Genomic DNA, 70,166 nt, shown 5'->3' on the forward strand with positions numbered 1-70,166 from the left:
TTTTGCTATCTTACAATGAATAAAATTGTGGGTACTTCTTGAATCAATCAACACTATTACCTTTTTCTTCTTGATTTGTCCGTCTATCTTGATGGTTTGAGGAGTGGTAATTCCAGCCAATGCATTACAAGATATGGTCAGATTTATTTCTTCTTTATCTAGGCTTTGTTCCTGGAGTATATCCTCTTCTTTTGACCTTTCTTGCTCCTTTTCTTCTTCCTCTTCACAATCTATGTAGAATAATTTCTTCTCATCACACTTATGACATTTATTGTATTTGCTATCATAACTGTAACAAAGCCCTTTTGCTCTTTTTTCTTCCAATTGTTGTGGTGTCAACCTTATAGGTTGTGGAAGGCTAGGGGCAACAACACTTCCATCTTTATAGTTGTGAGTGGTATGCTTACTGGTTGCCATAATTTTGCTTTCCATTTTCCTTGCTAACCTGAATGCCTTCTCTAATGAATCAGGTTCCCAAAGGCGAACATCATGTTGGATATTATCCTTTAAAGTCCCTATGAACACATCAATCCTATGCTCCTCTGGAATATTTTTTACCCTTATGTTCAATTTTTGGAACTCCTCAATGTGCTCCATTATTGAACCCTTTTGTTTGAGACTTATCAATTGGCTCAAAAAAGTGTTGCTTTTTGTATCCTCATAATGTGTTGTCAATTCTTCTGTAAAAATTGCCCAAGTGATAATTTGTTTACGAGAGCAAAGCCATTGATACCATACAAACTGATTTGGTTCCAAATATAAAGTTGCAATATGTACCTTTTGTGTGTTTTGCACATTATTGAGATCGAAAAATTGCTCCATCTGTAAAATCCATGTTGCGGGATCCTTGCCATCAAACTTCCTCATATAGATTTTTGGAATATGGTCGGTCTTCGATCCAACATTAGAGTCTATGGAATCATGATTAACATTTCCTTTGTTTTCATCACGAGTTTCCTTTATTACCCTTTCACCATTAATGACCATTTCTTGTAGCAACTTATTCATATTTATCTTCAATTCTTCCATCTTATCATCCATGCCATCTATTTTAGCGTCCATGCCATTAATCTTAGCTTCCATGCCATCCATCTTAGCTTCTACGCCTTTCTTTAAACAATCCATCTTAGCTTCTACACCTTTCTTTAAACCATCCATCTTAGCTTCTACATCTTTCTTTAAACCATCCATCTTATATTCTGTTACTTTTTGTGCAAGTGACACTTGTTGCACTTGGTCTCGTAATTTTGATATATCATATTGCATTCCTTCCTCTTCTTCATGAGTCATGCTAGAGCTTTCAGGTTGCTTACTAGGTGTTTGCATTTTCTTTCCTCGAGGCATTAATTACCGATAATAATGCTTTACTATGCCCTTTGAATTCCTTCAAACTAATTTTTCAAACCAAGCTTATGCAAAAATTTAAAAAAACTACACAACTTTTTCACTTTGTAGGAGCTTAATATTGAATCTGATGTATTTCTGTAATTTCAGATCATCTAGTTCTGAAATTGTGATCTATAGTAGCCCTCTGCATCCTCTTTCTAATGCCACCAGTTTGATCCAAATTGGATTCTCCAAGGAAGAGTTATGCACAATCTCCCAAGATGACCTGATTATAGACCTTTCCAGAAGAGTGAACTTGTATGAAGTGCCACGTGTCACTGTTTCGACCTTTGGCTCTGAAAAATATATACAAGAAACTGCAGTTCGTCCTCTTTCTGTACCTTCTTATAAAATTTCAATCTGATGCCTAGAGAGAAAGTTATGACGATTTTCCCCAGGTCACCTGTTTGGAATGTAATTCAGGAGTCTGCAAAAAGACCAACTTCCTCAGATCATATCTCCGCAAATATACCGCGAAAAGCTATGAAATTCGGACCTGAGGTTCAGTGTGATTTTGTCTCAAATGAGTTTTTTTTTTCGCTTCTGAAACGTCGTAGAAAAAAAGTTATAGTGAAAATTCCACGATGACCTATTTGGAGCAGCGAAACCCTAGAATCCTAAGCTTTGATACCAAATGTTATGAAACCAACTCACAAAAAGATAGAAAAGATAGATCAATGCCTTAGAATTCAGCCTCTTCAAGGGGGCAACCTCCTTTACATTACATAAATGAACAATTCTTGGATGATTCAAATGACAAAACCTCCTTTCTATATATAGGAGTCTAAGGGGTCACAATATAACCAAGCCAACCTAACAATAATAATATAAGGGCACAAAAATAACAATAGAGGGATTCTATGGGGCACAGTAATAACAATATGGGGACAATAGGGGCACAACAATATTAATAAGGGATACAACTACAATATTAATGGGGGCATCACTAGTATTATAGGGACCTAACATATCCCTATTGAGTCCCTTGACGTGTATTCTTTCCGGAGAATCATTCTTTCATCCGATGAAGACCTCTTGGAAGCCATGATTTAGGTGTGTCCCTTGGCATGTATTCCTTCCAGAGATTTGTCCTCTTGGAAGCCATGATCAAGATCACTATGAGCATAGTTCCTTTCCTATGTCAAGCTCGTTAAAAAATGAAACAAGGTGTTATGATCATAAGTTATTTTCCTATGTCAAGCTCGTTCAAAAATGAAATAGATATCCATAAACATTGGGGGGCATGTACCTCTGTTGTTTGGCTGGGGGCACCAAAACTATCTCAAGCATAATTTTATCTCTATTTCAAGGTTGTGTAAAAATGAAACCTATCTCGAGCTTAGTATTTGTTCCTTCTTGTGCTCATAAATACATGAGAATAAGTTACTGAGTATACTTTTATCACTTTTTCGGGCTCGTAAAAACTATATGAAAAAGGAACTTTTTGGAGTTTCCTTTAAGCTCTTTTCAAACTCCCTAAACATGAAAAGTTTTCTGAGTGAACTTGTTTCCTTTCACACTCATTAAAAGGATTAGAAAGGGTGTATGTTTAGTGTAAGTTTACCCCTTTTCTAGACTGGTAGACAAGAAAAGGTGTACTATGATCAATCATGATTAGTCTCCTTTGTATTATTTTATCCTTTTTTGACCCCAGGGGGGCTAAATTTACCAAAAATAACACCCTTGGAGTCTTCTTTATGTTCTTTTCAGACTCCCTAAATATGAAAAATCGTCGAGCTTTACTTTCTTTGGGCTCGTTAAAATTTTACATTGAAAGAACTAAATGAGTTATCTTTTATCCCTTTTTAGGGCTTATTAAAATTAAATGGAAAATTCCATATTGGAGTTTCCTTTTCATTTATTTTTCACATTCTCTAAACATGAAAAAGAAATTAAGTTATCCCTTCATTGGACTTGTAAAACATAAAGAATGTAGGACTCGTCAATCATGATGAGACCAAACCACTCCTTCCTAGATTCGTTAACAATACTCCAAAGGACTCATCCAAAGGATGAGATTATATTTCAAACATATGTTATCCTCTTCAATATTGTGTAAAAATAAAGAGGTACTTTCTAGAAATGGTGGGGGAAATTGGGAAAGAAGTATGTAAATTCTATATTTGAAAAGGAAATGAATCACCCTTGAACTTGAAACTCTGTCACTCTTCGTGTCAGGGTTGGGAAATCCATTTGTCTCTGTATTGATCATACCTCCTTGAAAGTATTCATATTGGTCTTTGGTCTTGTTTTGAGTCAAGTCCTTCCAATTTATTAACGTGTCGTCAATATGTTCAAGAGAAGTTAAGTCAAAGTCAAACCATTTTACAGTCCTTAAAATCCTTCTATCACATCGACCATTCCAGAGTTAGTCCCAAATGAATCTTATTTTGTACTTCAAATATTAATACTTGTTTCATGTCATAGGCCTTCTTGTGACGGATCACTTCATATTGACCTCAACAAATTATCTAGGAAGTTGATCTAGAAATCCTTTAGTACCTTGGAACTTGCATGCCTTAATGACAGGTTTCCTTGCTTTCGATGACATGTTTACATCATTGACCTTCGATCAGATGATTATATGGGTGTTCAAATTAAGGCCATTTATTCACACCTCATAAATTGTACTAAAGGCTCAGTGACTACATTGCGCAATTTTCTAGGCCAGCAATGATTGTCCCTCAGAATTGCGCAAAGCAGGCCTGGGGAACAGCTGCTGGGCAGAAATGCGCATTTCCTGAGGGGAAGATAGAGCCTTCCCTCTCTGGATTGCGCAATGTTGTCTTGGTGAGGCAGAGTCTGGGCCAAGGCTGCCCAGACCCGCCGACAGGCAACTAAAAGCAAATGTGAAAGTGAATGCATGGAGATACTGAGTGTAAGAAAAAACAAATGATCATGCATGCAAATAGTGAATGAAAGATTCAGAAAATGGAACGCATGCATGTGGGTGAAGCGAGTTGCTGAATCGACTACCGTTCATGCAAAACAGTTTCATGCATGTGACAGCAGTGAGATAGTAACGAAAACTAAAACGATGCTAGTACAAGCTAGTATGCATGTAAACGACAGCAAGCGTTCAAATAAATCAAGCAAACAACACTCACACAAGCGAAAACACAAAAAGCGACAAAAATGTTGCAAAAGACAAGTTGAGACCACTTACCTGTGAATAGCTGAGCTGGATGTGTCAAAGAGTCCTGGATGTGTTGTGGGATGTCATAGCTCCAAGATCGATGTGAAGAAATGAGTTCTGAAGCATCGAATAAATAAGTTTGAAGCTCATGATGCGCATGCCACAAATCTAGGAAAAAGTGACACTTGGAGGAAAGATTCTAAAATAATCTTTGCATGTAACCTCCAGCTGCTAAAAATAGCTCCCTAAAATCTAGGGATGCTTTTTGCATGTTGTTTTTTCTATTCCAGGAAAAAGCAGCCCATGCATGCAAGTCAAGTTTCCTTGGTCTCGGGTGGAACTAGTCAAATCAACTGCACATGCAAGAGCCTGCTCAACTGCAGGGAGAAAATGCGCATTTCCGAAAAGGAGTTGGGTTCGCTGCCCAGGAGATTTGTGCAATTTTTGGGCAAAGCAGCTGACTGTTGCCCAAGATTGCGTGATTCCTAGGCTAACTAGCCCTGCTGGGAGGAATTGCGCAATTTTCTAGATGAAGCTTGATTGGTAGAACTACACAATTCTGGAGCCCAACAGGCTGCTAGATTGAATTGCACAATTTCTGGAGCGAAGGCTAGTTGCCCTCCAGAATTGCACAATTTCTTGAGGGAGCTGCTTAGCCTGCAGTTAGACCAAGTCTTGAGAACACAACCGGTGAGGGGTATGCTGGATAGGCGGCTATACTTCTGCAAGAAAATCACTGAAGCTTGTGTACTTGATGAAGTAAGACATGCTGCTGTGAAAGGTTGGTAGGGAGGCTCCAAAACGAAGCTAAGGCAAAATTTTGGAGGGTGGTTGTAGCCGCTACAACAAATAGTTAACATGTTTCCTTGTATCCAAGGAAGACGAGCTCTTACTCAATTAATAGTAGTTTTAGGTCTTATTGTAAGACTAAAAGGTGGTATTTTAAACAAGATAATATACATAATAAAGTAAATATCCCTTTTGGTCATAGTTGTAACTACTTTTAGTGGGGTCATGTGTTTTTTAATAACATTAATCCCATACACTAGACCATATAAAACCTTTGGTTACACTTTATATATGCTTCTATTCGCAGGTAATTTAAAAACAAAAACATTTTATAGGGAAAGTCAAGAAATACTTACCTGTATTTGTGAATGGCATATTCAATAAATATGTTGATATGCATTAATGCACCTCACTCACTTAATTTGAACCAGACACTTTCTACATAAGAGGAAATTTCAGCCTGAAAGTGACTTCCTGAGGAAAAATAATATAATAAGAGTTATGAATTTTGGAGGGAAAAGAAGAAACCTACTTTTTTTCTTCTAATTGTACTTTTGGTTTATCTCCTTTTTAGTTTACTCAAATTTCAAGTGTAAACACTCATTGGAAATACCCATTATGCATACTTTTGAGACCCACATTGATAAAAATTGAAGACACATTAAAAAAACATGTTCAAAAAATCCACATTGATAAAAATTGAAGGTACATTAAAAAACGCGTTGAACACATTTTTTTAATGTATCTTCAATTTTTATCAATGTTGGCCTTTTCAAAAGTATGCATAATGAGTACTTGTTGGATGTGGAATTTAATTCTACATCCAACAATTGTTTACACATGAAATTTGAATAAACCTATAAATAATAATAATAATAATAATAAATAAATAAAATAAAATAAAAAATAAAAATAAAAATTTCTTCTTTTCCCTCCAAAATATGTACATGTACCTGTTTTAAAATTTAAAGGATTTTTGATTGGTTTATATGTTATGACATGGAAATTACATGAAAATTCCATGAACACTTTTAGGCTGAAATTTCCTCTAATTGAATTAGAACTAGCTAAATATCCAACATCATTAATAACAATTAATTGAACTAACCCCTTAAACTACAACGTGATGAGTTCTAATTCTTAAGTAATAATTTTAAAATAAACAAACACATACATATCCATAAATACTAAATAAAACAAATATCACTTTTTTTTGGTAATTAGTGAAATTTGTAACTATGAGAGTTTCATGTCACTTTTTTTTTTAGTAATTAGTGAAATTTATAGCTAGGAGAGTTTTATATTTGCTTATAATATGGACACAAGTTAATTGAAAGAAATGAACAAAAAACCTTTTAATATTTTATATAACACTTTACATTACATGTTTAACCAAATAATATATTCTTTCTCAGTGCAAACTTTTGTGTTTCATAACATTTATAAAGGAATTATTCAGGTAAAACACAAAAAATATTCAAGTTGACGCATTTCAAACCACTTTGTGTGGTTCATCGTTAGGACTTAGATAAAAGTTCTGATCCAATCATGTTAATATATATTGTAGAGATGCAAAACTGTTAGTTATAACGTATAAATGATTAATATTCTATTTCATTAAAAAATAAATAATTTATTAAAAATGAACGTTAATGAGAAACTTATAAATATTTAAAATGCAATTGAATCCAAGACTCGTCCAATCCAAAAAACATGAAATATGTCTATATAATCCCTTGTTCCTGTGGGATCCTCTACATTGGAGAAACAAGTCGCTCCATAAATCAAAGGATTCAAGAGCATGCTGCAAACATCCGACATTGTAGGACACATTCCTCGACTCTGGCTGAACATGCTAAGAAAAACACCACATTTGTTTAGAAGAGTCTCAGGGCATTGCTAGGATTGATCATTTCCATCACCGAAAATTTAGGGAGACCATCGAAATGGAAAAAATGACTAATACGTTGAATAGGGACGATGAGTGGAAGATTAACAGTTGTTGGATCCCATCTCTTTTTTCCTAGGTTTCTTCCTTTTTTTTTAAATCTTCTGTATTGAATCCTTTCTTAAATATTTTTAGATAGATTTAAGTTTTCCAAATTTTTTCTTCCTTTCTCCTCCTCCTTATTTTTATACCTGCCTTCAACAGAGTATATTGTAATCAGTTTGGGTCAAAATGCTTTGACTTTTAATTAATTTGCAAATGTTTAGAAACTATTTCCAAAATTTATTAAAGTTTTGGTAAAATAAAATATTAAACTTAATTCTTTTAGAAATTGAAAATTATTTTTTGAATTTCTAATTTTTGGTTGGTGGATGATTAATTTTATATGGTTTAAAATCAATTTTTTCAGAATTAAAAATAAAAATTAAAAGGAAAAAAAAACCTCTAATCACCAAGTGTCCTCATAAATTAATTATCAGATTTTTTTTGTCAATATTATGGATTTTTCCATAATTAAGATTTTCTTAAAAAAAACAATTGTCATTATGTTTCGACCTTTTACTAACCATGAAAAGTGGCATGTTTAAAAAACAAAAGCAACAACCTACATATTACACTTATTTTTCCCTTGCTTATTTTCTTCATATTTTTTCATTGCCCATTTTTATTATTGAATGGACTTGGTTTAATCATTTTTCTCAATAAACTTCACCTATATTTATATTTTCCCAATTGAATTTCAAATCATGTTGCAACCAATTGAATTTCAAATCATGTTGCAATATAAAAAATAAAATTTAAGTCAACACGGTTTTCTCTTTTGTCTTTACAATTTTAATCATAACTTAAAAAAAAAAAAGAAAATAGGAATCTTTTGCAGTGAAGCCTATAAAATAAAATAAAAAAAATTTAGGAATATTTTGTAGTCACACACTTTTTTTTCTTTTCGATATACTAGACATTGTAAATTTTTATATTAGATATTTATTACATATGAATTCTTTGTCGCGTGATTAAGACGACACGAGATACTTCATATTAATTTGATTTTTGCAAAATAGAAATTCTACCATATTATTTGCCGCCGAATTACGATGAGTATGTATTTAAAGTTAAATAAATAGTTTGTTACCATAATTAGTTTTATATATATATATATATATATATATATATATATATATATATATATATATATATATATATATATATATACATACATACATACATACATACATACATATATATAATATAAAGATACTAGACATTGTAATTTCTCCTTTTTATTTCATCGCATAAGCTAAGGATGAAATTAAATGTGCACAAGCACATTTCAATAAGCTCTTAACTTTTGTAACAAGCTGGTGGGGCTAATATTTCTTCCAAAATTATGTATGCACCTATCTCTATTTTGCTCCAAGGTTATCTAGTCCACTAATTACTTTGTATTCAAACATGTTTTATTATTTCAAGCATTCAATATTTGTTATAAAATACTTCTTGCATAAGAGACTCGTACTAAGCAACAACACTGCATATTACACTTGCTAACATTCTCTTTCCTTCTCTCTATATATTTATAGAAATTAATGATTAATTGTTTTCATAATTTTTCTTTATCGATTTCCATCTAATTAGATTTTTTCTAATTAATAGTTTTTTTTGTTTGCTTTTCTTATACGTTTTTACATTTGTTTTGTTCCTTTCAATTTTATATTTTATTTTATATTTTCATTTTTCATTTTTTTTACATAAATTAATAGACAATCGTTTTTATATTCTTCATCTTTTATTAAGTTTTTTTCCAATTTTTATGTTGTTATTTTTGTTTTTCTATATTAATTAAATATAAAAATAATTATTGAATGGTTATAATATTTTGTTTTATATTTACATATATTTTTAAATTTATTTTTCCAAGATATTTTATATTTTTATAGTTATTAAGAAAAAACTTTCGGTAGAAATCACATAGGAGAATTTTTTCGATGCGTTTCAAACCACCCAATGTTGTTCAACACCACAACAAGATGAAGAGACAAATCATGACACCAACTTAAATAAAGAGTAATGTAGAAACCCTTAGTTAAGTTAACGACAATAATAGATGGCTAGTTTATGAATACTATATATATATATATATATATATATATATATATATATATATATATTATTAGTAGGATCAAATTATATTAAATAAAATCTAATAATATGCTCTGGTTTGATATATAGTTGAATAAATAGAATAAAAAGAATCAAATTTCAAAGTCAAACCTAAAACAAGGAGCGAAGTCCTAAAAATAATAAATGGAGTCAATGACCTATTAACAAATAATAATATTTAAAACAATGACATAATAAGAAAATATTCCCATAATGTAAATAAAAACAAAGTAAAAATAATTTAAATAAAATCCAATCTAAAAATAATCAAAATAAGAAAGACTAATGAATCAAGGTCAAACATAAAATAAGGGGCCAAGGCCCTACAAATAATTAAAGGAACCAAGAATAATCAAAATGATAAAAAAAACTTATTTGATGAAAAACCAATCAAAAAATTAGTAGAAATATGTGAAAAACAAGTAAAAACAAAAGATATAAAGAAGATAAAAATACCTACAAAGATAAATGAAATAGGATAAATTGTAATAAAAATCTCAAAAAAAAATTCAATAAAAGAAAATTATAAAATTAGGAAGACCGGATAGGGACCCAACATCTGCTAATTTTCCAACCATCGTCTCTATTCAAATTATTGGGCCTTCTTTCGATTTCTAGGGCTTCCCTGAATTTTTGATGATGGAAATGACTAATCCTAGCAATGACTTGGGCCTCCTCAATGCAGATGTGATGCTTAGTTTTTTCTACATGTTTTGCCAAAGCAGAGGAGTGGGTCCTGCCATGCTTGATGTTAGCAACATGCTCATGAATCCTTTGATTAATCGAACGATCGATCTCACCTACGTAGGGAGTCCCATAAGAGAAAGGGATAACGTAAACACCTTTCATATTTTTAGGGTCCACCGAGTCTTTTACAGATCTTAGGGAGCTCTGGATGGTATTTAGAGGCCTAAAGGTTGAAGGAACCTTATGCTTCCTTAAGATCTTCACAATCTTGTTAGTGGTCCCTTGGATAAAAGGAGATGCACCCCTGAAAATTGATCCTTGGGTTCTTTCTTAACCTTAGGACCTTTTTCGGCTTTGAGGAAGGCCTTAGTACATTGGTGTCTATTGTACCCATTATTAAAGAAAACACTAAGGAGATGAGATTTATCATCATTAAGATGGTTATCATCGGAAACTCTAAAGCTCTAGTCGCTAGAGTGTTGAGAACACCAAGCTTTTGAGCTGGGAAATTTTTCCCTTGCTCGTAGAAAGATCCTGGTTGTTAATATTATTTGTGACATTGAATATGGTATTAGAGACTTACCAAACGTCACTAAAGATATCATCAGACAAGACTGTGTTGTTGTCCTTAGAAAGGCAAAGCCCCCCAAGAACAACATCAACAAACTTGAGTTTGACGCTCTCAAGTCATTAAACAATAACAAGGATGTTGTTGTTCTCAAAGTCGACAAGGGTGGTGTTGTGGTTATTCTAGATAAAGAGGATTACTGAAGGAAGATGTTGGACCACCTTTGTAATAGCGAGAGCTACAGGAAACTTAATAAGGATCCTTTGAAGAAGATCTCCAAAAGTGTGGCTCTTGCTATAAAATCTAGTAACTCAGTTAGCTATTTTAGTCATAAGCTTACCCCATAATCTATGACCTTCCAAAGATTCATAAGGAAGGGGCTCCTCTGAGACCCATTGTCAACACGATAGGAGGGTCGACCTATCTTCTTGCTAAATATTTAGCCCTGAAGCTTAAGCCCCTTGTTGGCCATACATAATCCTTTGTCAAGGACTCTTCATTGTTTGTCAATGAGTTAAAGGGTATTAAACTTGATCTCGATGACAAGCTTGTGAGTTTCAATGTGGTCTCCCTCTACACTAATATCCCTATCAATGAGGCCATTGAAGTCATCAAGCGTATTACGGATCTTGATATGACTAGATTAGTTGATATCTGTCTCACCTCTACTTTCTTCTCTTTTGATGGGGAATTCTATGAGCAAACTTGTGGTGTTGCCATGGGTTCCCCCCTCTCCCCTGTGGTGGCTAATCTATTCATGGAGGAATTTGAATCAAAGGCCTTAGCCTCTTCTCAGATTCTGCTTAAGATGTGGAAAAGGCTTGTGGATGACACTTGTGTCATCTGGTCCCATGGTAAGGAAGAGTTGGAACTTTTTTTCCTTCATCTTAACAATCAGTCTAGTTCCATAAAGTTCACCATGGAATATGAAAGCAATGGTAGTCTGCCTTTCCTTGACGTCCTCCTTTCAAGGAAGGATGATGACTCTTTTTCTCATCAATTCTTTCAGAAGAAAACTCACATGGAGCAATATCTTCATGCTAAATCTCATCATTTCCCGGCTCAAAAGCTTGGTGTTCTCAACACTTTAACGATTAGAGCTTTAAGAGTTTCTGATGATAACCATCTTAATGATGAGAAATCTCATCTCCTGAGTGTTTTCTTTAATAATGGGTACAATAGACACCAATGTACTAAGGATTTCCTCAAAGCCGAAGAAGGTCCTAAGGTTAAGAAAGAACCCAAGGATCGATTTTCAGGGGTGCATCTCCCTTTTATCTAAGGGATCACTGATAATATTGCAAAGATCTTATGGAAGCATAATGTTCCTTCAACCTTTAGACCTCTAAATACCATTTGGAGCTCCCTAAGATCTGTAAAAGACTCGGTGGACCCTAAAAATATGAAAGGTGTTTACGTTATCAATTGCTCTTGTGGGACTCCCTACGTAGGTGAGATTGATCGCTCGATTAGTCAAAGGATTCATAAGCACACTGTTGACATCAAGCATGGCAAGACCCACTCCTATGCTTTGGCAAAACATGTAGAAAAAACTAAGCATCACATCTGCATTGAGGAGGCCCAAGTCATTACCAAAATTAGTCATTTCCATCATAAAAAATCAGGGAAACCTTAGAAATCGAAAGAAGGCCCAATAATTTGAATAGAGCTGATGGTTGGAAAATTAGCAGATGTTGGGTCCCTGTCTTGTCTTCCTAATTTTATAATTTTCTTTTGTTGAATATTTTTTTGAGATTTTTATTACAATTTATCCTATTTTATTTATCTTTGTAGGTATTTTTATCTTCTTTATATCTTTTGTTTTTACTTGTTTTTGAAAGGCTTTTGCTAATTTTTTGATTGGTTTTTCATCAAATAAGTTTTTTTAACCATTTTGATTATTCTTGGCTCCTTTGATTATTTGTAGGGCCTTAGCCCCTTATTTTATGTTTGACCTTGATTCATTAGTCTTTCTTATTTTGATTATTTTTAGTTTGGATTTTATTTTTAGTTTATTTTTATTTACATTGTGGGAATATTTTTTTATTATGTCATTGTTTTTTCAATAAAATATTATTATTTATTAATAGGGTCTTGACTCCATTTATTATTTTTAGGACTTCGCTTCTTGTTTTAGGTTTGACTTTGAAATTTTGATTCTATTTATTCAACTATATATCAAACCATAACCTATTATTAGATTTTATTTAATATAATTTGATCCTAATAATTGATGTTATATTTTAAAAAATATTATTCATAAACTAGTCGTTTATTATAGCCGTTAACTTAACTAAGAGTCTCTACATTGCTCTCTATTTAAGCTGGTGCCATGATCTGCCTCTTCATCTTGTCATGATGATGAACCACACTAGATGGTTTGAAACACATCAGCAAAAATTCTCCTATCTGATTTCTACCAAAACTTTTTTCTTAGTTATTCAATATGGATCACAGAAGTCTGAATTTAGAAATTCTTATAGTTATTAATAATTAATAATTTATTATTAACTCATTTATTTTTTTTGGTAATTTTTCTATTTTTGCATTTTTTTGTAAGCTTGGTGGGGCTACATGTCCATCATGTCTAATATATCACCTCGATCGGGGCAGGGAATTGAACCAGTGAATTCACATGAAGGAGTGCCTTAGCAGAGCACTCGATCATTGACTACCTCGTGGACTATTTTTTCTTTTGTTTTAATTATATTTATATATTTTAAACTAACATTCTAATTGCATATTAAATATTTATAAGTTTTTCATTAAAGTTCATTTTTAATAAATTGTTCACTTTTTAATAAAATAAATTATTTATCTTTTATTGCACGCTCTACAACCAATATGGGGGTAGATCTCAAGCATAAATGTTTAACATTTAACACATTTAACATTTAATTAAAAAATAATCTAATGTCGGCCCTAATTATAAATGTTTAATTTTTAACATTTAACATTTAACAAATTTAATCTAATGTCAATGTGGGCCGAGTATTGGGGTAGATGTGTAGGCCAAAATGTTTAACATTTAAATTTTTTATGCAAGCTCAATTAAAAAAACATTAAAAGTAATAAACAAAAAATTAAAAGTAATAAATAAAAAGTTAAAAGTAATATAAAGCAAGCATTTAAATATTGACTCAAATAATAATAAATAGTTGACATTAGAGTCTATTTGTCATATTTTGATTTTGTTATTAACTTGTAAATAGACTCCGTTACATTACCATGGGTTATCAATACCACATGCCCAAAAACCATAACTTATTTCACAATCAAAATATTTTATAACAATATGACAAGATTCTTAACCATGGATATTCACCCCCACTTTACCGTGGATATTATTAACATGTAAATAGGTTTTGTTACAATACCATGGGTAATACCATGACTTATCAATACTACATGCCCAAAAAACATAACTTATTTCACAATCAAAATATTTTATAAATATTTTATTTTAATTTAATTTTATAGCATTTTTAAAATTAAATCTAAAAGGAAAAATGTTATAATTACTTTTGAGATATATCTAAACCATCTATCCTCACGACTACTAAAAATATTCCCATAGAAATTAAATCAAAGTTTTAATAAAAATAAAATGAGAATACTTTTATATATAAATATGTGAAATTTATATAATATAAATAATATTATTAAGAATCAATACATATCCATCTTAACAAAGTATCCAAGCGATGAGAGAAAACATATTGACTAACAATAATAAAAGAAATATAGTGCATGGTTGTTTTAAGTTTTTCATTATTGCATTTCTTTGACACGATTGATCCAAAATATAAGTTTAATATTTTACAACCAATTGAGTTTTTTAATTTATATACATTCTTAAACACAATATCATGGGATCAAATTTAAGGGAGAGAGAAAGAGAGTGATGGGGGGAGAGAAAGAGAGGGAGGTGGGAGAGAAAGGAGGGGAGATAGGGAGAGAGAGAGAGAGATGTAGTGGGAGGGGGAGAGAGAGGGAGTGACAAGGGAGAGAGTGAGGGAGAGAGGAGAGGAGGGAAGAGAGAGGATAAGAGAGGAGAGAGATAGGGAGAGAAGGGGAAGAGAGAGGAGAGGGAGACATAAAGATGGAGGGGAGAGAAAGAAGGAGAGAGGGAGGGAGATAGTGACAAATTTAGAGGGAAGAGAGAGAGAGAAGGAGAGTGGGAGGGAGATAGTGACAGATTTAGAGGGAAGAGAGAGAGAGAGAGTGATGGGGGGTTGAGACAAAGGGAGGTGAGAGAGAATGATAGAGAGAGAAAGGAAGAGAGAGAGGGAGAGAAAGATGGAGTTGGAAGGGGAGAGAGAGGGAGGGAAGAAGAAAGACATAGAGGGAGAAAGGTGGAGAGATAGAGGGAGTGACAAGGGAGAGATGGAGAGGGAGTGAGGGAGAGAGGAGAGTGGGAGGGAAGAGAGAGAGGAGAGAGAGAGGGAGAGAAGGTCAAGAGAGGGAGATAGCTATGGAGAGTGTGTATGTTTGGGGGGTGAGATAGAGAGAGGGAATAAGAAAGAGACACATAGTTACAAACATAGATAGTATATAACCAACCTAGATCCATCTTAACTCCAGATCTATCAAGCGCCGAGAGGGATCAAATCTCTTGAGATGCAAACATTTCCTCAAGTTTTGCACTAAAAAAAGTACATTATAACTAACCATAGTTAAGGGATTTGAGATTTGATCCCTTTCGACACTTGATAGATTCGAAGTTAAAATGGATCTAGACTAGTACATTATAACTAACCATTTTGCATCTCTACATATATATTAATATAAGTGGTTTTAAAAATGTCAACCTAATTTTTTTTGATGTGATTTACCCAAAAAAAAAATAAAAAATTCCTTTATAAATATATTCTTTATATATAACTATAAAACATAAAACAATTAATTTATATAAAATTTATCTCCATGAAATTCTAAATTTAAAATTTAAAAAACAAGAGACTCTTCCATTATCCACCCACCCAATATAAGGTTCCTCCTTCCTCTTCCTCCAAAATCCAACTTTGTCCATACCTATCTCGTGGATCCATATAAAATGTGGTATGAGTGCTATTCCATGACCCATTTCCCTCATCATAATGTGATCCTTGACAAGCAATTACTGTATTAAAAAAATAAAATAGATGTGACAAATCCTTTGGCCATTTCACGCGAGCCTGCTCTCTCATCAGACATTGATACATTTCTCTGCGCCCTGTGGGTGAGAGAGCGGATTCCAACCCGATCCAAACACCCATAAACCGATCTGTTCTTGTTGGAGGTTTAAAGGCCAAACAGGTTCAGATCTACTCTGTACTAACATTAGTTTTGGAAATCAAAGTAGCAATCATGTATGGGTTCGAGGCGTTGACATTCAACATCCATGGAGGATACTTGGAGGCAATTGTGCGAGGATACAGGTCGGGCCTCTTGACAACGGCCGATTACAACAATCTAAGCCAGTGCGAGACGCTAGATGACATCAAAATGCACCTCTCCGCCACTGAATATGGCCCTTATTTGCAGAATGGTAATGCCCCTCCTGTAGTATTGATTTCGAAAAATTAAGTGCTCCATTATACAGTTATGTCGGTAGATTTGGATTTAAATCAATTGGCTCCAAAAGAATGGAAATTATAGCAGTTGCTGTAACTCTCTAAAAGAATGGAAATTATAGTCAGTTGCTGCAACTCTGCATGATGTAATGATGCCTTTTCTATACTGTAGAAAGATTGCTCTGTATAATCTTCTCATAGTGCTACGATTTCAGTGGATACAATCTGTATCGATTGGATTCTCAACAATTTGATTGTTGAAAAACTTGCCTGATGAAGCAAGGATTTGATGTTCCCTCTTATTGTCTTCTATGGTAAATAGACGAGGAGACTGTTGTGACTTTCCTTTTTTAGCATGTTAATGGAAGTTTCGGGTACATTGGCAAGGGATCTGGTATTTGATCCGTAATCTCACCTGGGATAGGATTTGTCCTTTTGGCCCAAGAGGGAAGAATGCTAGTATGCTAGAATGGTATTTTCTCACCAAGTTTGCTTTTAGGTCCTTTGAACGTACAAAGTAGGTCGTATACAAGAATGACAACCAAAGTGAATAAGATAATAGTGAGAGCCCCGAGTTGGGTGAGTAATTTGTCTTTTTCTATTCAGAAGGAAGTTGGAGAGCAGGGAGAATTTAGGGCAACATTTTGTATTCAAAGGCTTCCTACAAAGCCAAGAGTGATAAACAGAATGACTCACCTTGACCGAGAAGGTTTTTATAATTGCAACCTGGAGGCTGCAACTTGATGGAGCCTCAAGGAAGAAACTAGGTACAACTGGTGTTAGAGGGTATATAGTGAATAGTAGAGGGGCAGTTTCCATCACTTACGCGGCAGGCATGGTGTGGAGTAACAAAACAAAATTTCAGGGTCCCGTTGGAGGCCTAAAATATCAGGAAAAGGTATTATTGATGAAGATGGAGTTTCTTGGAAATTCTAAAGAAGCTTGATTGACTCACACTTTAGTGAATAAAATAGAATGGTAGATGCTTATGTAAATGTAGTTTTTTACTTGTAGCTAGTGGACTTGATGATAAAAGTAATAGACCGCTAGATGGTTTTTGTTTCAAAACATCTTGACTGGATTTAGTTTGTTCCTGTTAAAAAATTGCCGCGAGCGAAAACATTAAAAACAAGCAGCAACACAATACACAAACACAGAGTTTACCCTAGGAAAACCACATCTAATGGAATTTCATTAGATCCCTTCGCCAAAACCCAGCCAACCCGGCCAAGTGAGCTTTCACTGCTCACCTCCCCTTGCCTATTACAATAGAGTCTTCACTTAGCCTTTTAAAGGTTTCATACATGAATTCCATGGGTAGAAAACCTAGGTGCACTAAACCACATGCCCAAAACCTCTACCATTTGACCTAGTCAACTTTGACTCTTTCCTTGAGTCAAGTTTACCTAACAATCCCCCCTTAAACCTTGAATTGTTTAAGAGTAGTTAGAAACAAAGACAAGCTGAATGCAATAATATAGTTCCAACAATGGCCTTTCAAGGCTTCTTGTTAATTTTAGATAACAATGGTATGTTCTATGCTTAAGAACAATTTACTTCCAATTTTCTTATTACCCCAATATCAATTTCCAGATTAGCAATCACATATACATTGATAGTAAATGTAGATAGAACATAAACATAGTAAATGCAGATAGAACATAAACAATAACCAGAAGACAAGCCAAGACAAGAGGACACAATATTTGGCGGATGCTGGGGAAAAACGCCAATGTGGGAAAACCCTTTGGTCAAATCTTCTTATTATTCTTCAAAAGTTCAGCAGAGAGAGTACAATGTACAAAATTCACTTGCCCAAACACAGTCAAATCTGTTTAGTCAAACTGCAGTCAACAGGATGCCCTAACCAGAAAGTCAACGTTGGTCAAATCAATAGAATTACTTCTCCAAATCAGCTCGTTCAAACCCAGTCAATTCGGCCTCCAACAACAGTCCAAATCAGCCCAAAATAGTCCTGAAGAAACTGGTCAAACTTGGTCAATGCACAGTCACATGGCCTACGGTCAACGCTGGTCAAACTGCCCAGAAATCCTCAAAATCTGTGCCAAAAAATGCGGCTTGCCCAAACAGAAATTCTCCCAAGAAAAACGCCATCAAACAAGGTCAAATGTTGCCCGGTCAACACTGGTCAAACTTGCTGCAACTTGGTCAACCTAGGAAAAAGAAAACCCAGTCAATCCTTCGCACATGTGGAGGAGAAGAAGGCTTTCCTGAAATTTGTACGACCCAATCAGATGAAGAGAGAGATATGTGTGATGATGATGAATGTCCAAATGAGGTAGATGCTCCTTTTATTTATATGCAATGTTGAGGGTGAAGAGACATGACTTTTGGGCTTCTAAGCCTACATTAGATTGCTGGCCAACCTTGACAATTTGTCCATAGAAGAAATAAATTCATAAATCCATTTATACATGTCAGAATTTAGATCAATCCTACACCTCTCGGAAGGAGGAATCCAACAAAAATATCATCTCCATCATATGAGTTGTCCAAGGTGGAGTTTGGCCCTAGTTGCCAAATTTAACACTCCCTCTCAACTAGGGAGAACTCCACTTGCCAAACCATTTGACAATCTGTACCATCCCTGTCATCCCTACTTTGCTCTGCTGAACTATGAAGAAATAATGAAGAAGAAATGATCGAGAGTGTATCATACCACTCTCCACTGACCTGAAGTCAGTCTCCATTGATCCCAGATCAATATCAAACATCCTAGCATAGGGAGTACGGTAGTACACGATGCATCCATCGGTAGTACTATGGTCCCTATCCTCATTTCCCAACTCATTGGCCAAATGAGAGGTACTTCCCATGAGTCCTAGACTGCATGGGTAGGATGTATCGACGGGAGAAGGTGAACCACTCATCCTGCTCATATGTCATAGGAGAAGGTGAACCACTCATCCTATGCATATATCAACCATCATGGGGTATCACAGGGGAAGGTGAACCACTCACCTTGTACACAGTGCATCACTAGGGGAAGGTGAACCACTCACCCTATGGTCGCTCATCGCTCCAAGAAGTACCCCAAGCCCCCCCGGAGCTCCCAAAGTTCAATATCCAACTCAAATAGGATCCTCATAAGAGGGTCTCTCCACGACTCCAAGTCGTTCACAGAAGGTTAAGAATTTGACCTTCCCCAGGGACTTTTTAAGAATGTCTGTGATTTGATCATCAGTCCCAATGTGATGGAGCCTTATTGCTCCCCGTTGTACCATATCCCGGATAAAGTGGTATCTGATACTATGGTCCCTATCCTCATTTCCCAACTCATTGGCCAGATGAGAGGTACTTCCCATGAGTCCCAGACTGCATGGGTACGATGTATCGACAGGAGAAGGTGAACCACTCATCCTGGTCATATGCCATAGGAGAAGGTGAACCACTCATCCTATGCATATATCAACCATCATGGGTTATCACAGGGGATGGTGAACCACTCACCCTGTACACAACGCACCACTAGGGGAAGTTGAACCACTCACCCTGTACACAATGCACCACTAGGGGAAGTTGAACCACTCACCCTGTATACAACGCACCACTAGGGGAAGGTGAACCACTAGGGGAAGGTGAACCACTCACCCTATGGTTGCTCATCGCTCCAAGAAGTACCCCAAGCCCCCCGGAGCTCCCAGAGTTAATATCCAACTCAAATAGGACCCTCATAAGAGGGTCTATCCACGACTCCAAGTCGTTCACGGAAGTTAAGAATTTGACCTTCCCCAGGGGCTTCGTAAGAATGTCTACGATTTGATCATTAGTCCCAATGTGATGGAACCTTATTGCTCCCCGTTGTACCATATCCCGGATAAAGTGGTACCTGATATCAATATGCTTGGAGCGGTCACGAAACACTGGATTCTCAAAAAGACGAATCCGACTTTGGTTGTCGTAGAAGATCATGGTTGTATCCAACACATGTCCAAATAGCTCACTAAAGAGCTTCCTCAACCAAACAACTTCACAGGAGGTCATACTAGTAGCAATATATTCAGCCTCGACAGTGCTCAAAGCAACCGATTTCTGCTTCCTGCTCATCTAGGATATCGAAGCAGAACCTAGTGAGAAGCAACATCCCGATGTGCTCTTACGATCCACCACACTGCCAGCCCAGTCAGCATCAGAATAACCATGGAGCCTCACATTCCCGATAATGTATCTCAATCCATAGGTGATTGTGCCCCGAAGATATCTTAGAAGATTCTTGGCAACGATCCAATGTATATGATGAGGCTCGACCATAAATTGACTCATCGTATTCACTGCAAAGCATATGTTTGGACGAGAGTTCACCAAGAACATTAGGGCCCCCACAAGTTGACGATATTCAGAAGGATTTCCCAAATCGGGCCTAGCAACACTTCTGCTTAACTTTCTGAAGTTAAGTTCCATTGGAGTAGTCATGGACTTGCAATCCACCATCCCAAATCTTTCAAGTAGCTTCACAATGTATTTTCCTTGAGAAAGGAAAATCTCACTTGGCTTTTGCCAGACCTCCAATCCTAGGAAATAATGCATCAGTCCTAGGTCCTTCATCTCGAACTTGAAAGCCAACTTCCTCTTGCATTGATGAATGAGAGGGCCGCCACCTGTCAGAAAGAGATCATCGACATAAAGTACCAAGATGAGAGGTCTACCATTCTCAACCTTAAAGTAAAGGTTCAGATCAACTTCACTTCTTGTAAAACCCAACTTCATCAGATAGTTGTCGATCCTCTCATACCAAGCCCAGGGAGCTTGCTTCAACCCATAGAGGGCTTTCTTCAACTTGCATACATGTGTCTTACGATCTTGAACTTCGAACCCCTCGGGTTGTTCTACATAGACTTCCTCCTTAATTGAACCATGCAAGAAGGCAGTTTTGACATCCATCTAGTGTAGGTTCCATCCTTGCGAGGCAGCAAGGGCTATAATCGAACGGATGGTGGTATATCGGGCAACTGGTGCAAATATCTCATCATAGTCCACACCTTCCTTTTGAGAGAAGCCTCGAGCAACAAACCTGGCCTTGAACTTTTCAGCACTTCCATCAGCTCCATGCTTGATCTTGTAGAGCCATTTCGAGGTGACAACAGATTTGTCCTTAGGTCTAGGGACCACATCCCAGACATCATTCTTCATAATTGACTCATACTCTTCGTTCATAGTATCCTTTCATACTTGGTGCTTCACATCTTCTTCGAATGTGCAAGGTTCAGTTTGAACAATGGTGCTCATGGCAGCTAAGTACCCTTGGTACCTATTCAGCTTCTTACTTTCACGAAATGTCCCCCTTGGTGCAATATGTCTCTCGGCATCTTCGAGAGTTTCCCTAAGCCATGAGGGTCTCCTTTTTGAGGAGGAGGGCTCATGGGGAGGTGGATCAATGGGGTCCATTGGTCCTTCAACATCGGGCATCGGCTCATCTTGCAGTTCTCCCTAGTTTCCTGTGTCTGCTTCTTTGTCCTTCCTTGGAATAGGAAGGTTCCTAATCTTCCCAAGGGCAACATCTTCATCAAAGGTGACATCATGACTTATCTCCACTTCTCTTTGACCAGGCACATAGATTCTATATGCCTTTGAAGTTTCACTGTAGCCCACAAATGTTCCTTTCTTCCCAGATGCATCCAATTTGCTTCTCTTTTCTTTCGGCACATGAAAATACATGGGGCTACCAAAAATTCTAAAGTGAGAAACATCAGGTTTCTTACCGGTGAAAACTTCTTTAGGAGTTTTGGAGTCCAATGCTTGATGAGGGCATCTATTTTGAACATACACGACAGTGTTGGCAACTTCTCCCCATAGGAACTTTGGAAGGCTTTGATCATGAAGCATGGCACGGGTGGCTTCTATAATAGAACGATTCTTCCTTTTAGCAACACCATTTTGCTCAGGAGTATATGCGGTAGTAGTCTCCCTCTTAATGCCAGCTTCTCTACAATAGTCATTGAACTCATTTGATTCATATTCGGTTCCATTATCGGTCCTCAATATTTTGATCTTCTTCCCTGTTTGATTTTCGACCAAGGCTTTGAAAGAGCAGAACCATGTGAACACTTCGTCCTTCTTCTTCAAGAAATAAATCCAAGTTTTGCGAGAGAAGTTGTACACAAAGATAGCGTAATATAAATATCCTCCCAAAGATGTCATGGGCAACGTACCAGATAGATAAGAATGAACCAATTGCAAAATATCGGTAGTCTTGCTATGACTTGAGGGGAATGGTCCCTTTGGATGTTTTCCTTTGGCACATCCTTGACAAACACCTTCATGTTCTACTTTAAATTCGGGCATACCTGTCACCATCTTCCTTGCATCGGGTAGGGCTTTATAATGAAGATGAGCAAACCTTCAGTGCCATAATTTGGATTGAAGAGATGTGTCACAAGACATAGCTCCCAATGGACTTCCTCCAACTTGATATAGGCTATCAACCCTGAATCCAAGAGTAAATGCTTCTTTGAAATTTCTTTTCCAAACATGTACCTTTCCATCAATGAATGCTACCTTGAATCCTTTGTCCTCCATTGCCGAGATAGATACCAGGTTCTTCTTTAGATCAGGTACATATAGTACTTCTTGTAGATGAATGGTGTTACCTTGATTCAATTGAAGAGTAACATTCCCAACTCCTTTCACGGGATAGGTGGCATTGTCTCCAAGAATGATTTCCAAATTTGTATCCTTTTCTATCAGATTTGAAAGAGCTTCCTTATACCTAGTGAAGTGCCTTGAGGCACCACTATCAATCAACCAATTTCCCAAGGTATCCGGTGGAGAGGCAGTAGAGAGGGCAGATATAAGATAAAATTCTTTTTGCTTGTTATCTACAACATTAGATTCATCATACCTGGAGTTTCTTGATCTTTTGGGAGGTCGACCATTTCCATGTTGAGTAGCAGGAGCATTCCTTTTTCCTTTGTTGTTGAATTTGCCATTCCTTTGATTGTTGTTGCCCCTGAAATTGTTGTCATCATCCCGAGGTGTATCCCTTCTTTTAGGACACTCTCTAGCATAGTGCCCAAACTTGTTACAAATGAAGCATCTTCCCTTTCTTCCATCTTTGAATCTCGGTCTTCCTTGACATTGCTTCTTTGAACCTGCATTGTTCTTCTTTTTAGCATGAGCGGAGAATGCAGTAGGATCATTCCTATTTGAAGGCATGTCTCTCTCTATCATCCTTGTCTCTTATTGAGTACATCTAGTCAACAATTAATCAAAACTTGGAATCCTGTCATTGTTGAGGATAGTAGTGTTGAACACATGCCATTCATGAGGGAGATCTCCAAGGGCAATGCGAGTGAGCTCCCTATCAGCAATAACTTCTCCAATTGAAAGAAGATCATTTTTGATCTCGGTAATCTTCATGATATAGGATTGGATATCTTCACCTCTTCCCTTATTTATGTCCTTCAACTTGTTTTTGAGAAAGAGGAGTTGGTTTGCATTGCTAACTTTGAACATGCCAACCAACCTGTCATACATCTCCTTAGATGTGTTCAAATTGGAGATGTATGCAACCAAATGCTTGTTAATAGAATCCCTAATGATCGTCTTAGCTTTGACTTCACCTTTCTTGTACTTTGTCTTAGCGACAACCGGTGCATTTGAAGGAGGTTCAGTAATCTTTCCCCGCACATAGTCCATAAAATCCTGCTCTTCCAAAGTCAAATCAAGAGACATCTTCCATGCATGATAATCAGACTTATCATTGAGCTTGTCATTAGGTTTGAAGTAAGATGCGGAGGCCATTGAATCTTGTCCTTGTCCAACAAATCTCAGTGATTGCTCTTTTCACTCTTGCTTGGGCTTTGTCTTTACGTCAACTTTGATACCATGTTACTTTTAGATAACAATGGTATGTTCTATTGCTTAAGAGCAATTTACTTCAATTTTCTTATTAACCCAATATCAATTTCCAGATTAACAATCACATAAACAGTGATAGTAAATGCAGATAGAACATAAACAATAACCAGAAGACAAGCCAAGACAAGATGACACAATATTTGGCGGATGTTAGGGAAAAACCCCAATGTGGGGAAAACCCTTTGAGCAAATCTTCTTATTATTCTTCAAAAGTTCAACAGAGAGAGAGTACAATATACAAAATTCACTTGCCCAAACACAGTCAAATTTATCCAGTCAAACTGCAGTCAACAGGATGCCCTAACCAAAAAGTCAACGCTGGTCAAATCAACAAAATTACTTTTCCAAATCAGCTCATTCAAACCCAGTCAATTCGGCCTCCAACAACAGTGCAAATCAATGCAAAATAGTCTTGAAGAAATCGGTCAAACTTGGTCAACGCATAGTCAAACCTGCGGTCAAATGGCCTGCGGCAACTTTGGTCAAACTACCCTAAAATCCTCGAAATCTGTGCATTCGCCAAAGAATGCGACCTGCCCAAATAGAAATTCTCCCAAGAAAAACACAGTCAAACAAGGTCAAACGCTGCCTGGTCAACGCTGGTCAAACTTGCTGCAACTTGGTCAATGCAGGAAAACAGAAAACACAGTCAATCCTTTGCACGTGTGGAGGAGAAGAAGGTTGTCCTGAAATTTGTACGACCTAGTCAGATGAGGAGAGAGATATGTGTGATGATGATGAATGTCCAAATGAGGTAGATGCTCCTTCTATTTATATGCAACGTTGAGGGTGAAGAGACATGACTTTTGGGCTTCTGAGCCTACATTAGATTGCTGGCCGACCTTGGCAATTTGTCCATAGAAGAAATAAATTCATAATTCCATTTTTACATGTCAGAATGAGATGATCTTTAGATCAATCCTACACCTCTCGGAAGGAGGAATCCAACAAAAATATCATCTCCATCATATGAGTAGTCCAAGGTGGAGTTTGGCACTAGTTGCCAAATTTAACACTTCTAAATATTAAACAATGAGTGCAGAAGTACCAACCTCCTAGCTCTAATCTGTAGGTATATCAATAAAATTAAAAAATTTGCAACCCCCCTTGTTGAGAGTTTTACAACATTTATAGATTCAATTAGTAACTGCCTCCTATGATTGTTGAACTTCTTTGAAGTCATTTACAACTCTTTAGCTTCCATAATTTACAAATATAATAAAAGATTTTTTCAAAACTCTCAAAAGTTAACTACATAGTGGCCCCCCACTGATTGGGTCCTTAATTGAGAGTTACATAATGCCTTGAATACATGCCACATAGTCTTCATAATACAACTTAATCATCGTGCCTCTGCTGCGTAGTAGGCTTTCCATGATGTCATCGCATTCTAATGTGGCTTGTGAGGTGACTAGATATTCCTCTTTAGTAAGACTAGGTGTGGATTCAACATTGTTTGTTGCTTGGCGAGGTCCACAAGTTGTTGCTTTAAATTATCCTTGGAAAGCATACGAATGGAGAGATTGTAAGAGATCATTTTATATGCAACAACTTTTGATTCCTTGCTTCCTCTTTCTTCGCTTGATCTTTCCTTGTCTTTATGAGCTTGTTCAAGGTTGTCTTCCATAAAACATGTAGGGGCTCACCTAACTAAAGGTTCCTCCTTTGATTTATATATGTTGTCAACATGGTATATCTTCGAGCCTCGTCTATTTGCGGGAAAATGCTCTCTTTGAAACAATTGATATGCCTTTGACCATGTTTATCCCAAAGATTTTGATTAATTGAGTTATCAGGTTCCACTCTGTATGAGTGCTTAACCACTGAAATTTAGTATGTTTTACTCTTGGGCATACACGTGGTTCTTCTGTGAAAACAATGAAACAACAGGCACCCATTATGTAGATTAGTTTCAAATGTTGTCTGCAAAGGACTTAAAGGTTTGGTCCAAGATGATTGTTCCTGTGAACATGCATTGGGATTTAGTAGTGAAGGGAAAGGCGAGACTGGTAGATATGGATTGGAAGTACTCTTGATGATTACAATTGAAACAAGTTTACCATCTTGACTGAGGTCTCTATGTATCCTCCAATGTAGAAGTTTCCCTATACACTTGAGAAAGAACAAGGGTTTCTTGGCATGGAAGCACTGATTCTTGCACTCAATCTTGAACACAAATAACATATGAAGATTTGTTCCAAGAATTGAGCTAAAAGCACTAGAATGGCTTGTTGCATGAAACCCTGTATGTTCCAGCTAAACAAACCCTAGGAAGCCGAGGAACTGAAATTGAAGGTTACTGAACTATGATAAAAGTTCTTGAGCCTTTCATTCCAATGACCTTGCTCTATCTTGTCTTTTACCTTTAGTAAATTCATGTGTTACCCAAGGAAAACTTGAGAGAAAATAACTTGCAAGAGAAAGAGGCTTGAAATAGTGAATCATGACTCTGACTTGAGGCTCAAGGAGGTAGTGTAGCACTATGAAGAGAGCCATTGATGCACTATAGCACTGGGAAGATTCCTAGTGCTGCACTATAGGGGTCAAGGAATGAAAAATGGAACTTAGGAGAGAGAAAATGAGGCAATAGTGCTAGACTAAGGGTTATTTGGGTGCTATAGCACATGCTAGAGGATCAATTTTGCGCTGTGGAGGCTCATAAAGGAAGAAAAATGGCTTTAAGATCAAATTTGAGGGATGAATTTGGGTGTAGTGCCGCACTGAGGGGTAATAGGGTGCTATGGTGCTGAGAAGAGGCTTAATGGAACACTATAGGGGTCAAGGGAGAGAGAAAAATCAAGTTGTGAAGCTAAGAGCAAAGTTGTAGCTTTGAATAGAGGGCCAAGAGAGTGCCATAGTGCTGGCTAGATGTCCAAGAGGGCACTACATAGGCTCATAAAGGTTCAATCTAGCAAGGAAAATCAAATAGAAACCTCTCTCTAAGAGTTATCTCTTGGTGATGAAGAGTTGCAAAGTATTTTTCTACCAAAAGATTACGATTAGGTGTTAAAATTGGCAACTAGGACCAAACTCCATGTGGGTCATCTTATTAATGGCAGCTGATATTTTTCTTGGATCCCTCTCATGGAGAGGTGTAGGATTGATCTAAATATGATCCGATTCCGATAAGTATTCATAGAGTTATGAATTTATTTGTGTTATAAGACAATTTGTCAAATTTGGCTAGCAACCAAATAAACCCCACTTGTGCTCAACGTTTTAGTATAAAAAGGGGTGGCTTGCAAGTCATTTGCACACACTCTTCTTGTGATCTCTTCCTCTCCACTTGTCTTTGGGTTTTGGTGGGTTGAGAGATCCTAAGAGTATACGCTGGCCTAAGTCTTATGATGCCCTAGCCGCAGTAAGGAGGATGCCCTAGCAGTAGTCTGGCCGCAGTCAAAGGAGGAACATCTAGACGCAATCAAAGGGAATATGCCATGCCCTATTCCGCATTTTGAGAGAGACCTTAACGCTGTCATGGAGAAGAGAAGTCTAAATGCTGACCTAAAGGGAGATGCCCTAACTACTGTTCTATACGAGATCAAGGCACAGTCAGAAGAGAAGGCTCTACGCAGTCAAGGAGGGAGCTCTAATCCGTAGTTAAGGGTGGCTCTAATTCACCGTTAAAGAGGCCCTTATACGCTGTCCTAAGGTGCCCTAATCCACAATCTGTTGAGCCCTTATTCACAGCTAAACAGTGATCCTATTCTGCAGCAACTGGGCCCTAATTCGCAGCTAAGAGGAGGTTCTATACACAGCTAATATGGCCCTAAATCAAGGCCCTAATCTGCAGTTAGGAAAGGTCCTAATACGTTGTTCAAAAGATACTTATACGCAGTCCAGAAGGAGCCTTAATATGCTGTTAATGAAGGCCCTAATACATTGCCTAAAGCAACCCTTATCCACAGTCCTAAGGGAGCATTCATCCACTGTCAATGAAGCAACAAAGGTAGCCCTATAACGCAGCAAGGAAATGTCTTATCACAACATTAAGATGCATGTTTGCTGTAGGTGACTATGTGATAAAGGAAGCTGATATAGACATGCCTTCAGGACTATTTGAAAAGCCATAGTTATACAATAAAGGAAAGCGTTGAAGTCAGCTCCTTAATGTTGCTGCGTTAATGATGTTTATGTAATTGTTTGGAGGACATTTACTTCAGAGTTGCTATGTGCTAGGCCATAGGCCATAGCATCATAACAAGGGTTTCTTAGCGATTGCGTGGAGCGTTGTTAAATGCTACAGCTAGGCCGAGTTTGAAGAAAGGAGGACGCAGGTCTGTGTGGGCAGTTTTAAGGTAAGGGAAAAAGCTGTTTTGGTTGGATGTAGGTGACAGTTAGTGCAACAACATGATGACAGTATGTATAGCAACATGTATAGGTACAACTGTAATGATTGCAGCATAGTGGAGGCAGTATGTACAACAACATGTATGAGTACAACTGTGAGTGGTGCAGCATAGTGCACCATGATGGGTACAACTATGACTGGTTGCATCTCAGTGACAAGAGCAGCTCAGTGAATGGATGCAACACAATGTCGGGTGCAGCATGATGATGAGGTGTAGCACAGTGAGGTGCAGTATGGTGATGTAGTCACCTTAGAGGATCTGTTGAAGCAGTCTGCCTTCACCTAAGTTCATATCAACTACCTCATGTGACATCTTCTTAGAGAAGATCTCTGCTCTTACTTTGATAAGTCAAAATGTTGACTTCTGATGTATATGTATTATCTCTCTCTGCTGAACTATTGAAGATCATATAAGAAGAATTGATGAAGGGTTTCCCCACATTGGGGTTTGTCCCTGACTAGTGCCACATCTTGTGTCCTCTTGTCTTGGCTTCTCTTCTGTGATTTATATTTATGTTCTATCTACAGTTTATTTTAATGCTGATGTGATTACTAATCTGGAAAAGATATTAAGCTAACTGTGAAAATTGAAATAAATTGCTCTAGCATAGAACATACCTAAATTTAACATGGTATCAGAGCTGAGGTGAAGACAATGCCCAAGCAAGAGTGAAAGAGCAATCACCAAAGACAGTTGGGAAAGGACAAAAGGATCAATGTATTCCTCATCCCTCTTCAAATTCACCAAGGGTGAAATCGAAGCAGAGAACATTATCAGAATGGTGTAGCGGAAGCTTATGATGGCCTACCTAAAGATCACTTCATTGGAAAGTCTGGATCTAAGGGTGGAAAGAAAGACAGATGACTTGTTCGGCCATTATGCAAAGGAGTGTCCGAATGGCAGGGACACATCACTTGATGATGATAACAATCATTCCAGGGACATCTTCAATGATTAGAGGAATGACAAGTAATGCAGGTCATCAAGAAAACGACCGACTCTTCAGAGAAAGCAAGGAACCCCAGGTATGAAGAATCAAATGTTGTTTATGATAAGATAAAGAAGTGTTATCTTGTATTGGCCCTCTCCTTCAGATTCTTTGGGAATCTGACTTATTGATTGTAGTGCTTCAAGGCACTCCATCAAATAGAAGGGTGCTCTCTCTCTAATTTGGTAGAGATGGAAACATTCGTGGGATTATACTTGGAGCCAATGCCACCTATCTCGGAAAGGGTGTTACCCCTCAATTGAATGAGGGTAACTCAATTCATTCAAAGAATCTCTTTTATGTACCTGATCACAAGAAGAACTTGGTGTCCATTTCGGCAATGGAAGTCAAAGGTTTCAGGGTGGCATTCATCGATGGAAGGGTACATAAATAGAATTTTCAAAAGATGTTTTTTCTCATGGGTTCAGGGTTGGCAATTTGTATCAAGTTGCAGGATGGTCCATTGGGGATCATGTCAATTGACATATCTCATCTATAACACCGAAGGTCTACTTATGGAGCCCTACTCGATGTGAGTTAGATGGTGACAGGGATGCCTGAATTCAAGAAGAGCATGAAGAGCATGAAGAGCATGAAGGTACATGTCTGAGATGTACTGAAGGAAAATCTTACAAGGGGACCATTCCCCTCATGTAGCAGGTCCATAGGTTTGGAACAACCCGAGGAGTTTGAGATTCATGATCAGGAATCTCATGTATACAAGTGGAAGAAATCCCTCTGTGGCTTTAAGCAAAACACCCCGGGCATAGTATGAGAGGATTGATAGCTGTTAGATGAAGCTGAGATTCACTAAGAGTGAAGCCGATCCAAACCATTGTTTGAAGGTTGTGGGTGATAGACCTCTCACACCAGCACCTTCTAAGAACGACCTATTTCTGATAGGTGTTGACCCTCTCACTTGTAGAAGTAAGAGGGAGTTGGATTCCGGATGTGGAATGGTAAATTGCAAGCCTGTGACTACCTCGAGTATCTTAACTTTCAGAAGTTGTTATAGATCTAACCCAGAAATATATGATAATATAAATAAACCTAAGAAAAACAAGATCTAAATATAGATAGAAATGCTTCTTTATTGATATCAAACCCTTAAGGTAGGGCAACACTATACATTCACTCCTTAAAGAAGGAGAACACTCCACAAGCCATATGCTTGTTCATACAATATTCCTTGACATCTCTCAATGTGGAGTCTCTAGCCTCTATATAGGCCTCATACATACAATACCATGGGTCATTACCATGGTTCCCTCAATGCCATCTATCTAATACCATGGGCCCATAACATTATTACTAACTACTTGTGGTTCCTTACATGATACGGGTTAACCACCTTATTTATTACTATGGCCCATCCCATTATTACATTATTCCCTTGGGTACCTCCCTTTGTACCCCATATTATCCCCCCTAGGTATATAACATTCCACCCCCCTTAGCATGTTTCGTCCCCGAAACATGGGAAGAACACAAATAATAAGATCTGCTCAAAAGAGTAGTCCACTGGTACCATGCACGTGCATCTAGCCATCCAAAAGAAAGGTGAACCCTCGATCTCGCTGGTGCCTCGCTCGCTTGAGATGGAAGTTGACCGTGGCAACTCTTCTGTGTTGATGTGTAGTAGGTGGATCTTCGCTCCTCTCTATCTGTCATGCGGGGGTTGTTGTCCTTGTGGCTAATTGGTTGCCATCTTGTTGGTTGTTGTCTTGCGGGGTGATGTGGGTGATGATATGTTGAAGTTTTAACCCACGGTGTCTTTTTCTTTAATTCACCCCTTACTGGAGCCTGACTGTTATCTGGTGCATGTTGTGGTGCCTGCTGTGGTGTCTTATCTTCCAATATTACTTCAACCACTGAGCCCTCATCTGATGTATCAGCACCTGTATCCTTTTCTACTTCAGCCTTTGTTTGTGTTTGATTGTCGATCATCAATGGTTCATCATCTGATATGTCAGTCCCTGGAACATCTTCTGCTTTAGCCTCCGTGGACTCTACCTATTTATTGATGGAAATATCCTGTAATGTAATTTTCTTCTTTTTATACCAAAGCTTCAAGAATTTCTTCTACACGTTAATATTTATAGTACCCATCGATTCCATCCACGGGTATCCCAAAACAACATTCTCATTAGCTATATTTGAAGCATAAAAATCAGAATGAAATACATATTTGTCCATAGAAATCTTCAAATCTTTATAAACTTGCACATCCTCATCATTAACCTATGTGTTTTCAATGTGTTTTGCTGGCACTTGCAATTTTTTTGCCAAATTGACATTTATGAGATTTTTATTGCAACTAGGATTTATAGACACAATGATCTTCTCCTTTTGAATCAATCCATGAACCTGCAATAAGGAGATACCAGTAGAAAATAACCCTTTAGGTTTCTTGGTTTCCTTCTTTCCTGTAAAAATAAAATCTTTGCTAGTTTGTGTGCCGGTCTGTGTGAGCTTAGTAAGAGGACCCACAAAATTAGATTTATGGTCAAAGTGGTCACAAATAGATTTTGCGAACATCTGCCAAGTAGTTGTCCTTGGATGGCATTTTTGATGACATTGCCATCTTTCGTGGTCCAAGTACATTTTTCCCACACTTAGCTGAGTCGCATCATCCATGATGTAATTCAATGTGAATTATTTCTCCATTTGTGCTAGCCATTTGGCTGGATTAGAGCTATCAAATTTATACAAGTCCCTCAAATTCTGATCTAGGTCCACCATCACAAAAAATTTTTTTGGCGAAAATTTGAAATGGCCACAATTCAGTCAATATTTCTCAGAATCCCTATTATGACCTGTTTTTGGAAATCGAACAACCATTTTGCATCTTCCTATGTGGTATAAATCCCGATCTAGGCACTGGAATTGTCGATCCACGCTGCAACTGTCCCGTCGTCACAAAAAATTGCTGATTTTAAATCAGCGATATCTCCCTCATCCAGACTCCGATTTGACTGATTTTTTTTTGAAATCGGGTATTTTTTCACAAAGAATCCAGTTCTGTAATTAGATTCTGCAGATCTTGCACCAGGACGTCCAGATCTGTGCCGCAAACTCGCTGCCCCGAAAAATTTGTCTGCAACATTACTGATTTTTAGATCAGCGATATCTCCTTCATCCGGACTCCGATTCTGCTGATTTTTTTTTTTGAAATCGGGTATTTTTTCCCAAAAAATCCAGATCTGCAATTAGATTCTATAGATTTTGCCCCAAAACATACAGATTTGATCTGCAAACTTGCCGCCCCAGAAAGTTCCTGCAAAAAATAAAAAAATTCTCCACTTTTGCCCAAGAAAATGCTCTGATACCACTTGTTATAGCTCTGATACCACTTGTTATAGATCTAACCCAGAAATATATGAGAATACAAATAAACCCAATAAATGAGAAGACTGAATATAGATAGAAATGTTTCTTTATTGATATCAAACCCTTAAGATAGGGCAACACCATACATTCACTCCTTAAGAAAGGAGAACACTCCACAAGCCATATGCCTATTCATACAATATTCCTTGACATCTCTCAATGTGGAGTCTCTAGCCTCTATATAGGCCTCATACATACAATACCATGGGTCATTACCATGGTTCCCTCAATACCATCTATCTAATACCATGGGCCCATAACATTATTACTAACTACTTGTGGTCCCTTACATGATACGGGTTAACCACCTTATTTATTACTATGGCCCAATGTTGCATGAAGCGCCCCCCCCCCCCCCCCCGGTTCAAGCCTGGAAGCGCGTCCCGTGCGGAAGCGTCTAGGAAGCTTCGACGGAAGTGCGCTTCCAAATTTTTTTTCCGCTTCCTGGAAGTTTCGGAAGCTTTCCTTCGAAGCGCACTTCGTACGGTGCTTCGGCAGTACGAAGCGTGGCGCTTCGAAGGGCGAAGCGTACGCTTTCGTATGATTCCAGAAAAAACGTTTAGAAAATCGTTTTTTTTTTTCAATTTTTTTTTTAAATTTTAGGTGAGTTTGCTTGTTGGGGGTGGGTCCACCTTGGGTTAGAGTGAGGAATGAAGACAAAAAAAATAAAAAAAAAATATAAATATAGTAGATGCTCCCTCATGGTAATGTTAAATTTTTAAAGTAAAAGTGACATTTTCATTTATTTTTCATTTTCATCTTTTTACTTAAATTTTTAACATTACCATGAAATGACTCAGGATGTTTGAGAGTGGTTCCAGCCTCATTGGACTTCATATGGAGAAAATAGAATTTCATATCCTATTCAAAATTCAACAGACTTAATAGTTTTCAGGAATTCAGGATCAATGAAATTGTGACATTTCATTAGATTATATCAAGTATGAAGGTATGCGATTAGCAGTTAATCAAGAGCACCAAGCCCTATATGTACCCTAGTGTTGGTGGTGTTAATTGTTGAACTCCTTTGTCACGCGGCATGCCCTTAGCAAAAAATTACCTTTCAATGAAGTCAAAATCATCAATCAAGCATATTAAGCTTTTTCTACCATATTTTAAGTCTTGAATTAGGTAGTTTGATCAAAATTGGGCAATGTTGACTAATATCCCTAGACAATCGAGGTAGAGGCAAAGGCTAGACAAGAGGAGAAGAATCTAGATTCTAGATGGTTGATGCATCTAAATGGTTGATGCTCGAATAATTAATCATTAATGTACAATGGATGTTATATCTATCTTGATTTATGCAAAAATATGCATGTTTTCATGACTTCTACAACTAATTTGGTATTTGGGATGTTTTTTTTAAGTATAAATGCAAATATATATATTTATATATATATATAGCAGACGCTTCCGCAGACGCTTCGCTTCCTAGATTTTTGGAAAATGATGCTTCCGCGTCCCTGCTTCCAAAAAAGTCCCCGCTTCGTCCCCGCTTCGTGCAACATTGCTATGGTCCATCCCATTATTACATTATTCCCTTGGGTACGTCCCTTTGTACCCCATATTATCCCCCTTAGGTATATAATAGAAGTTATATGGTGATGATGCCAGACAAGATTTGGGAAATGCCTCTAAGTTTCATAAAATCATTTGCATTGATGTTCTTGGTGAACTTCTGTCCGGACATATGTTTTGCAGTCAGCATGATGAGCTCATATACGGTCGAGCCTTACTGGATTGGTGCCAAGAATCTTTTGAGATATCTACGGGGCACAATCTCTCATGGATTGAGATACACTGCCGGAAATGTGAAGCTGCATGATTATTCAAATGCTGACTGGGGAGGCAGTGTGGAGGATCGCAAGAGCACTTCTGAGTGCTGGTTCTCTTTGGATTCTGCTTCGATATCATGGATGAGCAGGAAGCGGAAGTCGGTTGCTATAAGCACCGCTGAGACCGAATACATAGCTATGAGTATGATCTCGTGTGAAGTTGCCTAGTTGTGGAAGCTCTTTAGTGAGCTGTTTGTACACATGATGAATACCACTGTGATTCTCTGTGACAACCAGGGGGGGATTCGATTGTTGAGGAATCCCATATTCGATGATTGCTCCAATAGATAGACATCAGATACTACCTTATCTGGGATATGCTAAGTCGATGAGCGAGGAGGCTCCATCGCATTGAGACTGATGTACAAGTCGTAGACATTTTGTCAAAACCCCGGGGAAAGGTCAAATCTGTGACTTTCTCGAACGACTTAGAGTCGTTAAAGAGACCTTCTTATAAGGGTCCTGCATATTGCATGCATTGAGCTCTGAGAGCTCTGGGGGGCTTGGGGTACTTACTGGAGCAACACGCGACCATAGGGCGACTCACCCTCCCCTTGTGGTGCGTTGTGTACAGGGTGAATGGCTCAGCCTTCCCTGTGACACCTCGTGGCGACTGTGGAACAGGATGATTAGTTCTCCTATGGGCCGGGATGATTAGTTCTCTCGTGGCAAATGTGGGACAGGATGATTCGTTCTCTTGTGGACAGGATGATTAGTTCTCCTGTCGAGGCATCCTACCCATGCAGTCTGGGACTCATGGGAAGTACCTCTCATCTGATCAATGAGCAGGGAAATGGGGTTAGGGACCATAGTAGTACTATTGATGGACGCATCATTGTATCTACTGTACTCCCTATGCTAGGATGACCTCCATTGGTCTTGGATTAATGAAACTGATCTGGGATCAATATGAGTGGTTTGAGACACTCTCTTGTGATATTGATCTGGGATCAATAAAATTGACTTCGGGTCAGTAAGAGTGGTATGACACACTCTCCTCATATGAAACTGACTTTGGGTCAATAAAGAATGGTATGAGACATTCTCGATCAATTCTTCTTCTTCATGGTTCAGCAGAGCAGAGCAAAGCAATGCAGGGCACTGATGGCAGAGATAGTACAGTCGGACAGATGGATCAGTGGATGGAGTTCTCCCTAGTTGAGAGGGAGTGTTAAAATTGGCAACTAGGGCCAAACTCCATGTGAGTCATCTTATTAATGGCAACTGATATTTTTCTTGGATCCCTCTCATCGAGAGGTGTAGGATTGATCTAAAGATCATCCGATTCGATAAGTATTCATAGAGTTATGAATTTATTTGTGTTATAAGACAATTCGTCAAGGTCGGCCAGCAACCAAATAAACCCCACTTGTGCTCAACGTTTTAGTATAAAAAGGGGTGGCTTGCAAGTCATTTGCACACACTCTTCTTGTGATCTCTTCCTCTCCACTTGTCTTTGGGTTTTGGTGGGAGGAGAGATCCTAAGAGTATACGTTGGCCTAAGTCTCATGATGCCCTAGCCGCAGTAAGGAGGATGCCCTAGCAACAGTCTAGCCGCAGTCAAAGGAGGAACATCTAGACATAGTCAAAGGGAATATGTCATGCCCTAATCTGCATTCTGAGAGAGATCTTAACGCTGTCATGGAGGAGAGAAGTCTAAATGCTGACCTAAAGGGAGATGCCCTAACTACTGTTCTATACGAGATCAAGGCACAGTCAAAAGAGAAGGCTCTACGCAGTCAAGGAGGGAGCTCTAATCTGCAGTTAAGGGTGGCCCTAATTCATTGTTAAAGATGCCCTTATATGCTGTCCTAAGGTGCCCTAATCCGCAGTCTGTTGAGCCCTTATTCACAGCTAAACAATGGTCCTATTCTGCAGCAATTGGGCCCTAATATGCAACTAAGAGGAGGTTCTATACGCAGCTCATATAGGCCCTAAATCAAGGCCCTAATCCGCAATTAGGAAAGGTCCTAATATATTGTCCAAGAGATACTTATACGCAGTCCAGAAGGAGCCTTAATATGTTGTTAATGAAGGCCCTAATACGCTGCCTGAAGCAACCCTTATCCATAGTCCTAAGGGAGCATTCATCCACTGTCAATGAAGCGACAAAGGTAGCCCTATAACGCAACAAGGAAATTGCATGTTTGTTGTAGGTGACTGTGTGATAAAGGAAGTTGATATAGACATGCCTTCAGGACTGTTTGATAAGCCATAGTTATACAGTAAAGGAAAACGTTGAAGTCTGCTCCTTAATGTTGCTGTGTTAATGATGTTTATGTAACTGTTTTGAGGACATTTACTTCAGAGTTGCTATGTGCTAGGCCATAGGCCATAGCATCATAGCAAGGGTTTCTTAGTGACTGCGTGGAGGGTTGTTAAATGCTACAGCTAGGCCGAGTTTGAAGAAAGGAGGACGTAGGTTTGTGTGGGCAATTTTAAGGTAAGGGAAAAAGCTGTTTTGGTTGGCTGTAGGTGACAGTTAGTGCAACAACATGATGACAATATGTACAACAGCATGTATAGGTACAACTATAATGATTGCAGCATAGTGGAGGCAATATGTACAACAACATGTATGAGTACAACTGTGAGTGGTGCAGCATAGTGCACCATGATGGGTACAACTAGGATTGGTTGCATCTCAATGACAAGAGCAGCTTAGTGAATGGGTGCAACACAGTGACGGGTGCAGCATGATGATGAGGTGCAGCACAATGAGGTGCAGTATGGTGATGGAGTCACCTTAGAGGATCTGTTGAAGCAGTCTGCTTTCACCTAAGTTCAGATCAGCTACCTCATGTGACATCTTCTTAGAGAAGATCTCTGGTCTTATTTTGATAAGTCAAAATGTTGACTTCTGAGGTATATGTACTATCTCTCTCTCTGCTGAACTATTGAAGATCATATAAGAAGAATTGATGAAGGGTTTCCCCACATTGGGGTTTGTCCCTGGCTAGCGCCACATCTTGTGTCCTCTTGTCTTGGCTTGTCTTCTGCGATTTATATTTATGTTCTATCTGCAGTTTACTTTAATGTTGATGAGCATGATGTGATTGCTAATCTGGAAAAGATATTAATCTAACTGTGAAAATTGAAATAAATTGCTCTAGCATAGAACATACCTAAATTTAACATTAAGGCTCCTTAAATCTGCTAGATTTATCATCATAGCTCAATTAAGTTCATAAGTCTTCCTCCATTACCTCAAGTTAAGAAAGCTGATCATAGCCCACAAGTGTTGGATAGGCTTGGCAAGAAGATATTTGCATTGATTTGAAGACGTGGACCCCTCAATCTCCTTTAGGCACAAGGCACTGAGTGGAGTTGAGGAGGGTTGTTGTTGTAGCTACAACACATAGTTGCCTACATTTGTAGGCATTTGATTAGTTGGGAGGTCAGTGATCTGCAATTGATCGAAGGTGAGGCTTAGAGAGCCTCACCTCTTAGCTGGATCTTCCAAATACACACAATGTAAGGTTAAAGACTTTAACGTTCACTTGTATTGTCATGAGGTTTGATAACCTTTTAGAGAGATTTACAAATACATATTTAGAACTTGCATCCTTTGTTATCAGTTGCCAAACAGGAAAAAGTTAAATACATTATTTAGGTATTCCCTTTTTTGATATAAGTTTCCTAGGACTAGATGTTTCCTTCCTCATTAGTTGTTACCATTATGAGCCAGGCAGCTTGGCTGCCCAATTCCTCCCGGTTTAGATGGAAAGCGTCCCCTGCTTTCTGCCTCCCTGTTTAATTCTGAAGCCATGGTTGAAATATTTTTAGATGCTGCTGGAGTTGATTGGATGTAATGCCAACTGTTGATGAAGTAGCAGGTGCCTACATAGTCTGGGGTGAGAGGGCACGTCTCCAAATGAACCTGCGTTGAATGTTGTTATGCTGATTGTTGGTGAAGTAGCAGGTGCCTACATAGCTTGGGGTGGGAGGGCACATCTCCAAAGGAACCCAAGCCGAATGCTGCTATGCTGAATGTGAAGTAGGTGCCTACTAAAGCGGGGTGGGAGGGCACGTTTCCAAAGGGAACCCGCTCTGAACGTTGCTCTTGATATAAAAACTCATGGATTCTGGGTGGGGTACGGAACCAGGCCACACCAAATATATCCATGAACTATAAATGTGTTGCAGACTTCTAACAAAAGTGGCCATGGGTGTTGTAGATGTTGTGATGAGGCAGAGGAATTGAGACTAAAAATGTGTGAAAGGAAGAAGAAGACGCAGGGAAAGAATATGGGTGAGGGTAGCAAACTTTGAACAGAAAATGCAACATGGAAAATGTGGCAGCTGCATGAAAAGAGAGACATTAAATAAATGAGCATTTAAAAAAATAATTAGATCAGGCCTCAAGGAGTGACTTGCTCTGATACCAATTGATCTGCAATTAATCGGAGGTGAGGCTTAGAGAGCCTCACCTCTTGGCTGGATCTTCCAAAAACACACAACGTAAGATTAAAGACTCTAACATTCACTTGTATTATCATGAGGCTTGATAGCCTTTTAAAGAGATTTACAAATACATATTTAGAACTTGCCTCTTTTGTTATCAGTTGCCAAACAAGAAAAATCTAAATACATTATTTAGATATTTCCTTTCTTGATATAAGTTGCCTAGGACTAGATGTTTCATTCCTCATTAGATGTTACCATTAGGAGCCAGGCAGCCTGCCTGTTCAATCAGTCTATAGACCATTTCGTCAACCTTATTACTTTTTCTTGGGTCTCTTTAGGACAACAATTTTGTTGCTATACGGAGGAGAATTCTTGAGATTTCTAGCTTGGTGCCTTTGATGTGAGCTATTTCTTCTACTACACCTTCCATGTGTCCATAGGCCTAATTTCATACTATTTTGACAACTTGGAAATGTTTCTCCTGCCTTTGTCGGACATTGGCTCCATCATGATTGAGATTGACAAAAACCGAAATTAGTAAACAAAACAAATTGTGGTTGCTTTCCTCGTTGTTGGATCTCAATATCATACCATTGTTACTCCTATGAATGAGTTGCAAGAAAACTTCAAGGGAATAGATTATTTCATATAAGTATCATGCATGTGGCAAATCTCATTATCTTGCAACTTACAAATTGTATATGTCATACAAATTTGCAATAGAAAAGCCATGTAATTTACTGTTATCTGTTGTAAATTTTGGTGGTAAATTTTTACATGAAAGGTTGTCTGATGTTTTAGAGAAAGGATGTCAATTGTTGGATTTACTCTTTTCACAAACTTTCAGATTTGTGTAAAACAGCCTAGTAAGGATTATAAGAGAAAGTTTTCCTTGATGGTATCGGTTATTTAACACTATCATGGACTTGCAATAGAATGATTGCTCCAATCTGCCATTGCCTCAATCACATCAAAATCAACCCTTGCTACCTTGACTTTCTACCACTGCAAACAATGTGCTAACACCAATAATAAAATAACTACACTCCTCTTGTACTCGCCATAGGATCTTGTTGGTGGTTCAGAAGAATTCTGATTGTTTCATGATCACCTTGGCTAGTATTCTTATGATTTGTTAAAGTCCCCATTAAACAATTACATTTTGTTTAAACATGTCTTGGCATTGGTGACACCTTTATGTATTAATTTTTCTAGCCAGTCTGCACACCCCTAGTCCTTCGGTACACACTTGGGTGCATTTGTCCTGTACCCAAGGGTAGGATGAGTCATAACGCACCCCAATCTGTTATGTGGTGCACATTGTGTCCCCCAACAAGATTAGGGGTGCAATGATGGGGACACCCCTCATTTGTTATAGAGGTGTTGACCTTGTAATAACATGTGTTAAGTTTATAGTCAATTTCATTGAACCTGATACCTCCCAAACCTGCATTTCAAATATTACAAAGTTGTTTTACAAAGTTCAACCCTAAGGGAAATTAGGAAGATTGACCAATGTCACCACAACAATACCTCCTCTCGCTTTAGGCCGGTTCTTTTCTGGCACAAGGGGGGAATCCTTATAAAATAAATGTTTTTTGTATTTTTAGAATAAAATGAATGGTGAAATTTGCCAAGGCTAATGCCTATCCAATTTGGTCTATGAATTCAAGGTCAATGAACCAGAGGGTCTGAATATGATGAAGAGATGTATGCAGGCTATGAACAATGTTCTTTAAGTGACCATATAGATCCCTTAAGTACCTAGAAATTAAAAGAAGCCCCTTCGAAAGACACACCTCACAAAAATTGCAAAATAGCCAAGTATAACATTCAACCATGAACAAGAGAAGGGACAACAACAACCTATCAGCGTGCAGAAATGATAGCAGGAATATCCATTAAATGAATAATTATTACAAGAAGAGATGGAGGGTTAGAACTTAGACCTCAATCCTAGTCTCTTCTTATTGGGACAAATCTGCCTTTCTACAAAGATTATTTCAGCAGTTTTGCAAGATCAATTCCAGCCATCAAATTATCCCATGAAAAGTAGAAATAAGGTGATAAACCTCAAATTAAACTTGCCCTTCATCCAATTCTCCATGTTACACCTCATGTTGTATGAGGTTCCATATTGTGACTTTCATCACGTTGATGGAGATTTGCCACCAGTACCAGGGAGCATTGACTGACTTGGGATACATCTTCATGGGGCCCCTTCTCTTCATGGCATTGAATCATGTGATATAGGTCTTTGGTTGGGCGAGTCTCATTTCTCCTTGGTTGGATGATTGTGCTTGCTGGTTTGGGGGTCTCTTGACTTGTGCTTGCCTTGTTATCACCCCTGGGTTACACATTTTCTGGTATCTTGGTATCTTGGAGCATGCTATCTCATTATGATGTGGTTTTGGTGTATATGCTCATCTTGGATGTGCTACACCTTGTTGTTGGATGGTGGTTCTAATGCCCGTAGGAGTTAAAGGACGACGTCAAGAGGTAAATGTTTCATGACCTTGTTGGAATTTCCTAGTGACTTTTACCTGATAATGTGTATTCTTGATTTGTAATTAAGAGGGATGTTCTATGTGGTCCTCTTTGGCTGGATGTGTGGTGGGGACGTACTTGATGATTGGATGAGTTAACATTCTATTGTCCCTTTCTCTTATAATTTTGTGATTAGATGATGGATGTGTCATGGTTGTGCACTTTATCTTGGTGGGATTTCCTAGGTGATATAACTTGATATTGTAATTTGTAACATTTGCTATACATCACCTAGGTGGAATATGTTCAATGATGTTACTACCCTTTTGGATGTACTTTTTCCAAAGTTTGAGTTAAATGCAGGGGTATGAGTCCCTTGGTGGCACACCCCAAGTTCAAACCGAGGTGGAGATTATATTTTGTCATTGTGTTATCATGGTGGGTTTTTCTAGGAGATACATCTTGTTTCCATGGTTTAGCACTTATTGGAGTGCACCCCACCCATTGGCACACATGTTCATGTTGATTTAATCAATTGGTAACCGTTGGGAGGTTGGACTATGGTTTTACTTGAGTGTTTTACCTTTGTGCACACATGTTGAGGTTAATTTAACGATTTAGAGGTTAAGTTAATCCATTTTACTACCTTGAAGGTTAATTGATTAAGCACCCTACTTCACTTGGTTGTTGTTCACACTTGGATGGGTTCTTTGGAGGTTATTTGAGGCTTTATTATGGAGCATTCCTCTTGGGCGTAGTTTCCAAGGCATTCATGGTTATTTTATTGTTGGGAAGGTTGGCACATTCTCCTAGGGTGCACTTTCTCTATGCACATGGTTTGTTGGGAGTTGTTGATGGTTTTTGAAAACAACACATGGTTTTGACATGAGCATTCATGAGTTCTACTCACCTTGGCACTTCTTCCTAAGGCGACTTCACATGGAGGTATTCTATTATTTGTTGGGTGGTTGAGGTAGTTACATGGCATAGTTTTCTAGGGTGCACCTCTTTTAGGTGCTCTCTCATATTTATTGCATGGGTATTTCAATTACAGTGGCCATATTTTGACCTTAATCGGAGAATGTCCTCACCTCTTTCACTTGGAAAATATATTATTTTGTTTGAGGTGGTTATGGAGGGCTTTTATTAGCTAGTGTGTAGCATACTTTAGAGGACCATGCACGTGGCTTCTGCATGCTCTTGCTTTGTCTTCTTACTATATTTGGAGCATATTCTTAGAGGGTGCACTCGTGGAGACGCTATTTTTGGAGGTATATATTTTATTATTCAATAGAGTTTTGGCAAGGTCAAAACTCTAATTTGTTGGAGAATGTAACTAAGTTCGGTCTTCATAATTTGTACCTTTATGTATTTATTGTAAAAAGCAAAAGAAAAGAAAAAAGAAAAATTATTATTATTTTTCTAGATAAGCATGTTCTTTATGCTTCTAGGTTTTGAGTCAAAGAGTCAACATCCTAATTTTTGACCTATTGTAAAAGAAAAAGAAAAAGAAAAAGAAAAATTTAATTATAGTTTTGGGACAAGAACCCCTCTAGATGCCAAGTCGACCTTGCCCCCAATGGACACGTCTATTCGCACCCCCTCTGAATTATATAAATAGAGGGAAGATGAAGCTCATTTGGACACATACACTTGATGATTTATGGTCTGAAATACTGCAAAAAGGATAGAGAAGAAGTGGAGGGCCGAAGTCTGAAAGAAAGAAGTTTTTCTTGAGCTAGGGTTTGTGGAAGATCTGCCTTGGTACTTCTCTTGTTGTTGGTCTCTTGCTGATGGATCTGTTGGAAAGAAGAAAGGCTTGATTTGGCATCTAGAGGTGGAAATTTTCTGTGGTTATGGGTCTTGGATATCTCATTTGATTTGATTCTATAAGAAGAGAATTTTTTGGGTTTTCCCCTTGGAGGGGTTTTGCCTTGGCTTGGAGCCTATATCTTGTGTTCTATTGTCTTTTGTGATCTTCATGTTTTATGGTAATTGCTTGATGAAGAAAGAAAACATAATAATAAAAATGCTAACAGTCTCACAAGTAATTATCATGTAATGGAAATCTAATGATAAGATGAAAAAACCTCCTGATTTCCAAAATGGTTTTAGAGCTAAGGCGGTTTGAAGGTGGAGGATGAAGATCACTATCTGTTGGCATACTTAATGAAGACTCTATGGAAACCCTACTCAAAAGATTTAGTCCTATAAAGTCTGCACTGGTGTTGAATTCGATAGTTCTCTGGTTCATATTATTCTCAACAGATTGCTTATGATTGAAGGCTAGCTTATATAATTTTGTAGCCCTCGCATTCACAATGATTTACAAAATAGTTCGTGTGGCTCGTTACACAGATCCGTGACTAATTTTGAATGGCTCTATCATATATATCGTGGCTCGGATCTTATGACACCCATGGATCTGCATCAGTGAATCACAGTTGTTGATAACAGTGGCTTAGATCAGTAACTCGTAATCTCCTTCTGTATATACAGTGGCCTAGAAGTTAGGAGTTGTTTTGTTGTGGCTCATATGATTTATGATTTGCGTCCTCATTTTCTTTCCCGAGGCATCACTATATACAGTGGTTGCATTTATGAACAATGGACACATCTGAACTAAAGCACTGCTATTCTTTTGACTTGGCTTGAAGTATATACATTGTGGATCACTCTTTACAAAGGCTCTCTTCTGTACAGTGACATCACATTGTTATAAATACGACTTGTGAATAATTTTGTGTGACTAATTGATACATATAACTCTGGCGATGGTTCGCACCCATCTTTCTTTGGCTGGCTTGAATTACTGTGTTATATGGTTTGCATTATTTTGTGGCACGTATTGTGGCTCTCGATGCTACATCATTCAATGGCTCAATTTCAACTGCAACTATCCTTGCGTTGACTTACAAAAGGGTTGGATCATATTAATCACACAGTGGCTTGTATTATATACAAGAATCGTTCTGTTGTTAAAAGTCCAAAGGATGGATTGCGATCTATAGAATAGTAACCGGGAAAACACAAGAAGCCCAAAAAGATCGTAATGACGATGATCACTATATATTGAGACATGGCAACGAAAGTTACCTTGTACTATGGATTAACAATCTATATGTGAAACTAAGACGACACTACATCACGGTAGTTACATTTTTATATTCTAGTGATCAATAACACACCACTGTAGTTCGATCCTGATGAAGCATTGCAGTGACTTATATATGGCAATGTCTCGTATGTGGTAACAATATTGAGTCTTAAAGGTGTCTCTTGTGCTTATACCTTCAAAATTAACAATTATGAAAAAGGAAGCTCTGTAAAGAAGGCTTGAAGGACTTTTCAGTCAAGACCTATGACTCTAGACTGAAAGAACGATATACATTGCAACCATAGATGGATTAGGTAGTCAAGCTTCTTGGAAAGCCGACATGGAGCCTTGAGAGAAGACAATGTTTGGCTTGACAATGTTCGATGGACAAAAGACTGAGTTTTATAAGCTCTATGAATGAATTGGATTATCCTTGCACTAAGAAGTAGTCTTGGATTAATAGAAAAAGGTTGTAGCTCAACATAAGAGAAGTTGAGGTACTTGTGTTGAAGATAAAACACTTGTTGAAAAAGTATTGAGACAGACCAGATCTTTGCAAAGAAAGAAGTTTGGTAAAGTTGCAGAGGTGGGTATAATTGTTATATACATTTCTTGATATATGTCAATCTCATGCTTATTTAAGATTAAAGGGTCTGTAAAGTCTTTAGGGTTTCATAGTTAGCCCACTGCATCTAGGGTTTGCAGGATTGAGAAGTCTTGAAGGCTTTTGGTATTTAGGGTTTCTAAACCCTAGATTAAACTAACCTTAGGAATGAAAAACCCTAACTGATTGTTCCCTCTGAGGAAACCCTAGTTCTTGACATCTAGGGTTTATAGATCTAATTTTGGAAGAATAATCTAGGGTGTGTGGTAAAAACCTAGCAAGGGTTGAATTAGATAAACCCTAGGGCTTAAAATCAAAACCCTAGGGATGATGTTTCCGCTGAAAGTAAAAACCCTATCAAGGGTTAGATTAAGAAATATAGGGTTTGTAACTAAAACCCTAGAAGTACATCCTTGGAGAAAACATGGGGACTCTAGATTGACAAAATTGACATCATGCTTTTGTCTTTGTATATTTTGCTTGGTTCTACTTGTTGGTAAAAAGTGTAGGTGCATAATAAAGGAAGCAAGATGAGAAGAATGGAAGAACAAAGCTGAGCAAGACTCATGCTTGATGATGATGAGCATGATGGAAAGAGAGAACTATAAAGACCTTGAAGAACATAATGTTGAAGCTTCCAGCTAATGAGTTTGATGAAGCAAAATCTTGTTGTAATATGAAGATTAAGCGTGCAAAGAAATGTTGATTTTCAGAGGGAGCATATAGCAGAATTTGACACCTTTTGTCCAAGAAGCTATTATAATTTGACAACTCTGATATTGATGATCTACTTGGGATATGACTTGGATCCCTGGTAGGTCATATTGCAAAAGCACATGAAGAGGCTGGAAGGAGAACTCGTTTGATCGACATCAAATATGGTCTCTTGAAGAAAGAAAGAGAGTTGACAATGACAACTCCAAGGAAGAAGATATTGTAGCTTGGTAATCAAGTTCGATCCATGGGTACTCTGATTAAAATGAATGCATGGAGAAAGATTCTTATACAATATGGAGATGGATCATGCAAAAGGATGTTGATCTCAAAGGATTCAAGTAAGCAAATACTTTGATGAAAGGGGCCATCATGATAAGGTAAGTCTAATATTAATTTTTGATATTGGTTATTTGGTTGACATATTGTTTTGCTACCTGGAAGGATGTTGCAAAAATACATAATGACAGTTAAGGAAAGTTCAATTGTTGGTATTGAACTCAATTCAAAGAACATATGGATTGTAAATGGTTTTGCTTAAAGGATTATGTAGTCAAGGTGTTTACATCATTATCACCTTGGGATTGAAAGGTAGCAGTATAAGAGGATAACCTAATGTTCATGAAGATCACTTTCATGTTTAGAAGGAAATATGATAAGGCTCAATATAATGCCTTTATTGACGATAACTAAAGGAAAGTGATACGAAAGGTTGATGGCCTGAATCTTGTCACAAGATTGAAGGAAAAAGAGGAAGAAAGAAGCTCAACATGATGAGATACAAAAGAATTAAGGAACCATGCAACTACTATCTCCATGAAGAACTGGTACCTGATACACTTATGAAGACAAGCTAGAGAGCTTGTGGTTATGACTTCCCAATTGAAAGGAAGTGAAAGAATCTCCTCTATGTTTTAGAGGGAGTAAGAAGTCTCCTTAAATAGGAGCAAGGATCTATTCCCTAATCAAGTGGGGATGAGGATATCCTCCCTGGTTGAGAGGGAGTGATGATGGACATTGTATTCTCTTCTATCATGTGTCATGCACTAGGCTAGGACTAACAGTCATACGTCTAAGTGAAGGCCATGGTAGGGAGAATGGAGGATTGGATAAGCATCTGTGATCTCCTTGAGGATAGAGAATCCAAGATAGGAAGTATTCTTGTTGACTGACACTCTTTGAGGATTGGATAGGTATCCAAGATAAGAGTGGTCGAAGAGGACCGATATTCTTTGAGGATTGGGAATCCAAGATAAGAATAGTCCTAAAAGGACATACCTAGTGAACATCTAGATGGGGTATGTACCTTGAAGATGAAGTGTGGTATCTCACGTAAAGCCTCCCAGCATTATGTTCTTATAAGCTTGTCAAGTTAAGGCCTTACTATGTTGACAATGCTGGTCATGATGTTGAAGCTTAAAGATAGCTTATCAATCCAACTCTTCTTATGAGAATATTTTAGTTTGAGAGTATTTTTGTATTGGGTGTACAATTATGAATACCTGGCTAGTTAAGAGCAAGTGTTGGAGAATGTAACTAAGTTCGGTCTTCATAATTTGTACCTTTATGTATCTTATGTAAAAGCAAAAAGAAAAGAAAAAGAAAATTTATTATTATTTTTCTAGATAAGCATATTCTTCATGCTCCTAGGTTTTGAGTCAAAGAGTCAAAGTCCTATTTTGGATCTATTGTAAAAGAAAAAAACAAATTTAAATGTAATTTTGGGATAGAAACCCCTCTAGATGCCAAGTCGGCCTTGCCCCAATGGACATGTCTATTCGCACCCCCTCTGAATTATATAAATAGAGGGAAGATGAAGCTCATTTGGACACATATACTTGATGATTTATGGTTTGAAATATCATAGAAAGGACAGAGAAGAAGTGGAGGGGCGAAGTCTGAAAGAAAGAAGTTTTTCTTGAGCTAGGGTTTGTGGAAGATCTCCCTTGGTATTTCTCTTGTTGCTAGTTTCTTATTGATGGATCTGCTAGAAAGAAGAAAGACTTGATTTGGCATCTAGAGGTGGAATTTTTTTGTGGTTATGGGTCATGGATATCTCATCTGATTTGATTCTATAAGAAGAGAATTTTTTGGGTTTCCCCCCATTACCATACTAGATCATTTTTTAATTTCTTAAATTTTTCGCAGGGCGGAAATTGGAATAAAATTTGTATATGAAATATAATAAGTGGTGTCTAGAGAAGTTGTATGGGGTACGAGTAATAAAAATTGCACCTCCCACCCTCAACTTTCTACTAAAACACTTTGAGGGGTTAAAAATGTGTTATAGTCCCTCAAAACCAACTTTTCCTAAGTTTAGTGGAAAAAGTAGCAATAAATTAAGCCAACAATTAAATAAATGGAGAAAAATAAATATCCACACATGCTAAATGATGTGGAAATGAGGTGGATAATCATGGAGGAGTTATAGTGAAGTCCCAAGGTGATGTGGACTCCTAAAATCAAAGAAAGGACACGTGCTCAAGGAAATCAAATTTCTAGCAAGAAATGAGGAAGCTACTTACTTGGAAAATTCGAATTTGTGAAGTTAATGCACATTTGGGAGGATTTGGGAGAATATTTGGTGGATATTTTTGTGGGAAATTGTCCCCACATTGGTTCCCACCCATATACACTTGTCATTTCATCATGGAATTTGATTTTGCTTGAGGGATTCTTGATGCCACTTGGGAAATTCGAATTTGAATGAAGGTGCTTTGGGATTGTCACTCATTTGCTTTGGGATTGTTACCACTTGCCTTGGGATTGGCTCCCAAGATTCTGTATAGTAAGAGCTTTATGCTCTCACTTATGTATCTTTGCAACGAGCTATTATGCTCAGGGAAGCTCTGCTTCTATGTACTTGTGTTCTTCATATGAATAAAGAGACTTTGGGGTTTATTGATGATTGTTATTTCATTGGAGCATTGCTTGGTTCATTGATGATATATCTTTACTTGTGCCTTTGATTTATATTTCATTTGCTCATATGCTTTATGGAATTGTAGATGTATAGTTATCTTATATTTGCAATTGGTTATTTGATATGATCTAGGCTAGATAACTCTATCTATTTTCATACAAATTTTAGAGTTCTCTTGCCATTGTTTATTGATTTAATCCATGTAAGCTAATGTGTGTGTTGGAAGTTTTGTAGAGGATCATTGTTGAATCAACTAGCAAGTGTGAGGGTAAGTCTTCAAGAGACCAACTCACTCTTGGCATTGTTTTCAAGGAGCTTTCATCGTTATTTAAATTTCATAGATCTAATCTTTTGAAAGTACTTGTTCTTGCAGGGTTCTCCTTTCACATAGTTTATGCATAAGTCAAAATATTAAAAAATCTTTTATATCTTTTGATCTTGTGCTTTCATTTCCATATCTAGCTAGTTAAGAGCTTCACATAAGCTAGACAAGTGATGGGGATCTTCCCCATCATTTGATTTAGTTTTTTGTATATTATTTTGTAGCATTATCACCCACTTACATGCTCTCTTTTCACACTAACTCTTGTTTTAGTTTTGCAGCCCTAATATTCTTCCTTGTAGGACTCTCAAGCTTCAAGTCTCATTCCAAGGAGACCGTGGGCATTAGGAGAGCTTTTGAAAGAGGCTAGGCCGTGTATCATCTTTGAGCTTGTATTCTCTAATTGTAGAACTTCTTCACCTCTTTTGAGGCTCCCATACTTGAAGGGATTTCCTTGTTGTTTCAAGATCTCACATTGTACTCTCTCACCAATTCCTTGGGCATCCTTCTAAGAGGCTCTAACCATCATTGTAAACCAAAATAATAAAATTTCTCTTTTGTGGGAGCGTGGGTTCTACCCATTGGCATCCCTATATTTCCATTTTAGGGAGAGAATTTGTGGGTGGATTGACTTGTTGGCTTTGACATTTCCATTTTCTTTCACATCACATATGCATGCTCTAATTGGGAAGTAACACAAATCGCATTTTATTTTCTTCAAGTTTACTACATGCTTTAAACTTGCACTACTTATCATTATAGCTACAAGTTTCAAGTTTACATTTTCATTTGCAAAACAATTCACTCTTATTTTGTGCAAACATTTCTATTTTATTTAACAAACTTTGATACATTTAGTTTGACACTTGTCTAAGTAATTCATGCTTTATTGTTATACCACATTTCCATTTTGAGAATATTGAAGCATTGTGTATTGGACAAATTTATCTTTCAAAACAACCATTTAAATTGCATGTCAAGCTAATCATCTTTTCTCAAGTTTAAAGTTCCTTTTGCAAAGCTTTTGTGAGTACAAATCTCAAGTTTATCTTTCAAAGCATTGCAATTTACTTTACATGCAATTTAGTTGCTCACAAACTTCAAGCTTCATTTGCTTTAGCTTGTTATTGGTTCATCATTTATCTTTAGCAACTCACAATTTCAATTGTTTATGAAGCTTATGCATCTTGTGTTTACTTGAACAACTATACAAGTGATTTTGTGGAACATATTTACTTAACGCAATTCCATATTTTACTTGCAAACTCACTTGCATATCGTATTAGACATTCTAATTTAGTTGCATTTTAATTAATTAACCTCCAAGCATAAGCTTGGTTGATAGAAATCATAGGAAAAAACCTTTCTTGGAAAATTCTTCCAATTGGTATGAAGCAAGGTAAAGAGTGTGTGACCCTGCAGTTATGGAGGTGGTTTGTCCCCTCATAGGAACGAAGACACATGCTGACTCATAAGACTGAGGGGAAGGGTATTGTTAACGACACCATCGTGTCTTCAACCCCTCTTTTTTACAATCACCCCAATTTTTACCCTTTGGTAAGAGTTCAAGAGGAGGATCTCTCACCTAGATTAGGCATTTAGAATTTAAAAGTAACCAAGATAATTGCATCCAATCTAGTTTAGGTGCATTTCATATTAAACACATCTTATTGTTTTACTTGCAAATAATCCATACACTTGTCATTTATGAATATGTGTTGAATTGAATATTTTGTTTTGGCAAGTATCATCTCATCTATATTTTGCAAGTAGAATTTTAATTAGTTTCCTTTTGCAAGATATTCTTTCTTTAAATGCTTTGAGTAATAAATGGTCATATATCTTGAAAGCATTTTTATCTTGCATTGATATTTTATTGTGATAACATCTTTTGTTTCATTTTCAAGATTGCTTGTGCTCCCATTTGAAGCATTTCATTTATTTTGAGCAAGTACCTTTCATTTTTGAGCAATATTTTGAAAGCACTGGTTTTACATATGCTTATTATTTCATGTGTTGATGATTAAAGTTGATTTTAGCTCATATTGCTCATATTATATTTGCTTGTAATCTCAAAAAAGTAATCCATTTCACTCAAACATCTCCTAGAAACCTCACATCTTTTAACTTAGTTTTCCATTTAGGGACCACCCCCCATAGCTAGCCTAAGAGATAGCTTAAACGGAGAGAGTTGGGAATAGGTGACAACCCCTTCTCTTAGTTGTGCCACCAACCACACCTTGTGGGATTAAGGGTTTTTCTCACTAACTGGTAGGTGTGTGTGACGAGCGTCAAGATTCTTTTGACCCCTAGACACTAGGGCTCACCCAAGGCCTAACCATAAAGTCGTACTTTGGCTTTGGGGCATATTTGGAGGGAAAAACTCAATTAATTATTAAGTCCTCATAAGGAGATGATAATTAATGAAGTAAAAAAAACCTCCCAGAGTACTACTCACTTGATGATAAGGTCCCAGGCTACCCAAGCCTATTACATGACTCAACTCTTCATACTAGTATCACTTTTACATTGCCCCCATGAAGATGTGGAATTTGAGTACAACACAAAATGATAAGTAGAGTTGAAAAAATTAGGTAGTATGATGATCTCTGATGGTACAAACAACCTTTGGTACATCCTTGGGCATGGAGTCTTCATATAATACGCAGGTGCCACTCCAGTGGTCAACACCCCCTTGGATGGGTTTTGCCCATTGGAGCCTATATCTTGTGTTCTATTGTGTTCTGTGATCTTCATGTTTTATACTAATTGCTTGATGAAGAAAGAAAACATAATAATAAAAATGCTAACAGTCTCACAAGTAATTATCATGTAATGGCAATCTAATGATAAGGTGAAAAACCTGCAGATTTCCAACATAATTCACCCTTGTCTCCTTGGATTTGTCTTGTTTGGGATGGTCCACTGTCTATTTTGGGATTTGACTACAATTGTCATGGAGCTTTCCATTTATTTGGCACCTTACACATTCATCCATGGAGTTGGTTGCCTTGGGATTCATACATGGATTGGTTACATGCATTTTGTGACCACTTGCTATTTTTGGAGGTTGGTTAGAAGGAACATTTTATTGTTGCATCTCTTATGCACCTTGGAGGGCACACTTTGTGAGCTTTCCTAGGTGGACCCTTGAGCACATCCTCCTAGGTTGAACATTATTTTATTATATTTTGCATGTGTCCATTCTTTTTGGAGGGTGAATTCAATGCGGATATTTTGCATGTTGACCTAGTTGTCATGCCAATATTTTTTTTTCGACAATTCATTTCCTCAATTTGTAGAACTGGTTTCTGTGAAATTTAGCACAGTGGAAATTTGCATATACAATCCTAAATAATTTGAAGGCTTTCTACATTGAAACCTTCTGTACATTCTCTTGCACAGGACTGACATAAAAATCACAGCATTATAAGTCTGGGAGTGTTAGTATGATACAACAGAAGGAAATCAGTGGAGTTGCAGTATTGTATAATATACAAGATATAATGAAAAGCTGTTGGATATTTACTAATTTCAGTAATATACATGCTAATGCTTCTTGAGTGAATGGTTATGTTTCATGATTCATCTCTGTAGGTTCTGGTTATACAGATTATCTGACAGTTGTCACAGCTGGTAATTGTATTGTTTGGTATGCACGTGCAGAGCCTTCGCCATTGCACACAACCACCATTGTGGAGAAATGTACTTTGAAATTGGTGGATGAATACAAACACATGCTTTCTCAAGCTACTGAGCCACTGTCTACTTTCCTTGAATATATTACGTATGTTTCCGTCTTCTTTTGTGATTTGGCATTGAGATAAATTTCTAGTGCCACATTTAATAATATCAAATAATTTTATGGAAGTGTTTTTGACAAAACTCTCTTGGAAGTTTTCCTGACATTTTCACTACAGGTGGAGAATTATTAGAACTAATATTGTTGGAATTTGCTTTCAGTTATGGTCACATGATTGACAACGTAGTTCTCATTGTTACTGGCACGTTGCACGAAAGGGATGTTCAAGAATTGCTAGAAAAATGTCATCCTTTGGGCATGTTCGACAGGTAGTTAAATCTCAAATTGTGTATATATGTGATGTGCTTCTATTTGCAACTGGCCTATAAATTTTAGCAGATTGGAGTGGATGATGCTTTAAAACTTAAAATTATGAACAATTTCATGTTCCTCATAATAATTAGAAGCTTTCCAGTATTGCAACGCTTGCAGTTGCCCAGAATATGCGAGAGCTGTATAGACTGGTGCTTGTGGACACGCCTTTGGCTCCTTATTTTTCAGAATGCATTACCTCCGAGGTATGGACATTATTCCGTATTGTTCAGAGTCCAGACAGCCTCACTGGTAGTACCTTGCAAGAGGTTATAGCTACTTTCGTTCTTAATTTGCCACAAAGTAATGTAGTGAGCTACTCTAGCAATCACATGTTTTCTTTTGTGAAATGCATCTTATATTTACAGAAAATTATTTGCAAAAAGCTATACAAAAAGTGGAAGGGTATGTACAGTGACCCTCATAATTGTACGCTTTTATGATATGTTTAAAAAAATTCTAGTGCTTAAAAGTTCAGTGCTCTTATAATTTTATAAGTTTGAATAATATTCTTCATTACTCTATTTCTTAGGATCTTGATGATATGAATATTGAAATTATGCGGAATACACTCTATAAAGCATATCTTGAGGACTTCTATAATTTTTGCAAGGTTAGTTTCATAAAAACCTTGTAACAAGTTAGAATTTTTTCACCTGGTGTTGATTGAATATTTGCATTTAGCAATATTTGCACTGTTTCTGATGCCACTGTTGCCAACAGAAATTGGGAGGTGCTACTGCAGAAATAATGTGTGATTTGTTGGCATTTGAAGCTGACCGAAGAGCTGTTAACATTACAATAAATAGGTATCCAGTAACTCGTTTTAGTGGTTCCTTTTAATTTTGCCTTTGTATAGCTTCATTCAATTCCGACTAGGTATGCAATTCTAAATGTTGCTCAATCATGTGTGGTTCTGGGAAACAAAGTTTTCAGTGATGTCCTTACTGGCAACTGCTAGTTTATCCTTCAGGGGTTGTAGAGTAGGACTTTTTGATTGAAGCATGTCTTGGTTCATAACTAGTTGTGATAAGATAAACATTTGCGGTATCAAAGTCTGTAAATTCATCAGTGGAATTCAATCTTACGTCCCTGAATCATGACTGCAACTCCATGTGTGCAGTATTGGGACAGAGTTGACTCGTGATGATCGGCGGAAGCTGTATTCTAATTTTGGCTTGCTGTAAGCCTTCTAATTATTTAAATTACTTCTATTTCAATGTAGATGAAATAAATTGTCGTGCCCTAACTTCTATTGTGTGCTCAAAGGATTTGATGCTATAGCTTGCTACACCTCTGTTTCTGTTTTTGATCTTGGTTTCTAACAGGAATAGGATTGACAAGTGCGCTATTTTCTTGACAGGTACCCTTACGGTCATGAAGAACTTGCTGTCTGTGAGGATGTTGATCAGGTTACTGTTTTGCATCTACCTTTTTGTTGCTGTTGTTATGGCATTCAAAATTTTCACGGTTGCTTCTTTACATGCATTTTTGACCAATTTTTTTATTCACAGGTCCGTGCAGCTATGGAAAAGTATCCACCATATCAATCAATATTTGCTAAAATTTCATATGGAGAAAGTCAGATGTTGGATAAAGCTTTTTACGAAGAAGAAGTTAAGAGGTTTTGCCTTGCATTTGAACAACAGGCATGTGCTATTATATTAGGAAAACCAAGCACACTCTGCTTTCTTAGCCCCCCTTTCCTGGTTTAAGGATAAAGATTAGAGATTTCAAGGGCTTTATTCCAATTTTTTTGGATGCAAAAAAAGAGTTCCAGATTTTTTACATGTTTGTTTATATTTATGCAGTTTCACTATGGTGTCTTCTTTACATATGTGAGGCTGCGGGAGCAGGAAATCAGGAACCTAATGTGGGTTTCTGAATGTGTTGCTCAGAACCAGAAGTCCAGAGTTCATGACAGTATTGTTTTCATATTCTAGGCATTGTCTTCAGAGCAGATGGCTATATGCTGAGCCATCAAATCAAATATGCCTTACCCTAACGATTCTATGATTTTCTTGTATTTTAACTTGTCAAGCAGCTGTCTCATGGTTTCCAGCAAACTGCTTAAGCAATTTTTAGCTGCATTGGTGTGTTATATATGTTCTATTGGGTATTATCATGAAACTTCTAGTATGCAGAACCTACTGGTAAACAAATCATTGCTGAATATGTAAATTCTGAATTTTTTGTTCAAGCATCAATAAAATTTCTCTATTTAGAGATCTTACTGAAAAATTTAAACTACGTCATTTGGAATCTTTCAAACATTGGCATTGGCGAAAAGTTGCAGGGGACATGGAATTGGGACATCGAAAAGATCAGGGGCAAAGTCGGCAAACTTAAAAAATAACTATTTTCATTTTTAAAATATCAGCAAAAATAGGCACATGAAATTGTAATTTTTTAAGCACGATTTTCATTTTTCGTTTTGGAGTAAACATTGCCAAAGTAAAGATGTTGCAGATAAATTGGCTATTTTTCCAACACTGACTTTTAGATTTCTGGTTGGCTATTTTTTCAACACTGTTTTTTAGATTGCTAGTGGAAGATTGATGTTCACAGGTCGATACGCCATCTCTAACAAAGTTATGATAAGCTAGGAGCTGTGATTTGATTGGCCTATTTTTCAGATGCAATTTCTTTGACTGCAAGTTTGGTGTTTAGAGAAACTCTTATAACCCCTCCAGCCGTGAAGACTGAAAAATATAGAGTGATTCTGGAGTCACTCTGCTCTGTCAGAATACTCAAAGAAGAAAATTTTTGTCATTCATGTTTTCAGACGGCGGGAAGAATCATGCTAAATCCAGACTCAAAAGATTTATAATCATTTTGCTAGATTGTATAGATAAGACAAATAACTTCATATTCCATTGGCTCTCAAAGTTTTCTGTTTGGTTATGGTCTATGGAGTTCAAATCAGGCCAGCTTAAACATTCATAACAAGCAGGTGCCCATCAAAGACCGTCCCTTCTCCAAAAGTTCAAAACCATCCGAGTTTACGAAATGCTGCAAAGGAGAGTGACAAGGATTCTTAAAATGGATTTCACCCTTTTTAGCATAAGCAATGAATGTGGTGGCTGGTGCTTCTCAAGCTTGTATCATTGTTGGCCTGTTGGAGGTTGTTAATCATGCTTGTAGATGGCCATGACAGACATGGTTTGAATTACGTGGCTTTACTATATTGGGTTGTGGTGTCACAACATATGTATGATTGTATCTCAGACACTCTTTACTAGTTAATTCTTTTTATTCATATTGAAAATCTCTGTCATCTGCATCTTGGAAGAAATAAATGGCACAACTCATTTAGGCATTAATATGTTGAAGGGAAATTGTGTCAATGGTGATGGAAGTTTGATTCAGTAACTGTGTTTGGTTTGAGTTTCTTGAGGTCACCTTTGACATATAATAAGATTGGAATGGGCAAATATGCTGACAAAACAAAATTGGTAAATATGAAAGCAAAATATCCTGTGTAAAAGATTCAAGGATATAAAATTCAGAATACTTTTGATTTACTATTTGACATCCCCATTGTAAACAGAAGTTCCTGAAAATATTAGGTTGTCAATTGTTTCATGAGTCACAGACATTTTTTATTTTATTTGTTTTTACTAGAGGAATTGGAAACTGGACCGCTACCACTATAACCCCTAGGTGAACCATGCCGCCCCCAACACGCGGCCACAGGTTAGACATTCCGGGGGATTTGAACATGGGACCTTGTACTCACATTTACTTTCACATTTGCACAGGCTTGCCAAGTGAGCTCCCCCAGGGGGCTATGAATCACGGACATTAAAACTGAACGATTCCTTCTTTTTTCTTGTTTCCTTATGAAGATTACATATACATTTATTTAATGACTGGCACTGGGAGGTGTGATTAGAATAGCATCCCAGGTATGGGAATTCCAATAATAGGTAACTTGGATAATCACTATCTGAGCATGAGATCCAGATTATATTCAGCCTGGTTATTGGTTACCGCAAGAATGTCACTATTGTTGGTGAGGATGGAACTTTACACTTATGTTTGGTGAATTCCCCATTAGGCCACAAGTTTATATCTGAAATTTAAAATTTCTTAATGAAGAGGAAAAAATAAGGCTGAATCCTGATATTTTTTTATCGTTGAGGCGATAATAGATATCTGTTATCACTTTAACTTTCCACATTTTCTCCATGAGAATTCATTTGTGCTTTTAAATTCTGAGCCTTGGCATGTTCCTTTTTGACAAGTGACAAAAATAACCGTAAGTTCTTTGTTACTACTATAAAAGGAACTTGAAGAAGAATTACAAATTCGTTTTCACATTGTACATCAAGAACTAAAGCTCTAGTTTCCTACCATGTGTTGCATCCTGAAATTGAGCACCAAAAGTGCTCTTGCATTTTGAGAAGGTTCAGCAACCTCTAGGTAGTAAAAACAATCGATGCATGAGATGTAATTATGAGAATGAAGAACAGGTTCAGGAACAAAAAATGCAATTACAACAATGATTTTAGAGGATGCCATGGAACAAAAAAAATAGACGGGGAAAAATCGAAAAGATTATCTTTGATTATACCAAAAAACAATTGTGGTTTGTTGAGTATGAATGTTGAGGGAATTGAGAGGGCGGGTTGTGGGCATGTGAAAAGGCCTATAAGGTTCAGTTTTGAGCTACCAGCTTGTCGAGAGAAAGGTACATGCCAAGGTTGGGTTGCAGGCCCTCAAGTTGTACTGTAAGTTTACATTGCATTTGCAGAATGCTACGGGTTGTGAAAGGGCCCCATGGATGGGTTGGAGATCAGTGAAAAAGGTTGTCATGTAAAATGGATGGGTACAAGTATTTTATGTATCGTAGAAGAGAAAGTCAAAAAGTTTGAGATGGAAGGTGAAGAATTTTTTTACTGATGTTTTATAAAGTGAGGTATTTTTATAGCAGGGCTTTGAAAGAAAAGTGTGAGAGTTGAGCATTATACTTGTAATTGCACTGGCTATTAATAAAATTTTGAGACGCGCGTTTGCAATTTGAACCTGTGTTCTGAGATGTTATTTATTTTGCATACCATATAATACTACTCGAGTTGTTAACTACAGTGATGTGTATATACTTTGTATAACTCTGCATGAAATGAGCTAAAGCTAGGTTAATAGTTCCAAGGCCAACATTCTGGTTTTGTTTCCTAGGATTTCTATAACAGAATTATAGCAGGATACAAGTGAGGATTATTATGATTTGAAGCATATAGGTGGGCTCCTTGGCAAGAGAGTGAGATGAACTAGGGCCCCATCTGCCTTTTAATCCGTTAGAAACAATTATAACAGGCTTAGGATTAAGGATTATTACAATGGGGAGAATATAGGTAGGTTCCTTGCTGAAGAAAATGAAGTGAACTAGGAGGTCCCATTTGCCTTTTAATCCTTTAGAAATAACAGGCTTAGGATTAAGGATTGTTACAATTGGGAGCATATAGGTAGGTTCCTTACTGAAGAAAATGAAATGAACTAGGAGATCCTATTTTCCCTTTAATCCTTTAGAAATAATCAATGCATAACAATAACTTTTGCTCTCTAGATTCAAGTTGTGACAAAATTTCATCAGTATTTTTGGGGAAATGGTTATAGAATCCCTTTGGTGTCACATTATGAGGGGTACCTCTGTTGTCAAAGTCACCCAGAACTTGCATTTGATCTCATTCACATTAATTTTATGAACTGGACTTAGGCCAAACCAAACCAGTTCTAGGGGTTTTCCATTTGGAACTGTGTTCAAAGTTGACAAGTCTATCTTAATGTTGTAACTTGCTCACACATTCTCGGATCAATTCTACTCCCTTGTATTCACACACTTGTGAATGGCCTTCCCTCCAATCCATAATGTACACCTTCAAATACTGAGGAGCTAAATAGATAGAGACGTCCACTTACCTTCCTTTTGGTAGCATTGCTAAGAGATGAATTACGAGGAGGGAAACATCCACACCATAGAACCCTGAGAGCTCTTGTCAACCTTTATTTTCTCGCTCTCGGGTCAAATCAGGACGTGGTCTTCCTCATGGTGGTTAAGTCTTTGCTTTGGCTCCTCAAAACAAAAATGACCAGTTTTGCTCTGTAGCCAGTCAAAACTGATCGGCTCGAGCGCGAACACAGGTTAGAGCAAGCTGAGTTGACCAAATTTGTACCAATGTACGACCAAATTCGGGTGTTATATATGAGAAAACTTTGCATATTTGTGTGTAGGGTAAGAAACTACAAATTCGGATTTTATATATATATATATATATAAAATAAAATTTTGCATATTTGTGTGTATGGTTTGGAAAAATAAAATTTTGCATATTTGTGTGTATGGTTTGGATTTGCAGGGGCGTAAATTACTAATATTTTAATCAAAATTTAAATATTTTATATAAAATAAAATTTTGCATATTTGTGTGTATGGTTTGGATTTGCAGGGGCGTAAACTACTAATATTTTAATCAAAATTTAAATATTTTATATATTCTTTTATTCAGCCCTTTGTGTCTACAGTGTAGTTTTAGTTTTCTTTATAACACTGATCCAAACCCACTTTGGTTTTGAACACTTTCATTTTTAAGAAAAAATATTTAGTCAACCTCCCTCACCTCCTCAATCTTATTCATCCTAGTTTTTTCTTTGTTAACATTGATCCATACCCACTTTGGTTTTGAACACCTTTATTTGTTAAGAAAAATTATCTATTCAACCCTTCACTTCAATCTCATTCATTTGTCGTTGCTCATAAGGAATTTTGATAACCAACCATTTAACTTTAGTTTCTACGAAATTGTGATAACCAACCATTTAACTTTAGTTTCTACCAACCATTTAACTTTAGTTTCTACCAGTTCAATGAAATTGCTCACTTTTCATCCTCGTAGAAATGGTGGCCTGCGTATGTCTTGTTTGAGATGCAAGTTTAAAAAGATAAGAAGACATTGTGAATTTATTATGAATTTCCACAGATTGACATTATTATTGTGTTATATGAAATTAGATGTACAATATTCAAACTAATTGATGATGGTAATGAGTATTAAACTTGCAACTCAAAAACATTTGGCATTTCAAGAGCTAAATTTTGTTATGGTTGTGAGATTTGGACTTAACAAGAGCTCGACTAGTTTGGGATTCAATAAATTTGGTTTTCAATTTGATGAAACTCTACAAATAGGAATAACTCAAAAACAAGATTTCTTGAGGTTTGAAAAGTTTCAATGAGTCATGGTAGGTTTGAGCACGTTAATAAACCGTGGTGAGTTCTAGGTGAGTTTAGCCTCTAGTACTTATTTCACACGAGAATCTTGAAGACTTGAGAGTTCCTAGCAAGTCTTGGAATACTAATATAAACTCTATGCTATCAAAATCCCTAGTTTGTGCACTTGGGCTCATTTGCACCCACTAGGGGCTTCTGAACATGGGTCTCCATGTTAAGACAAGCCAAATCACCTCATTGTTTATTGCTAGGCCACATAGTCATTGTAACATACCCGACACCCTCTATCTATTGTTGATAGTATGGGGCACTTTGGAAACATGATCTTTTCGGCTACTGTGTACTCCAACACCCAATTCTCTTAAATTATGATATCATATTTTCCTTGGAAATCAACATAACCCATTAGCCAAGGAGTATGAACTACACATCAATTGTAGAAATGGGTTGACTGCCTATTGACAAAATACCCAGATGGATTATATGTTGACTCCCCATTGACTGGATTTTAGAATTTATTGTCTATCGACTATCCATCAATCACATAGTCGAACTCTAATATCATCCAACCATACAATCAAGTCTATAATCTGTCATCTACATACACAGTTGGATGCCATCAACTAAATATATGGATTTACTACCCGTTGACAGTATATACATAATTATTGTGTAAAAACCATGCCTTGCATATGCTTTAGATATGCAAGTCTAAATGCATACAATTCATAATAACCAAGACACGGAGAGGAAGTATGTGTAACATATTCATTAAATTAATAATAATAATTGACAAGGTAATTATACCAAATAAATAGCACATGAAACACAATGTAGAAAATATGTGATAGGTTAACTCGATAATGCAATATAAATCAAAGAAGAATCAATGACACAATACACATGAAAATACTTTGGGGAAAGTCTGAGATAAAAACCCCACACTACTGTATTATCATACATGGTGGAAATACATAGGAATTATACAAAGCCTTGGCTCTCACAACTAGCCAGCTCTCAATACAATCCTCACAGATGCTCACAGGCAATCTTAGCTTCTCTCAAGCCTGCCTCTCTACATTCCAAGCTCCTATTTCCTTGCGCTGTTCCTTGTGGATGATTAACCTATTATCAAGTGGAAAAACAAGCCTTCAAAACTGCGCAATCCTCAAGGATGAATCCTTGACTGCATACATGAGTTTTCTCCATGAGAAAACACATGCAACTGATAGTACGTTGTCCTTGAACATTAATCTCAATTGGGTCTTTATCAGAATAGACATGCATGAGTTTCTGATGAGGGAATCTTCAGTTAATTGGAGTAGCACTAGTTGAGTGCATTAATGCATCAACTGACTGTTAACTCACTATTAGTTCCTCAAATAGTTTGGAACTAATTTAACTGGACTTAACTCAGTAAACTGAGTTAACTAATTACAACTCAAATATAACTCAATCTTATCTCCTTAATTTAAGGGATAACTCTTGCATGACTTCAGAAAGACTTCTAACTTGAATATCTCCAACTAATTAATTTAAAATAAATAAATTAATTATTTCCAAGTAGCTCTTAAGACTAAATTCGATTCAAATTAAGGGAAGGAAAGCAAGGAGAAAATATTTATAGTGTTCTTTCAAGCTAGTTGCAACAAACATCAATTTCTCTTGATAGAAGGTGTGCCTCACTATTTCCATTTGTTATTTCCTTATTTGCATGCATGTGTTTGGGATTTACTTGGCTATAATCCTTGCTATCTAAAAAACCCTGGGCATGCTTGTCGAAATAAAGTAATATATTTATGTAGGTGAAATATCTACACAAACATAATTGGAAACTCCAATGGGTAAGTCCTAGTGGGTCATTTTTTGCAGTATTTGTCTAAGTGTTTATCAACATTTGTTTACTTTTCATATTATTGTACAGTGTTTAGGAGTCATAGGATAGCTTAGATATGAAGCCCCAATGCCTGAAAAATAAAGATATGGACTTTACTATATTAGTTCTCCTTTGCAGTTTATACCAAAGTGTTGTCCATCCTATCAATGCCTTGGTTTGACATGTGATAGAGCGTTGTTAGCTCATTAGCTCTGTTTATTTTGTGACAACATTTTGAAGCCTCCAATTAGGGGTTTTGAAAATGCTTTTCCTACAATTCTTCATTTTTCTTGCATATATTTTTTCTTAGTTGTGGTTTCTCTTTAGATTTGTATTCTTGTGCCTCCTTTGCTCTATAAAACTATCACATCTACCTCCAATAGGTGGATTATTTTTCCTTTTTTAGGGTTTTGAATCCTCTTGGGTTTGATTCGCAACAAAGACATTTGGGGATATATAACTCTCTTCCACCATTGTCCTGCAACCCTTTTCTTGTATGTTTTCTTGTAAATGTGTCTGAATAATTGGACAATTCCTTTTAGTACATGTTTGGTTACTATTAGGTTTTGGTTTTGAGTAAATTTTTGTGTGTTTCCTTTGGCTTATTTTTGCTACTTGTCTGCATTTGCGGTTCTGATTTGCATTTTATATTTGAGTGATCAATGAGAGGGTGAAAGGATTGTATTCATATCTTCATTTAAAATGATCTCACCTACTCATAAGTAGGTTTCACTGAAAATAAGAGTTTGAATGAGAATTTTATGCACTTTTTTTTCTTTGAAGATAAGTCAAAAACACCATACAAGTTTCACACCATTTATCTCTGACTTAATAAATAACCATTAAAATCAACATATAATAAAATTAATTTGATACTTTTCTTTTCTTTGGTAGCACACCCACAATAGCTTAGGTTCTAGAGCCTTGGAATAAATTGGTGAGTTAAACTCTCCAAGGCCACTAAAACAAACATAGAATCTTGAGCTTGGGAGGGAAAATCCATTTGCAATTGCAAGTTTCCTAGGAAACCCTTCTTAAACAAGGGTCAATCATGAGGTCACATTGGGGCCAATGGAGTGATCTACCAAGCTTCACTTAGTATTGGTGGCATTTGTTTGCACGTACTTACGGGGTCTCCTTAGGGACGTATTGGAATCGATACCTTGCCTTTTTTTGTAGACCTGACTAATCACTGTTCCTCCAACTCATGTAGCTATACGTGGTAATGTTAGAGGACATAATCTTAGGGACCGCAAACATGTGATGATAATGGGGACATCCTTGCTATAATGAGGGCAGAGGTTGGTTGATACTCACTCGATTCTTATGGAAGGTGCTCGCACATAACTAAGTTTACTTGCATCAGGCGTAAGAGCCTTTAAGCAAGAGGCTAGTGTAACTATCCTAACCATATCTTCACATTCAACTTGGGCATTGATTAACCAAGCTTCAACTATGCAAAGATCCCTTGGATCTCTTGGTTTGCATGCTTTGTCCTTAGATTTGATAGGTGCATGCTATTTGGTCATGTCTAGTGACCTTATGATATTTATTTTATGTATACATCTTTTGTCGCCACCATGACGACGTTTATTTTTTGTTGTTCTCATCACCCTTAGGGCCTTGCTCCCATGAGGAGGGGTTCCTTATCCGTAGACATAAAATTAACCCTTCCACCACCATAGGCACACCTATTTTAGTGATCACTTTGGATAATACTCAAGGGGCCAAACCTTTCATTCAAAGAGTGGTCAACTAGAGTCGGTTGGGCGCAACCCAAATTGGCCTAGTTTTTGGCAAAGACTCTATGTTTTGTGGAGTGCGCAGCGGAGTGCAAAGTAGAGCACGTAGCGGAGAAGTTTGAATATATCGCACAATATAAGGGTTTGGGATAGGGTGAATCCCATTCTTTTTGTAATAATGTAAAATATCAATGGGTTTTGGGACCATAGATGCTTGTTTTAGGGAGTATATGGTATTTGGACCATGGTATTGTAATGACATAACCCTTGATGTAATAGTATATAGGGTCAAAAAATAAGAAGAAAACCATCAATTGTGATCCAGATCCATTTTATGGTCGAATTCTTGTGATCTGTAGTTGGAAGAAGAGGCGAGGCTCTGCAGCTGAGGCGCAGAAGCCTGAGTCTACAATTGAGTGCGCAGACGATTTGCATCTTAGTATGCAGGTCAAGAACTGTTTGTTGTACACAAAATCATTATATTAGCAACAATTATTGTGGATGTATCCCCACATTGGGTGAACCATGGTAATTTGGTGTCTTCATGTGTATATTTTCTTATTATCTATTGTAGCGTAGTAGTTTATTACAGTTGCACTTTATTTCAGTACAATGATGATTTATGGCTTTATATGATATGTTTAAGTGGTTAAATGAATGCAACGAAGTAATTAATGGATGTTAGGAACACAAAAACATAAAAATACCACATCTCCACATCATTCAAGGTTGCAGAAACTTGGTTCTGCATCCTCCCATAGTCACTTCGGGTGAGACTGCGATCTTCTTGCAGGTCGTTGCTGAAAGGGCCAGTGATTGAGGGTTTTGTTGGTGTGCACTATAGATCGAACTTGGGTCAACCCAAATCATAACCAATGAATGGTTCCATTGTCGGTACAGGGACCTATTTGAGGGATATGTGGATGTGGGACTCGTCGAAGAAAGAGATTCAAGACTGGCTATAACTGAAAGAGAAAAAATTTGTAGATCAAGAGAACATAAATCCTCATATGACGTCTAAATCTTGGTTCCAAAAGTATATTTTCATAGAACAATACGAATTTTCTTTGCATCATTTCCTGTCGAACTACACGAGTGGATATCAAGGTTGACTGAAATAAATACCTATTTTAAAGGCGGAGAACCTTCAATGTGGACTCCTAAACTAATACAGTGACTCAAGAGCACTTACAATGGGATTTCAAGGGTTGTCGATATCTGGATTGATAGCATCTTGGGAGGATTCATTACTGAGTCCGTAGTAGACTCGACTATGTCCTACAACAAAGTAAAATGACGATTCTTCAAAGGACAGCGAGGTAAGTATTTGAGATCTTTGAAACTTTGGATTAAGATGCTTATATATGAAAAGGGAGTTTTACAGATGCAGTCAAATTGCTAGTTTACTTATGTTTGGAAGAAGAGAGAATAAATATGAGCCAGAGATCATAGTAACGTGAAGTGGAAAGAGATATATAATAGATACCAGAAAGAGAGCTCATGGACAAGACCTGAAGACCTTTGTAAAGACTGAGTGTAGTCCTATTTTCAGTGAATCTAAAAGTGAAAGAGAGGATAACCACCCTGATATACCACAGGTAACTTCGTAGTATTCACCTTCCCAGCCTGAGAGTTCGCAGAAGCCAGACTCTAGCAATAGCTAGGGTGTTTGTGGCTCTGCCCCTCCCCCTCCCCCTCCCCCTCCCCCTATCCCCCATCCCAATCCCCTTACTCATCCCCCTCCCCCTCCAAGAAGAAATATGGTTGATGATATTAAGTTGTCTGTTTTCAAAGGAATTGGATCAGAGGATCCATAACAGTTTTTGTTTTTATGTGAAGCTATATGGACCACGAAGTAGATCAACGATGAAAATATAAAGAAAGTGCAGCTCATTACGACATTCCGAGATAGAGCATTGACATGGTATATGAAGTATTCAAATAATCAGATCAGAACATTTGCAAATATTAAAGCAGCATTGATAAGAGAATTTAAGAAGCCAAAGTTTGAGTCGTAGTGCATCATTGAGTTGAAAGAAATTAAACAGAAACCTACTGAGTCTGTTTGGGAATTTGATCAGATATTTAAGGTATTGTTGGATCAAGTGAGATTCGACATAGTTTCACAACAACATAAAGAATGGTTTATAGTTGCGTTTTTACTGCATATCATATTACCATTGACACAAAAAAAAATACCAAGTCAAGTCGAAGCTCTACAGATTGCAATGAAGTTGGAAGCTTCACCTATAGGAGATACTAATGCATGTATGAAACAGATTTAGAGTCAGCTAGTGAACCTAACCCTACAGATACAAGATATCAAGAAAAGCAAAGAGTCAGAGAAGAAGTATGGTGTATGAAGTGAAAATCGAAGGGCCATTCTAAAGAACAATGTCCCATATTTAGATATTACATGGCTAGTGGGGCACCGAATCCCTTAAATCCAAGATCGAGCCTATGGTGCGAGATATGTAAGACCAGAGGCCAACATCGCTCAGAAGACTGTTACCTGTTACAAAAATATGTGTAGACTCCAAGTAACCTATATTGCAAATTTTGTAAATCAATAGGGCATTGATGAGAATAGTTTTCGAGCTTATGAATTAATGATGGAGCACGGTGTTCACACTTATAAAACGCAAGCAGAAGAACATGGACAGGAAGGCAGTGGATAGTGCGGTGGTCGAGGAGGCTACCAAGGAAGAGGTCAAGGTGTCATAGCTGGTCGAGGACATGGACAAATCATTCGCTATAACTATGACTAGGCATGTCATTTTACGAGAGATTTTCAAAACCCTACAAAGAAATGAAAGTATTGTAAATCCTTTGACCATGTAATTGAAGAATGCCCTGTATTATGGAAAAGATGCAAGAAAAAAGGAATCAACAGCTGACACAGAGTATTCAAATGATGACTATCAAAAGGAGGACCAATGGACCTCGAATTAGTATTGTCATTAGAAGTGGAGTTGCAACTGGAAGTGATAAAGCAGATGAGAAGAAAGAATATGAAAGTACATGGGTTAGAAAAATTTGTTGAGAAGGTTCTTGTTTCTTATATTCAGAAGGAAAAAGAAGTATTTATGGAAGCAAAGTGAATCTTCATGGATGTTGAAGCTTTGACCTCTAGTGCATAGCCAAAGCAGAGAACTAGTTGCGACATGTCATTAGCTTCAACACATAATCAAGCTTCGACACAAAACCGAGGTTCGACACAGGATCGAGATCTGACACAAGACCAGGATTCAACAAATCAAGCAAGTATTTAAAAAAAATATGCAGACTTGTATGAAATTATTAAGAGATCAAAATGCGGTAAAATGGATTTAGGAGCTGATAGATTCCTGTGCATCCAAAGAAACACTGCGAAGTGAGATGCATGCAATCAATAATTTGCATCAAGAAAAAAGAACCAGAAGAGAGATGAGGCTTAGTGCACAGATAGGAGTATATGAGATGGATCAAGTTATCCTGGATATGGGATCTGATGCTAATGTATTAACGAAGCAGACATGGGAGTTAATGGGTAAGTCGAAGCTACAGTGGTCACCTATTCAGTTAAGGATGGAAAATCAACAAAATATATTCCCCTTAGGAAGACTACTAGGTGTAACAGTGGACATTGAAGGATTTCACACTACTGCTGATTTTGAAGTAATAGAGATTGTTGATGACAGTAACCCCTATCCTACATTGCTTGGACTTGATTGGGAATTTGAAAATATGGATATAATTAATCTAAATAAGAGATAGATGATATTTGAAGGGAATAATATGAGAGTAATTGTTCCCTTGGATCCATCAGAAGGGGTAAGATATATAGAACCAGTTAGAGAAGAATATTGTGCAGTTGATATAGATAATATCTATCAAGTGACAGCAAAGGAACATGATTGGGTTAATCCTATTGCAGAAGGCAAGTTGAATTGGGAGCATGATAGTTCTTTTACCTCAGACTCAGAAGAAGAGTTGGAAAACTGGAAAAATAGGTTGCATAAAGTATCCAAAAGGAATTGTGCAAGAATTACCAAATCAGTTCATTGTATGATATCTGAGGTATGTAATTTGCCTTTTATTGATGGCTTGGGTGATGCAAATACTTTTCTTGATGATTATGAAGAACGGGTTCTAGAGAATCAAAGGTTGTTAGCCTTGCATATAGCCCTGAAATCTACCCCTGCTAGATGGTGGGGTGCACACACGAAGAATATAGAAGGTTGGCAAAAAAGTAAAAGATTGATGTGGATGGGGTTTGGATAGATAGATACAGAAATAGAGATAAAATATGGTGGTGAAACTAATCCTAGGAAGCATATCCAGCTATGCACTACATCATGGAAGGAGATTCCACAACAAGAATGGGTACATGGATTCATTCATACATTAGAGACAATCCCTAAGAACTAGTACTTAGAAACAAAGCTTCGACATGGTACAGTAAACTGGGCAAACATGGTTGATGGCTTCATATTAACATTCAGCTTTGAGGATGATTTACCATACATAGATTTTTCCCTTCAGACAGTTAAGAAGAGGATCTTTGAGAATGCAACCCCATTGACATGGAAGCAACCTGATTGGGCTACATAGATAGAAAATGCACTAGAATGTTATAACCTTACTGCATATTAATAAGAAGATACTCACAACATCGACATAGCAGAATCAAAAGGATACCATGAAGTAACTGGACCTAAGCCAAAAATACCAGATATAATGAAGCCACTAAAGACCAAGAAGGTGAACATAGGATCAAAGAAGGAACCTAAGTTTGCAACAATAGGAGACTATTAGGATGAAGAGATAGTCAGTAAAGTTATAGAGTTAATTCATGAATGCCAAGAGCTATTTCCCACCAAGTTTTCAGATATGAAGGGTATAATAGAAGATCTAGGAGTCATGAAGATTCCCCTTAAGCCTGATGTTACGCCAATCAAATAAACACCTTACTAGCTGAACCAAAGTATAAGGAGAAAGTAAAGATATAGCTTGATAATATGATATCAGCAGGAATTATTGAGCCAGTAGAAGAATCATAGTGAGTCTTATGGTGGTGCAAGAAAAGAAGACTCAAGGAGAGATTAGGATCTGTGTGGATCTGAGAAAGTTAAATTGTAGAATTTTTCTACAGATCAGCTAGCTCTGATACCATGTAGAAATTCCCACTATAGATCACCTGATAATGCAATAGACTAAAGCAAAATACTTGATCTACTTCTACAACCAATTTAGTGGAAGCTTAATCGAACATGAGAAACATCAATAAGAACACATATAACTGATATGGAGAAATCAATCACACATAACACAGAAGATATAACCAGGGGAAAGCCTCAACCTAAAACCCCAACTCTGTATTATCATACAAGTGGAAATATAGCCAGTATTACAAAAAGAATCAGCTCAAAAGCTATCCTGCTCTCTCTGCAATACCTCTGCTGCTCATAGACAGTCAAAGGCCTCTCTCAAACCTCCTGATCTGCCCTCCAAGCCTCCTATTTCTTTGTGAAATTTTGATTGGGGTCCAGTGCAGCCACTTGTGTGAATTGGCCTCTTCACACACTCACTAACCTCTGATCCAACTGCGTAATCCTGAAGGAGATAAATCCTTCTCCATGGATGAGCTTCCTTTACAGGAAAAAAATTCATCCAACTGATAGTACATTGTCCCTTCTTTGATCTCAACTGGGTCTCTGTCTGAACTGACATGCATGAGTTATTCATGAGAGAATATTCAGTTATCTGAAGAACAACAGTTAAATGCATGCAAGCATTAACTAACTAAACTCACATTAATTTAAACAAAATGTTTAAATCAATCTAACTGGATTTGACTCAGTTAACTGATCCAACTAATTACTACTCAAATTAGAACTCATCCTTATCTCTTTAACTGATGGATAAATTCCTCAATTAATAGAGAAACTATTGCATGTCCTCACATAGACTTCATGTTTGATTTTTCACAACT

At 37.2% G+C, this 70,166-nt stretch overlaps 1 protein-coding gene across 3 annotated transcripts; it reads left to right on the plus strand.

Annotated features, from left to right (window-relative positions):
- The first annotated feature begins 15,764 nt into the window (after positions 1 to 15,764).
- On the plus strand, positions 15,765 to 56,418 carry LOC149231929 (V-type proton ATPase subunit d2). 3 transcript variants are annotated; one of them, XR_016248113.1, is made up of 11 exons: positions 15,765 to 16,204; positions 52,896 to 53,016; positions 53,193 to 53,300; positions 53,447 to 53,549; positions 53,876 to 53,956; positions 54,067 to 54,152; positions 54,467 to 54,526; positions 54,707 to 54,755; positions 54,858 to 54,992; positions 55,155 to 55,496; positions 55,634 to 56,418. XR_016248113.1 is itself a non-coding variant. In XM_089379316.1 (10 exons), the coding sequence occupies exons 1-10, from the start codon at positions 16,024 to 16,026 to the stop codon at positions 55,284 to 55,286; spliced, it is 1,056 nt and encodes a 351-aa protein (XP_089235442.1). In that variant the 5' UTR covers positions 15,765 to 16,023; the 3' UTR covers positions 55,287 to 55,593. The 3 variants fall into 3 exon arrangements, 1 of the variants encoding a protein (XP_089235442.1); XR_016248112.1 differs by having other exon boundaries at positions 55,640 to 56,418; XM_089379316.1 differs by lacking the exon at positions 55,634 to 56,418 and having other exon boundaries at positions 55,155 to 55,593.
- The last annotated feature ends 13,748 nt before the right edge of the window (positions 56,419 to 70,166 follow it).

The sequence above is a fragment of the Pinus tabuliformis genome, chromosome J (genome assembly GCF_031772625.1).
Source record: "Pinus tabuliformis cultivar Carrire ecotype Pingquan chromosome J, CPIR1, whole genome shotgun sequence".
NCBI classification, from domain to species: Eukaryota; Viridiplantae; Streptophyta; class Pinopsida; order Pinales; family Pinaceae; genus Pinus; species Pinus tabuliformis.

Excerpts from the sequence above, each read along its gene's own strand:
- LOC149231929 (XM_089379316.1), top strand. The coding sequence starts at position 16,024 with ATGTATGGGTTCGAGGCGTTGACATTCAACATCCATGGAGGATACTTG. Across the intron at positions 16,205-52,895 it reads TGGCCCTTATTTGCAGAATG|AGCCTTCGCCATTGCACACA; the intron begins GTAATGCCCCTC and ends ATGCACGTGCAG. Across the intron at positions 54,756-54,857 it reads TCTGTGAGGATGTTGATCAG|GTCCGTGCAGCTATGGAAAA; the intron begins GTTACTGTTTTG and ends TTTTATTCACAG.